This window comes from Sorghum bicolor, chromosome 10 (genome assembly GCF_000003195.3).
Source record: "Sorghum bicolor cultivar BTx623 chromosome 10, Sorghum_bicolor_NCBIv3, whole genome shotgun sequence".
NCBI lineage: Eukaryota > Viridiplantae > Streptophyta > Magnoliopsida > Poales > Poaceae > Sorghum > Sorghum bicolor.
The window spans coordinates 12,591,534-12,663,622 of NC_012879.2; the positions used below are offsets into that span (position 1 = coordinate 12,591,534).

The following is a 72,089-nucleotide window of genomic DNA, read 5'->3' on the forward strand; positions in this document are numbered from 1 at the left end:
TGCAAGTTCATAAGCTATCTCAAGGTTGTCATAATTTGCTTTCTGAGTTGTTAGCTCTTCTTTCATTGCTCTATATCTAGTGATAAGCTCATCATGAACACTCTCAAGTTTATCATGTTTTTCTTTGAGCTCTTTTAGAGAGAGTTTGAGCTCCTTGAGCTTAGTGGTCATGATTTCATTTTGGTCTCTAAGCTCATCACTAGATTTAAGCTTTGCTAGAAGTGTTTCATTTTCAAGTTCAAGCTTTTCATTTTCACTTCTACACTTTCTTATGACTTTTGTATATTTGTTTAGCAATTTTACAAGTTCATCATAAGAGGGTCATTCATATTCACTATCACTCTCACTACTCCCATCCTCACTTTGTACCTTTCGGTCACCTTTAGCCATGAGGCATAGGTATGTAGAGGATGTAGATGGTGGTGAAGATGATGGTGATGAAGCATCGATGGCAATGGTGGCAACTTTCTCATCATCACTCTCATTGCCGGAGGAGTCACCACTTGAGCTCTCAATGTCGGTGAGCCAATCACCAACAATGTAAGCCTTGCCATTCTTCTTCTTGTAGTGCTCCTTCTTCTTGCCACCTTTCTTCTTGTATGGCTTCTTTTCATTCTTCTCATCATCACTTGAATCATCTTGCTCTTTGTTCTTCTTCTTGTACTTGTCCTTCTTGGGCTTTGGACATTGATGAGCAAGATGACTAAGTTCACCACAATTGTAGCAATCCATCTCGGAGATGGGCTTTCTCTTGCTACTTGTGAAGAACTTCTTCTTCTTGGAGTCAAAGTTGACTCCCTTCTTGTTGAGCTTCTTCAACATCTTTGTGGTCCTTCTCACCATGAGGGCAATGGATGCATCATCATCACTTGAGGTTGATGACTCAACTTCAACCTTCTTTGCTTTGCCCTTGTGAGAAGCTTTGAGAGCCAAGTCCTTCTTCTCCTTCTTGGCCGATGAGGAGCCATCTTGGGGGTTCATGTGCATATACATCTCATGAGCATTGATCTTCCCCAATATGGCGGTTGGTGTAGCGGTGGAGAGATCGCCTTGATGAAGCACGGTTACTATCTGCCCAAACTTCTCAATCGGAAGCACACATAGTATCTTCCTTGCGACATCCGCCGCACTCATTTGAGTGAGTCCAAGTCCATTAAGCTCCTCTACAATCACATTCAAGCGAGAATACATTTCATTAGCATTTTCTTTGGGAAGCATTTCAAATGTATTAAGCTTGTTCATCACTAAGTGATAGCGTTCCTCATTCCACTTTTCGTTCTCTTGTTCTTGTGGAGTAAGAACGGCGTCTTTAGCCGGAGGGGAAAACCCTTCGGTCGCGGGTTTTAGGCACTTTGTATCACATGCCTCAAGGTATGACTCCATCCATATTTTCCAATACGGGAAGTCATCCCCATCGAACATGGGTGGCGGTCCATCCCCGTTAGACATCTTTCTCTAGGCGGTGAAGCCTAAATAATGAGCACTAGGCTCCGATACCAATTGAAAGGATCAAGATGCCCAAGAGGGGGGGTGAATTGGGCTTCTCTAAAAATTTAAGCAACCTACAAGGTCCAATTCAACCCCTTGTGCCTAGTGTGACTAGAGAGCTACCGGATAAAAGTTTTGCGACCTAGTTCCAATCCTATTCTAGCATGGCAATTCTAAGAATGTAAAAACACAAAGTAAATGCTAGAATATAAAGGAGTAGTGGAAGAAAGTGCTCGGCGATGTTCTGCTGAGGTATCGGAGAGTCGCCACTCTCCACTAGTCCTCGTTGGAGCACCCGCGCAAGGGTCTTGCTCCCCCTTGGTCCGTGCAAGGACCAAGTGCGCTCTACGGGCTGATTCTTCGACACTCCGTCGCGGTGAATAGCCCAAAACCGCTCACAAGCTTGACACGAGCCACCCACAAGAACTCTGGGCGGTCTTCGTGCCTCCAATCACCACCGAACCGTCTAGGTGATGGCGATCACCAAGAGTAACAAGCAAAGAACTCTCACTTGACCCAAACAAGGCACTAGAGAGTGGTGGATGCACACTTGACTCTTGGAATTCAACTAGAGAAGGATTCTCTCAAGAAATCACTCAAAACTCAATCCTCTCTAGGCTCTTGCTACTCTCTTGCTCCACAACAAGTTTCTCTGATGTTCAAATGGGCAAGAGACCTCTCATGGACGAGGTGGAGGAGCATAAATACACCTCACGAAGTCCAAAGGTCAGCCAACCGTTTTCCACTGAAAACGATGTCACCGGACGCTGTTGATGTTACACCGGACGCTCTGCACCGAGCGTCCGGTGACACTTCAACGGCTAACTGTACTTGGTTTGACAGGTCACCGGACGCTACTTCCCAGCATCCGGTGGCACCGTCTGTAGCTCCGAGGAGTTTTACAAACTCCCTGAGTTTAAGACCGGACGCTACCCGGTGCGTCTGGTGCTAGCGTCCGGTGCTCGGGGCAGGTTTACAACCTCCCTGGGTATGGGACCGGACGTTGCCCGGTGAGTCCGGTGCCAGCGTCCGGTGCCTAACCCTAAGCACTGAAACCCTTCAACGGCTAAGGACCTCACCGGACGCACTCACAGAGCGTCTGGTGCAGCGTCCGGTGCCTACTTAGGCACCCTAACTTCGTCGAAACACGATCGTTCCAAAACAAAGTTGGTTCCTCTCGATCTAAGGACTATCTCTGAGCTGCCTAGTGCTAGGTTTACCAAGTGTGCACCACACCTAAACCTAAAGCCTTGCCTAAGTCAAGCTACTAGATCAAAGCCCCTCTTAATAGTACGATCAAAGGAAAACAAAGTCCTAAACTACTCTAAGTGCCCTTCTTCACCTTTGTCTTGACGATGTCCATCCATCCTTTGAAAACTGAAACGATTTCCACTATTAAGTAGGCATGTATATCCCTGTTCATCGAGTACCTATTACCATGACCTCACTAATGACTTTGCCTCTGCAAAACACACGTTAGTCATAGTAATCAACATTGTCACTAATCACCGAAATCATTAGGGGCCTAGATGCTCTTTCATACTACATACCTTGAGAGAAGGCATATACCATCACTTCCTTGGTGAGGATCCAGAAATACCACAAAAGAGAGATCTGAGAGAGTCATGCAAGAAATCTTTGAGTTTTATTTGAAAATCTGCAAAAACTCTAGAGCTATAGCTGATCAAGAATAAGAGACATGGCGCTTGACTAGATCGTTCTATCTTTTAACTGCTCAAGACAGAAGTAACGGTTACAAGTCCCATGGTAAAAGGTAAAATGAGTAATTTTAAGTCTTGACGGTTTACTCTAACTCAGAGATAAGATCTCATTTGAAAGCATGTGTACCGACAAAACTCAAAGGCATTACGCAACTTCTGATCCATCACTGAGATTATCTTTGCTCAAGGACGAGCAAGAGGTAAGCTTGGGGGAGTTTGTTGACGGTCCTTAAGTATCAAATATAATCGACAAATAAACAAAGAAAGGGATCCAAATGTAACCAACACCCAGACTTAGGGTTTTATCTGACAGAATTCCACGAGTTTTGATGTTTGTCTATTTCTGCAGGGGGTTATTGTTGACACCGTTTTTAGACACGTGCACGAGGACCAGTAGAGTATAGATCGGCAGGTGGAGCAACGGTAACTAGACTGCAGAAGAGTTGCCGATGAGGAGGGTTGCCGATGAAGAGACGATTGAGTATGACTAAGTCCAGAGGTGGTGACGCGTTCTTAACCGATGACCAATATTGGTGTTTGCCGATGGCCATAACAGGAAGATTGCCGATGGCTCTGAAAGGGAGCGCGGGAGTTGTCGATTGACCCGTGGCGGTGTCCTGGTCGGTTACAAGGGGATAGTTTTATGTTTTCCTTAGTTATCTAAATTTGTTTTGTATACGGGTTCTGTTTAATTTGGAATTCGAATCCTAGTCGTGTCTGATTGTGGCTCTTTTGAGCAGGGTACAAATATAGACCCTAGGGCCTTGTAATGAAAAATCAATCAATCAAACACAAGTTTTTACTCATATTCCAGTATCTACTTTTTCGACGACTTCGTCATACTTTTCCTTTTTACTATTACGAGTTCTTAGGAATTCGTCGACTTAAGCTCGGCGTATTCTCGAGTTCTGCGTGAATACCTCTTGGCCGTGACATCCGGGCGCATCGCTATTGTCAGAACTAAAGTATTCATTTTATCACCTTTGCCGATAGTAAGGTCAAATCGGCTGGCACGCCTTAACGTTTGAATCGGGTATTAGCCTTTTGTGTTTGCAGATCAGCTTTTGCATCAACACATCTTTTAACAGGAAGATTGCCGATGGCTCTGAAAGGGAGCGCGGGAGTTGCCGATTGACCCGTGGCGGTGTCCTGGTCGGTTACAAGGGGATAGTTTTATGTTTTCCTTAGTTATCTAAATTCGTTTTGTATACGGGTTCTGTTTAATTTGGAATTTGAATCCTAGTCGTGTCTGATTGTGGCTCTTTTGAGCAGGGTATAAATATAGACCCTAGGGCCTTGTAATGAAAAATCAATCAATCAAACACACGTTTTTACTCATATTCCAGTATCTAATTTTTCGACGACTTCGTCATTCTTTTCCTTTTTACTACTACGAGTTCTTAGGAATTCGTCGACTTAAGCTCGGCGTATTCTCGAGTTCCGCATGAATACCTCTTTGCCGTGACATCCGGGCGCATCGCTGTTGTCAGGACTAAAGTATTCGAGTTATCACCTTTGTCGATAGTAAGGTCAAATCGGCTGGCACGCCTTAACGTTTGAATCGGGTATTAGCCTTTTGTGTTTGCAGATCAGCTTTTGCATCAACACATCTTTTGGCACGCCCGGTGGGACGAGATTCAAGATCAAGATCGACATGGCGATATCTAAATTCGACTTGGAGAATGTCATCCCCGTGATAGAAGCCGATCTCAGAGATGAGCAGAAACAAGCTATTGCAAAAGCCATGGAGGACTACAAACAGCAAGGTTTGAAATCCTTCAGTATCAACAGGAGTGGTGAGGTGATCCAGAAGGAAGTGCTGCCGGCTCCTTGGCAGGTTACTTTTGAAGCCAATCCTAGTAAACTCCAAGACATGGTTGATAGTGCTATTAACCGTGCCCTGATCAATCAAGCCGGTGTGCTGTCCAATACGGTTTTCAATGCTGTGGCTAGAACTTTCAAAGAGGGACAATTGCCACCAAATTTTGTGGGCCCTTCTCATCATCAGCCAGGATCACACTAATGCACAATCCCCACCGATGCTAACCAATCCATCAACTTCAGATGAGCAAATCAAGCTTGCTACCGATCTATTGGCATCGGCGATGTCGGGATCGGTCCCTCCTCCTAACTGGTGGGGTTATGGTATGCCCCCAGAGTTGACGTTGAAGACACCTGGCACATCTCAGATGGCTGATGTGAGAGGCAAGGCTCCTATGGCATCGGCAGCTCCAAATTTGCCGATGAATCAGAGTCCCCAGTATACTACAACTACTACTGCAAGTCCTTACACAAGGAATTCTCAAGCTCCAACGTTCCAGATGCCTAACACATCGGCAGATTCAATGCCGACGCAACAGAGGTTTATGACTCAGCCAGGGTATGTAAATTCAATGATGATGCCCAATTACCAGTCATCGGCAGGGCCTATGCCGATGAATGTTAATAGTGGATGGCCTGGGAAATTTGTGTTTCCACAAATGCCTTAGCAGAATCATCAGGCTGCATTGTTTCAGTAGGGCTAGATCCAACCTGGGTTCCAGAATCAAGGGTTGACCAACCAACTGATGAATCTTGGCCAGCAGATTGGTGGTCAACAGATCGGTGGTCAGCAGATTGGTGGTCAGATGATTAATCCAATGTTCCATGCAGATCGCGCACCGCATAGACACGTGGAAGCCTATCAGCAGGTGCCAGATCCACAACCACCTCATCGGCAGGATGCCGATGCTTATTGGGCCGACAAGATTGCTGAAGTAATGAGAGACCAATTTGGGATAAAGCCCAAAGTCAATACTTACTCTTATCGGACACCGTATCCTCCTGCATATGATTTAATCCCACTTCCAAATCGGTACAAGGTACCCGATTTCACTAAATTTTCTGGACAGGATGATACGTCAACTATGGAGCATGTCAACAGGTTCATCATCCAATGTGGCGAGGCTGCTAACAGAGACGAGTTGAGGGTTCGCTTGTTCTCGTCATCCTTGTCTGGATCGGCTTTCACCTGGTTTATTTGATTGCCTCCTAACTCAGTGATTACTTGGGCCGATCTAGAGAAGCAATTCCACAAATACTTCTTTTCTGGAGTCCATGAGAAGACGATCACCGACTTGGTCAAATTAAAGCAACGCAATGATGAATCGGTTGAAAGTTTTGTGCAGAGAATGCGAGAGGTCAAGAATAAGTGCTATAGTCTGGTTTTAGACGATCGGCAGCTAGCCGATTTGGCTTTCCAGGGTTTGTTGCCGCATATCAGGGACAAATATGCTTCTCAAGAGTTTGAAAGCTTAAGTCACTTAGTGCAGAGGATTTCTGATCAAGATATCAGACCTTTTGAGCCCAAGAGAGCATGGAATAAAAAGGTGTCATTTGTTGATGAAGCAACAAGCTCAGATTCTGATGAGGAGCCAGTCATCGGTTTGGCAGAGTGGGTAAAAAACAAGAAGTCGATGTCTTGTCCTTTCGGCCACAAAGAGCTAGAGAAGTTCGCATTTGATATCACTAAAGCCGATAGGATATTTGACTTTATACTTCAGGAAGGGCAAATCAAGTTATCACCCAATCATGTGATTCCATCGGTTGACGAATTAAAGAAGATGAAATATTGCAAGTGGCACAATGTGACTTCTCACAGCACCAATGAATGCAAAGTTTTCAGGCAATAGCTGCAATCGGCTATAGAATTTGGGAGAATAAAGTTTGATAGTTCTAAAGCTCAGAAGCCGATGAAGATTGATCAACATCCTTTTCCAGCAAATATGTTGGATGTTAAAGGAAAGACCAAGGTTTTGACATCGAAAGCAGCTGAAAAAAGTGCATCGGTGGATCCTCAGCATCAAATTACTGCTGCCGATGCCAAACGAAAAGGTTTGATCCAGGAAGGAAATAGCTCAGGGAGGCCTCCCCGATCCGGTATTGTGATAACTCATAGAAGGCCTCGGGAGACTTGGCAGCAACGTGAAGATCGGTATCGGCACCAGCAAGTAGATTATCATCGGGAAGAAGAAAGACGCCGACGGGACTGGAATCGACACAAGGATCACTGGAATTGTCCGTTCTTTATCCATTGCTGGGAGCAGAACATTAAACTGTCCACTGTTAGGGATTGCCCTGAATGCAATGGCTATGATCGGTATGACAAGTCTGATCGGCGCTATCACGATGATGATCGGCGATTTAACCAGGAGGAGCTTGAAGAGATGGCAAATGCACGAGTTCCCGATGAGTTCATATTCTGCAGGGACGCTAATACTCATCGGATAGAGTCAAGGAAATATCGTCGTCCATCGGCAAGGCAGTCACCACTTCCTCCATGGTGTCCTAAGGGGTTGACCAAGACAAAAAAAAGGAGACTGCAGCGTGAAAAACGAGAGGAGTTAAGCAAGGGCGAAAACTCTGGACAGTCTGATCAGCAGCAGCCGGATCCAAAGGGAAAGGGACCATTGGCAGATGTCAACATGGTATTCATGTTGCCGATGGAGTTCCTTGCGCCATCCAGTGATGATGAGGAGTTGGAATTTTCTGACCAGATAGCTCAGTTGGCTTTGGATCTGATGGCAGCTATCTTTGAAAAGCCTGCCGATAATGAAAGGCAGCATCTTAAAGCCCTATTTGTCAAAGGAAGAGTTGATGGTCAGCCGATGACCAAAATATTAATTGATGGTGGAGCTGCTATCAAGATCATGTCATATGCAGTCTATCGGAAGCTTGGAAAGGGAGATCAAGATTTAACCAAGACCGATATGATGCTAAAAGACTTTGAAGGAAATGTATCTCCAGTTAAGGGGGCAATCTGTGTCGAGTTGACCATCGGCAGCAAAACCTTGCCAACAACCTTCTTTGTGATCAGTGGAAAAGGTGCTTATAATCTGCTGCTAGAGAGAGACTGGATTCAAGCCAATTGTTGCATTCCATCAACAATGCACCAATGCTTGGTCCAATGGGTAGGTGACAAGATTGAGATTGTCCCGGGAGATTCTTCTTATGTTGTCGCATCGGCAGAGGCAGATACCTATGAAAAGACTAGGTGTATCTCGGGAGAAATTTGGGAGAAGGATTTTCTCAAAGTTGCCGATTATGAAATTCCACCGATCCAAGCAGTCGGTTCTGATGAAGAGTTTTAATGGATAGGTTCGCCGATGATGGAAAATTAGGCCAGGGATTCACATCGGCCGATGATTTGGTAGAAGTAGATATAGGTAGTGGTGACAAACCTAGACCTACTTTTATTAGTGCTAAGGTAAATTCTGAGTGTAAGCAGCAGTTAATCGATTTGTTAAAGGAATATAAGGATTGCTTTGCTTGGGATTATACTGAGATGCCTGGTTTAGACCGATCAATTGTTGAACATCGGTTACCCATCAAGTCTGGATTTCGGCCACATCAGCAGCCAGCTCACTGATGTAATCCTAATATCCTTCCTAATATCAAGGCCGAAATAACCAAACTTATAGAAGCTAAATTTATTCAGCAATGTCGGTATGCCGAATGGTTTTCCAATGTTGTTCCAGTTTACAAGAAAAATGGGAAGCTTCGGGTTTGTATTGATTTCAGGAACCTTAATAAGGCCACATCGATGGATGGCTACCCAATGCCAGTTGTCGATCTGTTAGTTGATGCTGCGGCTAGGCATCGGATCATCAACTTTATGGATGGCAATGCAGGATACAATCAAATATTCATGGCTGAAGAAGATATTCCAAAGACTGCATTTAGATGTCCTGGTCATGTTGGGTTGTTTGAGTGGATAGTCATGACCTTTGGCTTGAAAAATGCTGGTGCTACTTATCAAAGGGCCATGAATTTTATCTTTCATGAGTTCATCGGCAAGCTGGTGGAGATTTATATTGATGATGTAGTGGTTAAGTCTGGAGATTTCACAAAGCATCTTACCGATTTACGAAAAGTGTTAGAATGCACAAGGAAACATGTTTTAAAGATGAATCTCAATAAGTGTGCATTTGGTGTATCGGCAGGACGGTTTCTTGGTTTCATGGTGCATCAAAGAAGGATTGAAATCAGCAGGCAATCTATTGATGCTATCAACAAAATTGTTGCCCCTACTAACAAAACTGAGCTCCAATCCTTGATCGGCAAGGTAAATTTTATTAGGCGATTTATATCTAATTTGTCTGGTAAAATTCGTGCTTTCAGCCCTCTACTTAAATTGAAAGCCGATCAAGAGTTCACGTGGAGAAGAGAGCAACAGTTGGCCTTAGATGAAATCAAGAATTATTTAATAAATCCTCCGGTTCTGATTCCACCTCCGCAAGGAAAGCCCTTCAGATTATATCTATCTACCGATTGGTTGGTCATCAGTTCAGCCTTAATTCGAGAATTTGAAGGGAAGGAACGTGTGATTTATTATTTGAGCAGAAGGTTGATTGATGCTGAGACCAGGTATTCGGTCATCGAAAAATTATGTTTATGCCTATATTTCTCCTGCATTAAGTTGAGGCACTATCTTCTATCGGCCGAATGCACTGTTATATGCAAAGATGATGTGGTCCGGTATATGTTATCTATGCCGATCATGAGCGGCAGGATCGGTAAGTGGATTTTGGCGCTGTCGGAATTTGATCTGTGTTACGAATCGGCTAAAGCAGTTAAAGGACAGATTATGGCCAATTTTGTGACTCAACATTGTGGTACAATGGAAACTTTGGAAATTGTGCCTTGGATGCATTTCTTTGATGGATCCACGTGTGACCGGGGGGCAGGAATCGGCATAGTGTTAATTTCCCCTCAGGGAAGGAAGTATGAGTTCTCCTTGCCGATTGTTGCCACATCAACAAATAATCAAGCTGAATATCAAGCTCTAATCAAGGGGTAGAAGTTGTTAAAAGAAGTTCATGCTGATGTTGTCGAGATCTTTGGGGATTCTATGCTAGTTATAAATGAATTAGCTGGAAGTTATGAGTGCCGAAGTGAAGTTTTGATAACTTATTATGAAAAGTGTATGCAGCTGTTAAAGGAATTCAAAGATTTTCGATTAGAGTATGTTCCTCGATTGCATAATGAGGAGGCTAATCGGCTGGCTCAGCTTGCCTCGGGATATCAGCCCATATTAAATACAATATTGGCAGTCAGTGCCGATGATTGGTGAAAAGAAATCATTGATTATTTGAAGGATCCATCTAAGAAGGTCGAGAGGCGTGTTCGGTTTCAAGCTACCAAGTATCTGCTCCTTGAAGATGAGTTATACTACCGAATAATCGATGGGGTTCTTCTCAGATGCTTAGGTGATGATGAAGCCAAGAGTTTGATGGGAGAGATCCATGAAGGAGTGTGTGGAGCACTTCAGTCGGCATTTAAGATGAAGTGGATGATCAGGAAAAATGGGTATTATTGGCCGACTATACTTGAACATTGCTTTAAATATTTTAAGGGGTGCCAAGGATGTCAAAAGTTTGGCAATGTTCAAAGAGCACCCGCATCGGCCATGAATCCCATTATTAAACCTTGGCCGTTCCGGGGATAGGCTGTTGATCTAATCGGCCAGATTTATCCACCATCTAGCAAAGGGCATAAGTTTATCCTGGTTGCCACCGATTATTTCACCAAATGGGTTGAAGTGATTCCTTTGAAGAAAGTTACATCGGCCAATATGATTGATTTTGTGAAAGAGCATATTATTTACCGATTTGGAATTCCTCAAACAATCACTACCGATCAGGGTACTATGTTTACATCAGGGGAGTTTGATGAGTTTGCAATCGGTATGGGAATTAAAGTATTAAATTCTTCTCCTTATTATGCTCAAGCTAATGGGCAGGCTGACGCATCTAACAAAGGAATTATCAAGCTTATTAAACGAAAGATTGAAGAAAATCCTAGGAGGTGGCATACGTTGTTAAATGAAGCTTTATGGTCATATCGAATGGCTTGTCATGGATCGACCAAAGTCTCACCTTATCAGTTGGTGTATGGACATGATGCAGTGCTACCTTGGGAAATTAAAGCTGGATCTAGGCGACTATCCTTTCAAGATCAATTGGCAGCCGATGATTATACTACTTTGATGACAGACGAGTTGGATGATCTAGCAGGGCATCGGCTAAGGGCTTTGATAAGTATAGAAGAAAATAAGAAGAGAGTTGTCAGATGGTATGATAAGAGGGTAAAGGCTAAGGAGTTTGCCGATGGGGACTTAGTATGGAAATTAATTTTGCCGATCAGGACTAAAAGTTCAAAGTTTGGGAAGTGGTCTCCTAATTGGGAAGGTCCTTATCGGATAAATCGATCTGCTCCTGGCAATGCCTATATTTTAGAAACTCTCGAAGGAGTTGAATTTCCTAGAGCATTAAATGGCAAATATCTAAAGAAGTATTACACAAGCATATGGGTCGATGCATAAAAGTTTAGGTGCCGATAACATTCCTATCGGCTTGATCAAAATGTATCTGGGGACGGACTTAATGTTCTAAAAGGATGTCGATAACAGTCCTATCGGCTGGACCAAAATGATTAGAAGGAAGAAACGAAGCGCACCGCCGATGAAGAGTTCACATGTCTAATAGAGCCTGGATAGTTGATATAGCGCGCAGGCGGATTTGGTTGGCCTCTTCTATCTCTTTGATATCTTCATCGGCAGAGCCTTCCACCGGCTTCATCTTTTTCTTCATCTGCAGTGCTTTGCGAGCTTGGGTATTATGTTCTTGCTCAAGGGTCTTGATCATCTCAGGCATCTGGCTTTCTTTTTGTTGAGCTTGAGATAGCGCTTCTTCTACCTGTTTGAGTTCTGCCAGCTAGCCATTTCTCTTTGCCGATAGATCAAAGACTTTTTGCTTCAGCACATCTCCTGAGGATTTCAGAATGCCGAAGCTCTTATGCTTCTCATCGGCAAGGAGCTTCACTTTCATCATCTCCTCTGAGAGCTGAGTGTGAGTAGCTCTATCGGCAAGGGACTGAGCAGCCTTTTGATACTGCAGCTGACGACTCTCTAGGTGTGCAGCCTGAAAAAGAATCTCCTCGGCATCGGCAGGAATTTGTCCTCTGAGAGCCTTGAACAGAGCTTTGGCTGGGTCAGAGTCATCGACCAATTGTGCTGTGTCTTGATGGAGAAGGGCTGACAGATCTGCCAGCTTTGCTCTAATCTCTGCCGATGAGATTCCAACTGCTCGAGAAGAACTTGCTTCCTCGCCTTCGTCCTCAGAGATCTCAATGGCAAAGGAGAACAGGCTATCGGGAGAATCCTGTTCCTGGAAGAGAAAGATAAAATGAGTTATTTTATGATCAAGCACGAGCAGTGATAAGAATAGAGGTCAGGTAACTTACTCGTTTCAGAGCTATCTCTCGCCTCTGACTAGTTGAGGCCGATGGAACTACGGGCTGATCGGCTGGAGTTGCCGATGAGACTATGTCAGCTGAAAGAGTAACAGAGGTGATTATAAGACAGAAAAATAGGTTCATTGGCAATGACTTCATAGAGAGTATGTTACCTTGAGGGGGGACGGTGCTTGTTTGGATAGAGGAAACTACCGATGCTATGATTGAACTTGCTGGATCGGCAGTTTGCTCGTGCACGTCAGCCAATGTGTCTTCTGGCTGAGGTTCCTCTGGCTGGAGTTCTTCTGTGTGAGGTTCTTCTTGTGGCTGAGGAGATAGTGCTTGTTGTGTCTGGACATCTAGAGAAGAGGGAGAAGATTCCACCAGGATCGGTGACCTCAGAGGAGGGGAAGGTGTTGCTGTTCTCTAGCGCTTCGCTTGGGTTCTGGTACTCTTGGAGCCTTTTCTCTTTGGTTGGCTGGACTGGGGGGCATCGGCAGTCGTACTTCTGGTCTTTGCTGATGTGCCAGTGTGCTGATACAACAGTAAGAAGTTTTGTGAGTACAAGTACAATGGGGTATAAGAATGGAATCGGTATAATTTGAAGAATTAAAAACTTTACCTTGAAGGCTTGTGCTAAGGCAGTGGCAGCTACCGATGGGGATATCTTCGTTCGCCTGGTGGTGACTTTCTTGAGACGCACACCTCGATGCATTATAGCAGCCAAGGTTGGAGCGTTGTTGCCGATCAAGGAGATCGAGCCCGATGGAAGAAGCTCAATCGGCTTGCCACTCCTGCTGACCGATGGTGGTGTGTCGTCAACCTGTATGTGACAAAGAAAGAGGGTTACCGATTGAAAAAGACAGTGAAGAAAATGAAACATCGGTATTGAGATACTTACAGTATTATCAGGGACTTTGTACTGAGGATCGATCATGCCGCGGTATGTGAGGGCCGATCTGCAGAACAGATGTTCTTTCCATTCTTCCCACCACTGTTTGTATACCTGAGTAATGAAGAGGGCCGGAATCCAATCTGAGAGATCGGCGTCTGTATTGGTGGTTGATGGCAGTTGAGCTATTCTGGTCCACTCGAGAAGATTAGTGATAGTTTCCCTTGGTTTTATCACATCGGCATAACAAAGTGCAATTGGCATTTGACTGAAAGCTAATTGATGAGCTAGTGCCGATGGGTTGTAGAATTCATAGGTCTGGATAGAAGCTTTTCCACCACCAAAGAACTTCACTGGTATGGCTCTTGGGGTGATGATTGCCATCATCACGTCGTGATCCTTGTTGAGAGAATCATTGAAGGGATGGAAGACCAAGGAAACCTGGTGTCTGGATCTTCATAAGGCATCCATGCTCGCTATTCTCTGGTCAGGCCCTCGTACAGAGTCTGAAAGATTCGGCTAACCTGGTCTGCGTTACCACCTATGCCATGCAAAACTATGGCAGCTTCATCAAAGTTCAGAGGAGAACGAGTTGCCGATTCTTCTTCATCCAGTTCATAATCCTCGACTATATCCCTGGGGAAGCGTTATGTAAAGAGGTAAAACTCAAGGCGCTTGTGCATATGGAGGCTAAGCCACATATTGATGAACCACCAGGGACCCCCTAAATTGCCGATGGGTTGGCCGAGCAGGAGTTTCCTGGCTACTTGGTGGAGGAGGTGGTAAGCCGAGCCGAGCAAGTATCGGCCGAGGGGAAATCGGCCACCATTAGCTAATCTTTCTGCTGTTGCTAAGTAGACAGAAGTTGGTCCTGCTGATCGACCACATAATACAAATTTGTCCAACCACATGTTCAGGAAGGTGGTCTGTTCCTTTATATTGACAGGGCCTGTTCGTCGGTATTTTCTAGATGTACCCTGACCAACCGCCGATGGAACGAGTTTCTACCTTAGGACTGGGTTTGGTGTCAAATAGGTGGGTGCTATCGGCAGTAGATACATCTAAGCCGGTGAGCATAAGCACATCGGCAAGTGTGGGGGAAGCAGGACCATGGCCAAACATAAAAGCATTGAGTGTGTCTGACCAGAAATACGATGCAGCAATCAACCGTGATTCGTTCCTATCCATATCAGCAAGGGACAACCTAATGCATTGATCCAGTTTTCGCTCGCCCCATTGAACCTCATTTGAATGGCTGACTCTCAAGAACCAATCCTTCCATCCCTTAGTAGGACTAGGCTAGGAACGGAAGGCATCTTTCCACAGATCTACAGAAAAATTCTCGACTCTAAAGGGGATTTTGTTTGTCTCTGCGTTTATCAGATCGGTAGGATCTGGGTTCCCTAGCGGACCGAGACATCGGAGGTGTGGTTGATCAGTAGGGATGATGATCCTATTGGACAGATCCTAGAAGTTTTTGGGGATAAAAAGAAGAACAAAAGAAAGAAAGAGAATATTCAGTAAGATGAACTGCGGATGAATAGGAATGCAGTGAAATGCAGGAGAAAAGTGGTGAACTGACCTCAGGAACAACGAAGTTGATGGCCATTTCCTCGCGAGGAAGACGATCGAAGACTTTGGGGTTGGCGAAGAAGGGTCTTCATTGGAGATCTTGGAAACCTTGGGTGGTGCCGCCGCCGGGAAAGTAAGTTTTGGGCTGTAGAATGACAAGGTGGAGAAGGAGTACTCGAGAAGGAAGTATTTATAGGACAAAACGGGCAGGGGTAAATCTGACTTATCTCTTTGCCGCATCCGTGAAATTCGAGGATGTTCAGATGGATATGGTAACTGTTCGCACGATAATCAAGGGATTGCACAGGTAATTTGACAGCAAGCGGTCGTGGTTTTGGAGATATTTCACTGTGCAAGATCTCCTGGTCAGTCCGTCGGCAGCTCCTTCTAACGGTTATATTGCCGATGGGCGAATGAAGTGGGGGTGTCCAGTTTGGGAGGTTGAGAAATTCGAGGAAACTGCAGAAAAGTCGGGCCAGGGTTGTTCGGCTTTAACGATCGGTTGCCAAATTGGGAGAGTTAACTGCGGAAAGGCGTCATTAATGTAGAGAATTTTGGAGCATTAAGGATTTTATACTCCGAAACTGGGGGGCATGTGTTGACACCGTTTTTAGACACGTGCACGGGGACCAGTAGAGTACAGATCGACAGGTGGAGCAACGGTAACTAGACTGCAGAAGAGTTGTCGATGAGGGGGGTTGCCGATGAAGAGATGATTGAGTATGACTAAGTCCAGAGGTGGTGACGCGTTCTTAACCGATGACCAATATTGGTGTTTGCCGATGGCCATAATAGGAAGATTGTCGATGGCTCTGAAAGGGAGCGCGGGAGTTGTCGATTGACCCGTGGCGGTGTCCTGGTCGGTTACAAGGGGATAGTTTTATGTTTTCCTTAGTTATCTAAATTCGTTTTGTACACGGGTTCTGTTTAATTTGGAATTCGAATTCTAGTTGTGTCTGATTGTGGCTCTTTTGAGCAGGGTACAAATATAGACCCTAGGGCCTTGTAATGAAAAATCAATCAATCAAACACAAGTTTTTACTCATATTCCAGTATCTACTTTTTTGACGACTTCGTCATACTTTTCCTTTTTACAACTACGAGTTCTTAGGAATTCGTCGACTTAAGCTCGACGTATTCTCGAGTTCCGTGTGAATACCTCTTGGCCATGACATCCGGGCGCATCGCTATTGTGAGGACTAAAGTATTTGAGTTATCACCTTTGCCGATAGTAAGGTCAAATCGGCTGGCACGCCTTAACGTTTGAATCGGGTATTAGCCTTTTGTGTTTGCAGATCAGCTTTTGCATCAACAGTTATGAGGAAATATGGAGGAAAGGCCCACACATTGGGTCTACATAGAGATATTAATGTGCACCGCAATTATCCAACATCTAGAAGAGTCCGGAAGCCACGGGAACGAGCGAGAGACCGAGCGGGCCCGGGGGCAGGGTGCCTGCCCTCCCCCCTTGGGCGCCCGCCATGGCCTGAGAGCCAATCAGGCTCTGCCTCGCGGATCATGCTCCACCGACCTAAGGGATTAAGGAAAACCGTGTGGTTAAGGTCGGTTTGATCCGACGGTCCATATTCATTTGGAGGGACTATATAAGCAGACCCCCTGGCCCCTGGAGGAGAGGACCTCAGAAGCCCTAATTCATTCATTTATCTCGGGAGAAGATGTCACTGATCAAGCCCTAGAGCCACCACATCAACTAGATCTCTAGTTTATCATAGCTACATAGGATTAGAACTAGAAGGAGTCAATCTTCGATTGGTTTCCGGATCTGTCAAGAGGATTCTTGGTAATTCATCTACTGTTCTTCATTTGTTCATCATTATTCTTTAATATTATGAATATGACTTTGTTCTACTTCAATATATTGATTATGACTTTGCTCTATTTGTTTATATTTGCAATTATATTGTTCTTAGTTTATCATAGTTATATGCTTGGCTTAGTTAGATTGGAATTATATACATGTTTAGGATCGTATAGCGTTTATCCATGTGTACAATGGGTAAATGATAAATATTGTGTAGGCATGGTGCCTATACCGTATTTATCTGCGATTGTACCCTATATGACGGATCGCGGGGTAGTTCGTGGTGGTGATAGCTCCATTGATTCTTATATAGTCTCCCTCTCGTGTATAGGGCAGGTTGAGCAACATTATTACAGGGGAGTGATTGCTATGTTTCTCATTTTCCTTGATAATATCACTATGCATGGGCGTAGTCCTGTCTCGCAATGATTGCCAAGTATAATTGCACTAACCATGATATGCTAGACTGTATAGTTGAGAATAACTTAGGAAATATTCTTGTAGTTCATCCTAATTTCATGCTAATGACTTGCTAGAAAATCTGTTGAGGTGCTTATCATTATTATATGTGGCTAGTATGCTGATCAGATTAATTATCTTTATCACCATTCATACTTTATCTATATTTTATGTGACATTTATCCCTGTATGAAAGAGATGGATAAATGCTCTCTATTATACATGCAATGATAGATACTCAATTTCATATTCCATTCCATAATCAACATTGATGATTAGCAATCCCTTCCCAGTGGTAAAAATATAAATAACGATACCTAGAATACTTCCCGGTTAAAATGCTACATCGATATTAATTTGTGCGCTTGCAGATCTCATTTATTTATTCAGAAGAGCAATTGCATATTTCAATACCGCGTCTCTCATGTCATGCTGGGGATGACAACTTAGCTTAAGTGGCATGAGGGATTGGTTCGGCATTTTTGGCGCCGTTATCAGAATTAGAAAACTAAGTCTACTTTTGGTAATGACGTTAAGAATGTCCTACAGTATACAAACAACACCTAGAATTAGGGTTTGATCTGACAGAATTCCACGAGTTTTGCTATTTATCTATGTCTGCAGGGGGTTATCAGGAAATATGGAAGAAAGGCCCACACGTCACGTTTACATAGAGATATTAACTTGTGCGCCAATTTTCCTTGGTCTAGAAGGTTCCAGAAGCCACACGAATGAGCGGGAGGCCGAGCGGGCCCACAGGCAGGGCGCCCGCCCAACCCCCTGGGTGCCCGCCCACCTATGGTGGCCAATCAGGGTGCATCACGCGGATTATGCTCCACCACATTTGAGGATCAAGGAGAACCGTTCAGTCAAGGTCGGTTTGATCCGACGGCCTAGATTCATTTGAGAGGGCTATATAAGCAAGGCCCCTGGCCCCTGGAGAAATCAATCCTCATTATTCATTACCATATTTTTCAGAGAGGATTCAGAGAGAGAGGTTCCTTTAGGGTTCCAACCTCATAGGGCTTAGCATCCAATGTGAGAGTAGAATTAGTTCTACTAGATTGAGAGAGATAGAGTGGAGGTGTAGATCGGAGGAAGCCCGGCCTGTCGGTGTCTACTCCGAGGTTCTACCTGCGAGATCAAGTCTCTTCACCCGAGGCTTGCTCCTAGGATTCTTCAGTATTTCGACTTCTAAATTCTAGTAAGTTCTTTGTTTTATTGTTCTTTGGTTTATGAGTTTACTTTTATCTCTTCGCGTAGAGTTTAGAGTAATTATCTCTAGCGTAAACATGGTATTTGGGCTAGGATACTCATAGATATCCCCTATCTAGCCGGACCGTGGTAGTAGCGAGGAATGTGACATTTTCGAGTTACCTTTGTAGCCCATAATCCCGTTAGCAGGATCAATAGGGTTTATAGGTGTGGGTCGAACATCCTCTATGGTGTCTAGATTCTGTGAGCCTCCCCAACAGAATAGTAGATCATTCTTACCAAGGTTAGAACGAGGGTGCACTTGAAGTCTTATCTATACATCACTCACATCGAATCATAGTGGTTGTAGCCTAAAGGTTAGTAGTAATAGACCTGGTTAGTCAGATGCACGCTTTCTCCTAGTGGTACAAATATAAATACGATACTCTGGATAACATTCCGGGTGAAGTGCTCACCGATATCCGTGCGCTTGTGGATTAATTCCTGATTGCGTTACCAAATATCAACAAGCATTTCTGGCGCCGTTGCCGGGGAGAAAGACGGTTTGCTGAGATAACTTTGAGTCTTACTAGTAGCTTGTATTCATACTTTTATCTTTTCTTATCTTTTTACATTCTTTATTTTCCTTACTCTTACCTTATGGAAAACCAAGATTCTAAATCGATCTATCAATTTGCAACACCTTCGGAAACTGACCTTTTACCATGGGAGTCATCACAGCCTATCCAAACATCTTAGTATAGGTTAAGTTCTAGGTTGATTGCCATGATTCAAAACCTATCTTTTTCAGGAAAGGAAGACGAAAACCCTTACCTTCATATTAGAGATTGAGCAAACATTTGATTGTCTTCGCATTGAAGGCATTTCTGATAAAACTTTACATTGGAAGCTTTTTCCTTTTTCTTTAAGGGGAGAAGCTAGACAATGGTATAGTCAGAAGGTAAGTCAACAACGAGGTGAATGGGGAGTCTTACGAGCCAACTTCTGTCTAGATTTTTATTCCCTCGACCGTATCGGTGACCTTAGACTTGAAGTCCTATCTTTTAAACAAAAAGATAATGAAACTTTGGGAAAATCCTAGAAATGTTTTTTCGACCTTTTAGAATTTGGTCCAAAACTTAATCTTGAAGACCCTGTTCTTTTATTTCACTTTTTTTGAGGTCTTTAGAAAGATCATAAACAAATGCTACATACAATGTCTAGAGGTTCTTTCTTTCGCATCCCTACTGATGACGCTAGAGCGATCCTAGATAGAATCCTAGAAGCTGAGATGGATAATACCCTTCATGATGAAACCCACGAAGCCGGAGTAGATACTCTACCAAATTCTCCATCTACTTTAGCTATCCCAAGTTCTGAGCCACAAAAGGAAGAAATTCCACAACCTGATTTCATACTGGATATAGAATCTGATCTTTTTGTCGATTTTGGAAACATTACAAACTACCGTTCTATTGACAGACCCCAAAACGGCCATTTTAGCATTTATTTGCCGAGTGAACATCAATTGAAAGAGCTTATCTAAGTCATGAGTAGCGAATGGTTGGATGAGTCAGAGCTTTCTTCTGATGTGATCTATTTGGACACACCTCCTATAACTATACGCTATGCTTATGATTCTAATCAATTTGATGCTCTCTATAATCCTGTTGTGGGGATCAACATTATGTATGAATCTTTTGCACTTAAATTATTTAAAAAACTGGTCTTAACCCCCACAACAAAGGTCATAAAGGAATCTTCGGGGCGATTAGTCCCTAGTCTTGGAATTATTAATGTCCTATCCTTTATGGTAGAAGGCTCCATGGTTCATTTGAACTTCTATATCTTTGATACATGGGACTTCGACCTGTTGATAGGACAACCTTTTAGAAGACTCCTTTATGAAGGTCAAACTGGAATTATCAAACTGGAAGGCTGCATCTCTAGAGCTTTTAGATGAATCAGACATAGAAGAAGAAGCTCCTTTCTTCATAGAAGAAGAGGCCGAAACTTCTGAATCTGAACCCTTAGACGAGTTTGCAAAAACACCTAGACCTCCCATAGAGCTTAAAACTTTACCACCCGGTCTGACCTATGCTTTCCTAAACAATAATCCAAAGTTTCCTGTAATCATTAGTGATAAACTCACTCAGGAGCAAACTCTGCGATTGATGACCATTCTTGAGAAACATCACTCAGTTTTCGGCTACTCACTCCAAGATCTTACAGGAATCAATCCTATGATTTGTACCCATCGTATACTGACAGATCCTTCTGTTTCACCTTCTCGAGAGCCCCAACATAGACTTAACAACGCGATGAGAGAGGTAGTTAAAAAGGAAGTTATAAAGTTGCTGCATGCAGGGATTATATATCCTGTGCCACACAGTGAGTGGGTGAGCCCAGTCCAAGTTGTTCCTAAAAAGGGAGGCATGACTGTCGTTACGAATCAAAAGAACGAGCTAATTCTGCAACGCACCGTCACAGGGTGGCGGATGTGCATAGACTATAGGAAACTGAACAAAGCCACGAAAAAGGATCATTTTCCTTTACCTTTCATAGATGAGATGCTAGAGCGATTAGCGAACCATTCGTTCTTCTATTTCTTAGATGGATACTCAGGGTATCACCAGATCCCAATCCATCCCGATGATCAAAGCAAAACCACTTTCACATGCCCATACGGAACTTATGCTTATCGTAGAATGTCTTTTGGGTTATGTAATGCACCAGCTTCTTTTCAAAGATGCATGATGTCTATATTTTCTGATATGATTGAAGAGATTATGGAAGTTTTCATGGATGATTTCTCTGTATATGGAAAAACTTTCGATGGCTGTCTTGAAAACTTAGACAAGGTTTTGCAAAGATGTGAAGAAAAGCACTTAGTCCTCAATTGGGAAAAATGTTATTTTATGGTTAGGAAAGAAATAGTGCTGGGACACCTAGTGTCTGAAAGAGGAATTAAGGTAGACAAAGCTAAAATTGAAGTAATTGAACAACTACCTCCACCTATGAATATAAAAGGAATTCGAACCTTTCTTGGGATTCATAAAAGATTTTTCATTTATTGCTAGACCTCTTACTCTTTTGCTAGCCAAGGATGCTCCTTTCGAATTTGATGATGCATGCCTAACATCTTTCAATTTATTAAAGATTGCACTCATCTCTGTACCAATCATTCAACCCCCTGATTGGTCGTTGCCTTTTGAAATTATGTGTGATGCTAGTGATTATGCTGTGGGGGCAGTTTTGGGACAAACTAAAATAAGAAGCATCATGCAATTGCTTATGCCAGTAAAACTTTGACAGGATCTCAACTTAATTATGCAACCACTGAAAAAGAGCTTCTGGCTATTGTCTTTGCCATTGATAAATTTACATCTTATTTAGCTGGAGCTAAAATAATTGTTTACACTGATAATGCTGCACTAAAATATCTACTCACTAAAAGAGATGCTAAACCTCGCCTGATTAGATGGATCTTATTACTTCAAGAATTTGACTTAGAAATAAAAGATAAAAAGGGAGTAGAAAATTCTGTTGCTGATCACTTGTTAGAATGCATTTTAAGAATCCACAGGAAACCCCCATCAATGATTCACTCCGGGACGACATGCTCTACGGGATTAACAGGTCTGACCCCTGGTATGCAGATATTGTTAATTTTATGGTTTCAGGGTATGTACCACGAGGAGCAAACAAGAAGAAGCTTATTCAAGAAAGTCGTTCACATATATGGGATGAGCCATACCTCTTCTGAGTATGCTCTGATGGCATACTCAGGAGATGTGTGACCACCGAGGAAGGATGGAAGATCATCGACAGGTGTCATTCATCAACATATGGAGGTCATTATGGAGCATTCCGTACACATTCAAAGATCTGGCAGTGTGGATTCTACTGGCCTACAATGTATGAAGACATGAAACATTATATCAGAAGATGTGGGCCATGTCAAAGGCACGGAAACATAAACACAAGAGATGCCATGCCACTCACCAACAACCTTCAGATTGAGCTCTTTGATGTCTAGGGAATAGACTACATGGGTCCATTTCCCCCATCAAAGAAGTGTGAGTTTATCTTGGTGGCAGTTGACTACGTCTCCAAGTGGGTAGAGGCACTACCTTGCAAGCACGCCGACAACATCAGTTCAAAGAGCATGTTTGAAGAAGTTATATTTCCAAGATTTGGAGTCCCCAGAGTAGTGATAAGTGATGGAGGAGCACACTTCATCGACAAACGCTTCAAGCACTATCTATCAAAACATGGAATTCGTCACAACGTCGCTACCCCCTACCATCCTCAGACAAGTTGCCAAGCCGAGACTTCCAACAAGCAAATCAAGAATATTCTTCAGAAAACAGTCAATGAGATGGGAACGGCATGGAAGGACAAGTTACCCGATGCACTCTAGGCATACCGGACAGCATACAAGACCCCAATTGGAATGTCCCCATACCAATTGGTGTACGGGAAGACTTGTCACCTACCTGTTGAACTAGAATTCAAAGCACACTGGGCCATAAGGAGATGGAATATAGACCTAGATGTCAGTGTAGATCATAGAAGAATGCAACTATCAGAATTGGAAGAATGGCAAGAGAAAGCATATCACAATTCAAAGATCTACAAAGAAAGAGTCAAAAGGTGGCATGACAAGAGGATCAAGAAGAAGGAGTTCGCACCCGGAGATAATTTTAATTCCAGGGTGAAGCTTTTCGGGCATGGAAAACTCTGGTGTAAATGGGAAGGACCATTCAAGGTAATCAATTCATCATCCCACAGAGCTATTACACTTCAAAATAACGAAGGTACGTTATTTAAGGTAAATGGTCAACGTCTTAAATTATTTTTAGAGCCCAATAAAGAATTATAAGAAATAGACATAATCCATTTTTACCTTCCCATGGAGAATTAGAGCCCGACCTTTTTAATCGGACATTTTTGGACCACGTATATATTTTTCAGAATATATTTTGCATCTAGAAGCATGCTCGAGGAGACGGACCCACAGAGGAGCCACGCACAGGGTGGGCGCCCTGATGATGAGGGCGGGCGCCCAGCCCCGGTCTCCTCCGTCGCGATAAAGTCATCTATGGTAATCCCAATAATCATACGGATGGTTTGTTACGCACACATGGTGGCGGGAGTAACCCGAGCAAACCCTAGAGGCACTTTTTGACCCCTATATAAACAGACCCCTGACGTCAGCTTTCAACACCAATTCATTCAAGCCTTCTCTCCTTCAATTAGAGCTTGCTTAGTCCCTCGCTCCTCCAATGGCCGACGAGTTCCACGACGATTGGGAGGTCGTCCCCTACGACCTCAACAAGAAGCCCAAGGAAGACCACGACGACTACGCTCTCGTCCCGGCCAACACAGAGCGACAGCTAGCAGCCTTGCCATCACGTCAGTGCAGCTCCACCCAATCTTACTATGCCCAACCAGTTCTCACCCCGCTGCCGCAGCCCCTACTTCTCAAGGGGCCGTCAGCCAAGAAGGAGGCCACTGTCAAGGTGCCAGCCGGCACGAGGATCCTACCACCCAGTGTCACACCCATATTTTAAGAACAAAATAGGATGCATAAAAGACTCATATGTGCCCCAGAAACAGTCGCACACATAAGTAGACAAATCTCAAATGTACCATTGCAGTGTTTATTACATAGCGGAATATAATATCTCACATAGTCTCATACAAAAATGATAGCAGAAAGTAAACAACGCTCTCGACGGAAGCTCCACACAGGGACACTGTTGACTGGTTGACTCCAAACCTAGTACTCATAACGGTAATCCTCATTCCAGTCATCTTCATTATCATAACCTGGGGTGTTGGGAAATTGCAAGAGTGAGCACATATCGTACTCAACAAGTATAACCAGGGGTTCATGAGGCTCAAATAGCTGACACTGGTTTGACTGCATTTAGCTTTTAATAGTGGATAACATGTTTAATCATTGGATAGCAAATATCAAGGTAGCATATTAAATCCCATAACCACATGATCAATGTATACAAGAATTAAGAATAATACATATAAACAACATAATAAACCATCATTTATCATCATTAGTCATGTTCATCAGTGTCCATCTATTCCATCAGTTTTCTGGGCCGCCTGTATCCGTGGGCACGGCTAGTATACCAGATTTAACACTCTGCAGAGCTTGTACATCTTTACCCATGAGTCATGATTTACCCTTTCGCCCGAGGTAGCTAGTCTCTTAACCCCCTTCCTAGGGAGGTCGGCAGGGATAACTATGAAGCCTTTCAAAAGTTCGTCTAATAAGATAGGGCCGCAAGGTTTCCTTCGCGAGCAGATATAGATACCCCCCTTCCGAATGGCACAATAACGCGTAGCCTATACACATAGGGACAGGGGCTCGCACTATACCCGTGTCGGTTCAGCCCCTCTAGCGCCCTTTCGGGTAACCGCTAACAAGCTAGAAAAGGTCTTCATACTGAGCTAAAGCCAGAGCCATATAGCCCTCATGGTTGTACGAGTTGTCCCAGCTTTTGCCAAGGGATAAGTCCTTATGGAGGGTCAAGATCAATCTAGCAAAAGCTAGAGTTCTTTCCACCCTTTATATTCAAGTTGCTGGAAAGCTTATTTTATTGTTTATTGTATATTCAAATATTCATGTTACAAGATCATGGATTAGTAATCAAGCACTAGCAAGAACTACCCAAATGCATATCCAAGTAGGTAACAAGGAATTCAGGATAACAATCATCTATGATTTTGCTAAGGTCCTCAAGGTGAAAGCATGCATATGATATATATTGTATTAATTGTGTATAGGTAACAAGGATAATCCCAAGTTATACTTGCCTTGCTCAAAGCTCTCCTGAGCCTGCTGGTCCTCAAAAGCTTGGTCTTGGTCACCAACGTACGGCTCACCGTCTAATCCTAATCATCAATCAACAACACGCAATCCCAGGTAGACAATCATACACGAAGCAAACAAGATATAATTAGAACATTACACCAACGGTGAGAAATCAAAGATAAAAGTTTATGAGAATGTTCTACGCAGCGCTACGATCACACAAACGTAAAGTTCACGAAAATCGGAATTAAAACGTGAAAGATATGAATTTTCTAAGATTTCCTATAGAGAAATAATTAATTAAAAGTACCAGGAAATTAAAAGGTTCCAAAACAGTAAACTAATAATTCTAACATGTAGAGATCGTAAATACGAATCTAACGGAATTTGAATGGACAAAAACGGAGTTAAAATGAAAATTTTATAAGCAAAACAAAATCAGTGGCATTTCTGTAATTTCTAGAAAAACGTATTTGGAAGCTACCGACTGGAGTACGCTTTCCAACTTGGAAAACGGAAGCTTTCATAAGGCGCCAAGGACTGCGGAGTAATTAATAAAAACATCCAGGGACTCTTAAAGAAAATGCGCAGCGAAGGGGTATCTTCTATTGTAGACCGTTGGATCTTGATCTCACGGTTCCCAGGCCACCGGGGAGGGGCCAGGAGGCGGCCGGGCGGCTCCTGGTCGCCGGCGCGGCGGTGCGCCATAGGCGCCGCCGTGAAGCTCGCCGGCGTCGCGGACTTCTCGTTTCCGAGCACCGTTTCAAGAAAGAAAAACACCGGGACGTCAAGGAGAAGGAGGCAAACCCACCTATGCCCTTAACTCGCGCCGAGAAGGAGCAGGGAAGGCGTGCCTCAGCGGCGGACGAAGCTTTGCTCGGTGAGATCCGAACGCGGCGGCTAGGGCTTCTCGGGATGCAAAGGATGGCAAGATGAGGTGACAGGTGGCTCCAGGATGCTTAAAACGGACTCAGGGAGATCGGATCACTGAGAATCCGGAGTTTGTTACCGCTCGGACCGAGTCCGGCTCGTCCTCGACCGGTGGAGAAGAAAGGAAGGGGGAGAAGGAGGCGCTGCGCAGTGGGGCCCAGGTGTCGGCGATTGAGAGAGAAGAGGGAGGCGTGCTGCTGGCGGCTCGGCTGCGGGGTGACCCTGGGCCACGCCGTGGGCCGTGCGGGGGGGAAGGAGGGGATGCTTGGCTGCGGGGGCTGGTTTCCAGGAGCTCCTCCCCTTTTCTTTTTTATTTTCTTTTATTTCTCTTTTCCAAAACATTTTTCCAAAGCCTTTTCTAAATAAAAATTTTGAATGCAAACAAATTCAAAGCAAGGCAATCAGCACAAAATAAAGAATGCTCCAGCATGAATGCATATTCATGTTTCTAAATTTATGGTAAATTTTAATTTGCACAAAATTATTTATTTTGCTAGATTCAAATGCTCACAAAAATTTCTTAAATAATTCAAGTTAAATCCTATTAATTGAAAGTCGAATTTTGGGTGTTACCCAGGCTCAATGAGCGGGTCGTCGGAGTCAAGACCAACCGGAGCGGCGAGATCAGCAGCGTCCGCTACACCACGGAGGAGGAGAGGCCTTACTTCGAGGGGGTTAGAGCAGCCAAAGTCTGTTTCATCCCTCCAAAGGAAGCCCCAAAGCACGCTCTCAATACTCTCGAGACACCTCCTAAGCGCCGCAAGAATATAGCAGATGTAGATGAGGACGTTCGTAGGCTAGACAAGGTCATCATAGAGCTCCAGTCCTCGGTTAACTCCATCTATAGGCAGCTCTCTAACCAGAACACCGTTATACTAGGTCTTAAGCATGATCTTGCTAGTGGTAATAAGAAGATTAGGGAGTTAGAGCGCCGCTAAGTTATCTAGATTAGATCTTGAGGCAGTGTATCTTAGTTATTCATCTTTAGATTCGGCTTAGATCTATTATTAGCTTCAGTTTATTATTAGTCGGTTGTAATAAATGCCTCAAGATTAATAAAGATTATTATTATGTCATGTGTGTCTCTACTTTATTTTTATGCAAGCAGAAAACAAGTATGGGGGAGATCCCCCGACATGCCAAACGCACTTCGACCGAACCACTCCATGATTCAGGTACATACTCTGCACTCTTTACACATACGCATATATCTTAGTTCGTGCAGAATATTGTCTCTGACGTGATAAATTAACAAGATTAAAATGTTTCTAATCATGATCAATCTCACTCTGTGATATTTCCTGAAAACTTGCAATTATTAAAATTTATTTAAAAACCCTATGTTACTTAAAGTCGCTGTGGAATGTGAGATGGCTGAGTACGAGTACCTTATTCTTGATATCATTGTTGCTTGGAGAATTTATTTCAAAATCTTTAAAAATTCTAGCTACCATCCTCAATATTTTATATGCCTGCTAAACCTGAAAATATTAATTATGATAATTATAAAAGCTATCTGCTCTATATTGAGCTTGTTCAAAATGAGTTAGACCCTTATTGAGAGATTTATCATGCTCCTAAGATCAAGACATTTATTCAGAAAGATTCACTCTTCTGAAGTATTATTGCATTAGAGGCATGGGCTATGCAAGAATATGAATAATTTGAGGAAATAAAAAGGAGCAAGTGCTCGACAACCTCGCAGAAAAAATGGACAAGTGTCCGGCAGTAGAATTAGAGGTACCTCAGTATCCACCAGAAAAAAAGAGAGAAGAAAATGATAGCCCATGGTCCCTCTAATAAGCAATATGCCAGTAAGAGTTGACAAGTTTTTAATTTCCAAAGTCTTTGATCTAAGAGTATGGTATTCCTCTCCTCGGATCCCGTTTTGATCAGGCAATAAATGCAAGGTAAGAATGCTTGAGAATTTCTGCAAATTAAAACAGCCTCAGTGAGATATACAAAAGATAAATGAGCAATCTGAGAGAACCTATGAGGATAAAGGTATGCTAAATTTCTTTTCAAAAAAATATACAAAAACTCTAAGTGACAGGATTGAAAAGAAAGAACTTCTACTTTTGACCATATATTTCCCTAACGACGGTACACAGTGGATTTTGACAACACTCTGCAGGTATAAAGAGAATGCTTTACAATGTTTTAACCCCAGATATTTTTCTAAACCATCTGTCAACGAAAGTTGGTCGGCAGTCTACCTTGGGGTATACCCACGGTAGTAGTTTATCGGTAGACGGTGCGCAAACTACGAACTCGATGGTGACGCAAGACACGGACAAGCTTTTATCCAGGTTCGGCCGCCGGGTTGGCGTAATACCTACGTCCTGCGTCTAGTTGTATTTATTTGTGTTGAGAGATATATAGTCCGGAGGGCAGGGTTACAGATCTGGAAACAAATCCTAGTCGGTTACAATTGCCATGGATGGTTCGATATCAATTCCTATTCTAACCGACTAGAATCCTGCTTGATCTCCACGTTTTGTTTCCTTGCGCGAAACTCCAGGCAGTCGGATCAAGCTTCGAGCTGTCCTCGTGATGGGCCAAGCCTCCTGGCCCAAGTCTAGCCGTAAGGGTATAGGGGTTTATACCCCCACACCATACTTTTCTCGAGGACGAGTAAAAGCCTAAGTATGGGGGTGTTTGTTGACGGTTCTTAAGTATCAATTTTAATCATGAAATAAATAAGGAAAAGCACTAGTATACAAACAACACCTAGAATTAGGGTTTGATCTGACAGAATTCCACGCGTTTTGCTATTTATCTATTTCTGCAAGGGGTTATCAGGAAATATCGAAGAAAGGCCCACACGTCAGGTTTACATAGAGATATTAACTTGTGCGCCAATTTTCCTCGGCCTAGAAGGTTCCAGAAGCCACACGAACAAGCGGGAGGCCGAGCGGGCCCACAGGCAGGGCGCCTGCCCAACCCCCCTAGGCGCCCACCCACCTATGGTGGCCAATCAGGGTGCATCACACGGATTATGCTCCACCGCCTTTGAGGATCAAGGTGAACCGTTCAATCAAGGTCGGTTTGATCCGACGGCCTAGATTCATTTGAGAGGGCTATATAAGCAAGGCTCCTGGCCCCAGGAGAAATCAATCCTCATTATTCAATAACATATTTTTCAGAGAGGATTTAGAGATAGAGGTTCCTTTAGGGTTCCAACCTCATAGGGATTAGCATCCAATATGAGAGTAGAATTAGTTCTACTAGATTGAGAGAGATAGAGTGGAGGTGTAGATCGGAGGAAGCCCGGCCTGTCGGTGTCTACTCCGAGGTTGTACCTGCGGGATCAAGTCTCTTAACCCGAGGCTTACTCCTAGGATTCTTCAGTATTTCGACTTTCTAGTAAGTTCTTTGTTTTATTGTTCTTTCGTTTATGAGATACTTTGATCTCTTCGTGTAGAGTTTAGAGTAATTATCTCTAGCGTAAACGTGGTGTTTGGTCTAGGATACTCATAGATATCCCCTCTCTAGCCGGACCGTGGTAGTAGCGAGGAACGTGACATTTCTGAGTTACCTTTGTAGCCCATAATCCCGTTAGCAGGATCGATAGGGTTTATAGGTGCGGGTCGAACATCCTCTGTGGTGTCTAGATTCCGTGAGCCTCCCCAACAGAACAGTAGATCATCCTTACCAAGGTTAGAACGAGAGTGCAGTTGAAGTCTTCTCTATACATCACTCACATCGAATCATAGTGGTTGTAGCCTAAAGGTTAGTAGTAATAGACCTGGTTAGTCAGATGCACGCTTTCTCCTAGTGGTAAAAATATAAATACGATACTCTGGATAACATTCCGGGTGAAGTGCTCACCGATATTCGTGCGCTTGCGGATTAATTCCTGATTGTGTTACCAAATATCAACAACAACGATAAGGGATGGATGTTAATCATACCTAGGGTGACGGCGAAGACAGGATAGCGGCACAGTGGCGAGTTGGTGCAGTGGTGAGGCGACGCTGTGCCGAGGTGCTCCGAGTCCCTTGTGACAGGTCCTGTTCTGCAAAACAAGAAAAACAACACTATAAGTACAAAATTTCGGCAGAACCTCCCCTACATGGGGAGATTTCCAAAACTTGCAAAAAAGAAGCCGGCTCAATGGCCGATAGCACATATACAGCATGAAGGTCACACATCTATAAACTCGGCACGAAGGCCATCAAGGACACATACAGCACGATGGCCAACAACACTGGGGCTTTACCTTCTTCACCGGCAAGGGCGGGAACGACGGTTTGGACGAACCCCGGCGCACCCCCTTCTTCCTCCTTCTTCTTCCATCTCCTCCTCTCTTCCCCTTCTTCCTCCTCTTCTCCTCCCCTTCCTCCTCCTCTTCTCTTTTCTTCTTCCTCCTCCTTCTTCTTCTTCTTCTTCTTCTTCTTCTTCTTCTTCTTCTTCTTCTTCTTCTTCTTCCTTTTCCTCTGCTTCTTCTTCTTCCTTTCCTCCCTTCTTCTTCCTCCTTCCTCCCCTTCCTCCCTCCTCATCCTCCTACTACCCCCCGGCCTCCTCTCCCGGGATGGGGAGGGCCGGCGTCGACGGCCGGTCGGGATGACGCCGGGGGCGGGCCGGCGGGGTGTTGGGAGAAAACAAATTTTTTTTAGAAAATTCTCTTTGTCGAGTGCTAGGTTGGCAGGCACTCGACAAAGACACCCTTTGCCGAGTGCCTTACCTGGTACTTGGCAAAGAAAATGGAGTTTCAAATACTATCACAAGGCCTCAAAAAAAGATCAGCTCAAAATTCAAAAAAAAAATTTTCTTTGCCGAGTGCTAGGTAAGGCACTCGGCAAAGGGTATCTTTGCTGAGTGCTTGCCAAGCTGGTGCTCGGCAAACAACCAGCCTTTGCTAAGTGTCAAATGGCAGGCACTCGGCAAAGGGGACAGCGACATATGTCGTTACTCTTTGCCGACAGCCTACCTTTGCCGAGAGCCTGTGTCTGGCACTCAGCAAAGAAGGTTTTGCCGAATGATTGGTATGGCCCTCTGGCGCTCGGCAAAGAATTAATTTTCTGTAGTGATTTGTCATGCCAGACATTTGGCAGCAAAAAGATGGATAAAAAAAATTGTCAAAGATTTGGTAAGCTAAATATGAGATGTTGATAAGTTTTGGTATCCAACCAAATACTAATCAAAACCATGGCTTGTCACATCCTTGGTATGACAAATTTTGGTCGCGAACCAAGCAGGCCCCATGATCCAACTAATTTAAGTCATGTTCATGCTAATTAGGTTAGTGATCCCATGTGATTAAGCTCATCATGTCCAAACATTTGGGTCTAACAATTTATTTATACATATTCCTTTTTAGTTTTTAGTGCATATAATATGGTTGGTCCAATTGTATGTACGCTGCTACATACTTTGTACTAGATTATTTCTGTTTTTCCATAGAGCTGATATATATCAGCATAAGACGCGTGACTGACAAAACGACGGAAACCACTTGCTTTGCATCTTGCATCATTATTTCTGCCAGCTTTTCCAGCTGGTCGCAGCCATCCATCCATACCGATCCTAAAAGGGTCGGTCATCACCGCCGGGCGCCGGCGAGCTCGTGGAGCCTCCTCTGCAGCTCGGCCCGCTCGTCACTGAGCCGCGCGTTGTCGCGCAGCACGTGGTCAGCGTCCCTGATGGCGCGGTTGAGGCGGTCGAGCAGGTCACGGTTGTCGCCTCGGAGGAAGACGACCTGCTCCCAGAGCTGGGTGAGCTGCTTCCGCTTCCGCACGCGCGACCGCCGCGCCGACTCCCGGTTGGAGACCGTCCTCCGCCGCCGTCTCTCCTCCGCGAGCAGCTGCCGCCGGTGCTGGAGCAGCCGGCGGTCGTCACCTCCTTCATCCTTGTCGTTGACGGCATGATGATGATGATGATGATGATGATGATGATGCTCAAGCAATGGCTGGCCGCCGGCGTACTCGAAGCTCGCGACGGTGTACGGCAGCGTTAGCAGGTCGCTGTCGTCGTTGCACGGGAACAACAGGCGATGAAGATCATCATCTGCTGGTGTGTGGTAATGGGGCACGATTCCGAAACAGATAGAGGCTGTGGCTGCAGGCGGCAGGTATGGGAGGAAAACGCTTGCAACCTCACTAGGGTGCATGCTGTCGTCTCCTCTCCTGGACCTCGTTGAGGTATAGCTAGCCAAAGAGACTGAGAGAAATAATGCAGGTTTCTGAAAGGAAGCAAGAGGGCAGCAAGGTGGATTTATAGGCCGAAAAAGGATCATGTATGGTGTCCGTACGTACAATACAGGTGCGTGCATGGGCATGGCCCCCCACCTGAAGCACGATCGGATGACTTTGAGCGACGATAGCAACAGCCTAGACGAGAGGCTGCCATCATCTTGGATTGATGGATGGTTATCATCATGTCTTGGATATGGTACGTACGTGTCGGCTTCTCTGCATTTTGTATGGGCCTGGTGTGCCTAAGAAAGAGGATGCATCTTTGCTGCAAATTCACAATCAACCTGGCCATTCTGCAAGTAAATATCGCGGGCGGCAGGCCGGCTAACAAGCTGGCTGGCACCGATTACGGCCGGCCGTACAAGCTAGGTGTCTCGATTATATTGAGAGGTCCTTTCTGCAGATGAATTATCGATCGATGATGGCTCCACTACGTATTCGCTGAACGTACTTGCGTTTGTTTGACGGTATTTCTACTTTTAGGAGGGCCTCCTAATTGAGGACGAAACGATAATAGAGATGCTGATGGCCGATGAACGACGAGAGCAGCACTAGAGGCAGGAGGGTGTGCTCTGCTCCTGATGTTATGTTAGTATTCCATTCCTCGATCAGCCTCCATCTGAATGATCTGATACATTCACTTTTTTCTCGGTGAGCTTACGCAATGGAGAAAAGGAAAAGTGAGGTGTTGCGTGGTTGGCTGGAGGTTCACAGCCACAAGCTCTCGATTGTTTTCTTTGGATAAAGAGAATATATATGCACCTCCGCTGATGGGAAGTATGTTCCTCATCTACAACTGAGTACACCGCATATATATTTCTGTCTCACACTTTGTTTCGTGCCTGTTTTATATTTTATACTTCATACATGTGTTCAAATATTTGATGTGATAGGTGTTAAAAAAACAAGAGCAACCAAACAAGCCCTATATGAGATAGAGACGAGGTGTTTATTAGTTCCATGTGGCAAAGAACTCTTTAAATTGTTTTTTAGATAAAGGAATTGAAGCCAGCTTCATCCCTTAGCACTAAGGGACTCAAACCACTTATTATAGAAGACTAAAGTATCATAAAACACGTTCAACTTAAAAATCCAATTCTAACATTACTTAGCCATCCAAAGGAAGCAAAAAAATGCATTGTCACCACTTCTAGCTCCCGGCAGACTTGGTGAATATGTTTTTTGTCGCCATCACAAATTGTAATTGCGCCTAATGTCGTAACCAACGTTCCTCTAAACAACACCTATAAAAAAGCTTTAGACTGACAGTTGTCAAAAATAACTTTATTCTTTGTAAGCCATATTGACCAACAAATGGCTGCACCTCCTACTAACAACAAATAATATAATTGTTTATCCCACGTCCTTGTTTGCACCATCTCTGAAAGAGGTCAAAAACATCCAAAGGTGGTCATATGCCTAAAACAATGTATACCGCACGCCAAAGAAATATTGCATAAAGGCAGTCAAAAAAACAAGTGTTGAACTGTTTCATTCTGACAACAAAAGGCACAAGATATATCCCCATGCCAATTTTTCTTGCTAAGTTATCTTTGATTAAAGTAACTCCCTATTTTAGGAACCATAAAAAATCTTTGCTTTTAGAGGTAGCTTCACATGCCAAACATCCATAGATACTATGATCCTCGTGTTTACATAGAATTTACTGTGAATGAACCATTAGGTTTCAGCAACCGAAAGAAAATATCCCTCTCATTATGTAAATTAATGTTCGCAACTCTTGCTACAAGGCTATTCCACTCTAGCAGTTTACTTCCTATTAAAGCCCTTCTGAACAAAACATTAAGAGGAACTCTACTAAGAGTGTGTGCAACCGTAGCATTCTTTGGAAATACAAGCCAACTCGATCATTTACTTTTACACCTACATTATTCACCAAGTCTATTGCAAACAAGATGTTTGACTAAAACCTACATTATTCACCAAGTCTATTGCAAACATAAGGTTTTAGTCAAACATGATGTAGTTGGATCCTTCAACAAAAGCTTGTATAGCTACATCATGTTTGACTAAAACCTTTCATTCTAAAAGATTGCTAGAGAAAATCCCACTTAACTTTATTATAAGCCATCTCAAAATCAATCTTAAAAATTATACCATCCAATTTTTTTCTTATTTAGTTTCATATAGAATGATGGAACCCTCTATGGTATTTCTACCCAGAAAAAAGTTGTTTGTGAGGGTCTAATTATTATCTGTGAAACTAAAGCAATCCGGTTAGTGGCTACTTGGTAAAGAAAATTGAAACTCACGTTAAGCAAATAGATTGGCCTGTATTTGCTATGTCTCATTAGTTTGGGTAGTAAAATGATGGTTCCAAAATTCAAACTATGTAGAGGGAGACAGCCCTTGTGCAAGTCATCAAATAGAGCCAATAAATCCCCTGTAATCGCATTTCTATTGTTCATGGTTCAAGCATGTCCTAACCAATGGTCTAGTGACTACCACCGGCTGAATTTTGGTACAATACCACCTACCATTCGACTATTGGTAAAACTCCCTTAAAGGTGTTAATTATAGCTTTCCTCCACATCATTTTAGCTTTGGTCTTGTAGTGCAATGTTTGAACTCTGATTCAGATGCCTAGCTTAAGGAAAACTCTCTTATGACAAATGTCATTCAACATAACCTAGCCCACACTCAAACCAGATTGAAGGTTCAGGCTAACAAGCATCAGATGGAGAAGGAATATGAAATTGGGAATTGGGTGTACTTGAAGCTTCAGCCATATATACAGATGTCTGTAGCCAATGGGTCTAATTGGAAATTAAGTTACAAGTTCTATGACACATATTTGATTACAGAAATGGTAGGCAAGGTGGATTATAAACTTCAGCTTCCTACACATAGTCATATCCATCTAGTTGTCCATGTATATTAGCTGAAGAAAGCACTGCCTTCTACAACAATAGTGAATCATGATACTTGATCTTCTTGCTTGTTTCAAGTTGGTAGACCTCTGGAGCAATTATTGGACATTCATCTTCATCACCATAGCTTATCTACTATAACAACAGGTATGGTCCAATCTACCCGAAGACTTGAGTACCTAGGAGAACTTTTAGGTACGGTGTTACAACATCAGTTTCCATTGGCACCTACTTGTGGTCAAGCGGTGAGTTGTCGCAAGCTATGTAAGTAATGAGTCACTTAAAGACAAGCCATGGGCTTGAGCTTGAAAGCCTTGTAATAGGACAGTCTAGGCTTTGAGTCACTCCTAGCCAATTGGCTTGGCAACTATGTAATACACCTGGCTCCCTACTGGGTAATTAACAATGATAAACTAAACTACCTCTACATGTTGTTTTCTCTATATCCTCTCACTATTCTAGTTTGCCACTAGCACAATTCTACTCGACCTTTTCAACACCTCGTTGGCACATGTTAGGGTTGTTACACAATCAGAGCATGTCTGCAGACCTAGAGGTAGTTGATGCCTCGTGCTCATTGTTGACGGTCCTTAATGCTCACATTTAACCATCAACTAATCATAGAAAAGGATCCAAATGCAAGCAACACCTAGACTTAGGGTTTTATCTGACAGAATTCCACGAGTTTTGGTGTTTGTCTATTTCTACAGGGGGTTATCAGGAAATACGGAAGAAAGGCCCACACGTCGGGTTTACATAGAGATATTAACGTGCCGCGCAATTTTCTATCATCTAGAAGACTCCAGAAGCCACGGGAACGAACGGGAGGCCGATCGGGCTCGGAGGCAGGGCGCCCGCCCAACTCTCCTGGGCGCCCGCCCAGCTACAGTGTCCAATTCGGACCCGTTTCGCGTATTATGCTCCACCGACCTAAAGGATCAAGGAAAACCGTGCGATCAATGTCGGTTTGATCCGACGGCCCAGATTCACTTGAAGGGACTATAAAACCAGACCCCCTGGCCCCTGGAGATCATACCTCTTCTACAGAATCAAAGTTAGGGTTTCAATTCTTCATCCAAGTAGAGAGGATCCCTCTAGTTCTTCTAGTTCTACCTCTAGTTCATCTAGATCTAGTTCTAGTTCTAGTTCTTCTAGTTCTAGTTCTAGTTAGTTCTAGTTGTAATCTAGAAAATAGGGAGAGAGAAGAGGAGAGCGGAGGAGGAGCCGGATCTGTCGGATCTTCCTCAACATTGTACTTTTGCAGCATCTGGTTCGTTCTTCATCGTTCTCCAGGTTCTTCAATTCATAACTCCTGAGTTCTCTAATTACTTTTATTTACATTCAAGTTATTTATTGGATTCCCGCTTGCATCAAGTGCTCTAATCTTTGAAACATTAGAGTAGTAATTAATAGATTAGACGTGGTGTTTAGTCTTGCAATTACCTGGAATTGCACTCAATCCTGCGGATTGTTGTGGTAGCCTTAGGGTAGTGACAGCCCTAACGATCGACGTATTCCACCACGTTCGGATCGGTGTTTGTAGGACCGTTGTCAGACCTTCCTAGCCCCCTTCTCATCTCTTTCTATGGTTAGTGCTCTGATGTCCCGATATAGATAATCTTGAAGTAATTCTTGATTCTTAGATCAACTAGAGAACTCTCAGGAAACTTCCTCTCTTCCCACCAAAAATAATTATATAGTTATCCTTGGGCGATCATGATTCTTAATTAGTACACTCACGTTCTCTGTGGAAAATCGATACTCTGGAATACTCCCAGGTGAAGGCTACATCGGTATCCGTGCGCTTGCGGATTTTTCTGTTTACGTTTAAAATACCCAACAAGCTTTCTGGCGCCGTTGCCGGGGAACGGTAGCTGTGCTAGTTTCGAACCAAGTCGTCCGTGTATCCTTTTTCTTTTCCTTTTTTACCACACTCACCTTATCACTTTCACCATACCACATGGATTTCACTCTAAGCATTAATGAGCATGGAATTTATTTCATAGCCACTTCATTTACTCCATGCTCATATGCAACATCTTCACAATCCATTGGTCTCTCCAACATCACCACATTCGAGATCTCCAACCCCTTCTTCCTTTCTATTTATAAAAACTTTAAAAGGGCGGTTGTCGATGCATATGTCTATACTAAATTTTGCAGATCTCGTTGAGTTGATCTTGATATAATTCAGTGTTGGAGGGGAAACCACTTCACTGACATAAATTGATGGTTTCCCAAGGACAAGCTTAGTGTCCTAAAATAAGCACTGATCAGATCGTAACATGAGCTTTGAATTATTTGCAACATTACCGTGTGTGTTGAGCATATAAGAATAATTGTAAAAATATTCCTTCGGGTATTCCTGTCACTAACCTTTCCAGGATTGGAGCAAGAAGATCTGATGAATGACAAGCACAAGGTATGTCCAACCGATCATCATACAACATTGAATTAAATTCATCCAAACTTGAATTTTGCAAAATTCAAGCTTGGGGGAGTACTTTACATTAAAAACATCCTTTGCCATGTTGCTATGTTGGTTGTCCCTACCTTTGAGACATGCTCAATTTGTTAAATACTAATCACACTACTTCATCTCCACTTGAGTAGAACTCTAAAAATGCTCTCATGCTACCTTTATTTGCTTTAGTATATGTCTAGGTTTGGAGTAGTTTCATTTATCTCTTAATTAAGCATGGTGCTTAGTTTAGGAATGATGATCTTACTTCCAAAGGATTTTAAATTAGGCATGATGCTTAGGTTAAAATTCCCTCCTAAATCAAATTAGACATGGTGTCTAGGTTGATCTTTGAGCCGATAGTATGCTATAGTAGATATTGGATATTTTGTTGGACTAACCCCTGTAGGAAAACTTTCAATATCAACCTGGGAGGTCCTGAGATAAACTCACATTGGAGACAAAGAGAGACACACATGAAGTTTAACAATTTACACAAGGAAGGCATAGCTCACAAGAGATGATCCATGGAGGGTGTCACAAACACAATGCACAACCCCTAAAAAAAGGAAAGCTTCCACAAGGTGATATTGTACCATCACTCTTCAATTAAGGTAACATCTTAAGGTATGTGACTATCACTGTTATAAGTTTCTCCTTATTTCTGGCGTTCACATGAATAAAAGAGACAAACATGTATGAATTACAACTCTAGATTAACCAACCCAATTAATTCAATATGTTTAGTCCTTTCATCTTTGTGATCCCACACTCCTAATCATATAAGCTAAAAATGTTGCGCATTCAATCTTTGGAAGATATAAACAAAACATAAATATAGATAGATTATCTTTCCATTAGGTTGAGCGATCTGATCTGACAAATGTTTTAAATGCTATACTCATGATCTTACTATCCATCAACTTTGTCTTGCTCACTATGCTTAAGGTTAGAGAAGAACAAATACACTTTTGGTTCTGTTGGTGTTTTCCACCAACAGGGCCCATGCACTTGATCTCTGCCTTGTCTCTATGTGCAGAAACACTTCGAGCAAAATATGAAGGAGTTTTACAACTCCCAGACTCCACCAAGTGAAGAACCTAGATCTACGAGCACAAACACACTGGAGATACTGGACACTCAGGCAATCACTGCCCTGAGATGCTTGAGGACGTAACTACTGGAGTAACCCCATTGTGGAAGTAATTACTGACCTTCTGTCGGTCAAGAGAGACAATCTAGGACGCCCCGTCATCCCGATCTCCATCGGCATGGTGGACTTCCTAGAGGCATTCTGCGACTTTGGCTCCAGCGTCAACATTATGCTCAGGAAACAACCATGTGTTTGCAGCTTGCAGATCAGACACTAAGTTTCCCAAAGGGAATATTGAAGAACCTCTACATCCGAGTTGGTACCTTGTACGCCCCAGCAGACTTCGTGGTGATAGAGACTGGTACTGATGAGAGGGCACCCATCATCCTAGGTAGACCATTCTTGAACACCTCGGGAGCTATCATCTACGCTAGTGCTGCCAAGATCAGTTTCTACATCAAAGGGAGGAAGAAGACGTTTTCCTTCAAGAACAAGACTACACAAATCCTAGAGCGATCCCAACATGAACCAAGGAAGAGGACCAACAGGAGGAACAAGAACAAGCAAATGTGTATAGAGTCAGCTAAGATGGTCACTGCAGCTCAAGGAGGTCAAGATCGTCAACTCAAGTCACCTTTCTTGATCACGAAGGACGACCCAAGTATGCCAAGCATCCAGTGCTCCATTGATGGATACAACTTCCAGAAGATGTTTTGCTACACTAGGTCAGGCGTCGACATAATGGCCGCCAGTCACCTATCAGCTCCTATTCGGAACCATGCCCCTAAAACCGACATACATTCAGCTTCAGATGGCAGATCAGACATTCTGAAAGGTTATTGACATGGGAGAAGACAAGTACGATCCACCCATCATCCTTGGAAGACTGTTCCTCAGCACTGTTAAAGCAATCATCTACATTGGAACCGGAGAAGTCCACATGCACTTCCCCTCTGAGAAGGTACGCCGCTATTTTACTGACCGTAACTATATAGTTGAAGACTCTAAGCAGGTCAGGACAAGAAGACGATGACGCAACCGCAACCAGAGGAGGCAAATCATCAAGGATAGATGGATAGACTATGAAGGAGAAGTTGTAAGGTCTGAAGACATATAACTTGAACAGAACTATCCTGAGGAGACCGTAGCACTGAGTCAGGTGTGGAGAAAAAAAAAAGATAGTTATACATGAAGAGCAGGCTCCACCGGAACCACCGACTACGCCATCCAGAGAATCCCAGGACGACTGAGAAAATGGAGAGCCCCGTTCGGAGGACTTGAAAACACCGAACGCCTTGCCAAGAGGTAAACTTGGTAGTTATCTTTTTTCTTTCAATTATTTAAAATAGTTTGCATAGTTAATCAGGTTCACATCATCTTGAAAAGAAAATAAAAACGTTGAAGATAGTAAGCCCCATGTGAGTATGCTCATGGCATAATACCCATAAGTACATTCACTGTGGTGACATAAAAATGAAATAAATATATTCCTGTCCTATAAAAATAAAATTATAAAAAAATAAATTTATGATCCTACTAAAGAGAGTAACATTTATTGAGGAGGCTCAACATGATAAAGGCTAGATATTTATGCTAACACTTAACCAGTTCCACAAAGCTTTGTTGTCTATTTGAGCTCCATAGAATTCAAGGATCAAAGAAGACTAGCAGACGGAGGACATCCTAACCGCTGTCAGGATGCTGCCGACATTCAAATACACCTCCGTCACCTGCTAGCTACATCAGAAGAAATTACGTCAAAATTCAGCTTGGGGGAGAGCACCCCCATTTATCCAGCTAAGTGTTCTACTCATGTTTATACTTTACTCAAATAATAAAAAGATGCATAATCATAAAAACCCAAATAAAGATTTTGTGCTTATATATATCTTTGCTTAGTTTGCTAAATAAATAAATAAATAAAGTTTGCTATGAACCCTCGTGATAAGCTCTCATATGGAAATGATGAATAGTTGCTCTACCATGACTAGTTCTAAAAATTGAAATCTCTCTTAAGTTTAGGCATGACTGTTATTAATTAAGATTTGCTCTAGTCTAAGTCGTTAACGGATATGATATGGGAAGGTTGAGCTGCTGTTTATCTGTTCCTAGAGATGCTAGAATTCTGGAGAATTTTATCTTTGAAAATCTTTAAAATGTTGCATGATGAGTTCCTGTATTATGAGAGTTTAAATTCCTACCACAGCCATATATACATGCTTATTAGACTATGAACCATACATTTACTTTTTACTGCTTATGAGCATTGAGTATGGTCAAGCTGTGTAGACCCTTAGGAGCTTGTCATGTGGTTAAATCAAGATTCACTTGCACGTTTACTCACACATGCTACTTCTACTCCAGAAGTACCATCCACATATATCCATCTATTTCCATCTCCAGAACCACCCAAAAATATTCTACTCCTAATCCGGGAGAGAATAGCCAAAAATATTCTCCTATTTATGTTTTTCCCTGTGAAATAAATGCTCAAGTTATCTTGGTTACTACCACTTGCTATATTATTTCAGGAGATGAGTGCTCCAAAAAAAAGAAAAAAAAGAAAGATACGAGGAAATAAAAAGGGGCAAGTGCCCGGAACCTCGAAAGAAAAGAAAAAGTGAGATGAGAGGTAAAAAAGGACAAGTGTCCGACAGTAGAATTAGGGGTACAAGACACCCACCTGAAAGAAAAGAAAAAAAAAGAAAATATAGAGCATCTCATTCTCCTCAAAAAGTTTCAAAAGAGCAAGAAAGGTATGTATCCCCTCAAAAGAGCACAAGTAGAATTAGACTTTCACCATTGTTATCACCATCATCACCATACACCATTCATACGCCACACATGCACATCTTGATTTGACTTATTGACTTGTTCTTCTGGATCCATGGTTTGATTATGCAATAAATGTCTTGTAAGTATGTATTAGCTGTCTCCCACCTATGAGCTCCAGATATCAAAACCTTATTAGAGTAGGGTGAGAGAGAAGCAATGCCACTATGCCCCATACCAAAAATACTACATACTTTGAGAGAAGGCATATACCATTACTGCCTTGGTAAGGATCCAGAAATACCACAAAAGAGAGACTAGAGAGAGTCATACAAGGAATCTCTGAGTTTTATTTGAAAATCTGCAAAAACTCCAGAGCTATAGTTAATCAAAGAACAAGAGACATGGTGCTTAACTAGACTGTTCTATCTTTTAACTGCTCAAGACACAGGTGACGGTTGCAAGCCCCATGGTGGAAGGTAATATGAGTAAGTTTAAATCTTAACAGTTACCCTAACCCAGAGATGAGATCTTATTTGAACGAATGTGTATTTTTAAGGCATGAAACCACTGCAGAAACTCTTGAGTCCATCTTTGCTCAGGGACGAGCAAAGGTTAAGCTTGGGGGAGCTTGTTGACGGTCCTTAATGCTCACATTTAACCATCAACTAATCATAGAAAAGGATCCAAATGCAAGCAACACCTAGACTTAGGGTTTTATCTGACAGAATTCCACGAGTTTTGGTGTTTGTCTATTTCTGCAGGGGTTTATCAGGAAACGGAAGAAAGGCCCACACGTCGGGTTTACATAGAGATATTAACGTGCCGCGTAATTTTCTATCATCTAGAAGACTCCAGAAGCCACGGGAACGAACGGGAGGCCGATCGGGCTCGGAGGCAGGGCGCCCGCCCAACTCTCCTGGGCGCCCGCCCAGCTACAGTGTCCAATTCGGACCCGTTTCGCGTATTATGCTCCACCGACCTAAAGGATCAAGGAAAACCGTGCGATCAATGTCGGTTTGATCCGACGGCCCAGATTCACTTGAAGGGACTATAAAACCAGACCCCCTGGCCCCTGGAGATCATACCTCTTCTACAGAATCAAAGTTAGGGTTTCAATTCTTCATCTAAGTAGAGAGGATCCCTCTAGTTCTTCTAGTTCTACCTCTAGTTCATCTAGATCTAGTTCTAGTTCATCTAGTTCTAGTTCTAGTTCTTCTAGTTCTAGTTCTAGTTAGTTCTAGTTGTAATCTAGAAAATAGGGAGAGAGAAGAGGAGAGCGAAGGAGGAGCCGGATCTGTCGGATCTTCCTCAACATTGTACTTTTGCAGCATCTGGTTCGTTCTTCATCGTTCTCCAGGTTCCTCAATTCATAACTCCTGAGTTCTCTAATTACTTTTATTTACATTCAAGTTATTTATTGGATTCCCACTTGCATCAAGTGCTCTAATCTTTGAAACATTAGAGTAGTAATTAATAGATTAGACGTGGTGTTTAGTCTTGCAATTACCTGGAATTGCACCCAATCCTGCGGATTGTTGTGGTAGCCTTAGGGTAGTGACAGCCCTAACGGTCGACGTATTCCACCACGTTCGGATCGGTGTTTGTAGGACCGTAGTCAGACCTTCCTAGCCCCCTTCTCATCTCTTTCTGTGGTTAGTGCTCCGATGTCCCGATATAGATAATCTTGAAGTAATTCTCGATTCTTAGATCAACTAGAGAACTCTCAGGAAACTTCCTCTCTTCCCACCAAAAATAATTATATAGTTATCCTTGGGCGATCTTGGATCTTAATTAGTACACTCACGTTCTCTGTGGAAAATCGATACTCTCGAATACTCCCGGGTGAAAGCTACATCGGTATCCGTGCACTTGCGGATTTTTCTGTTTGCGTTTAAAATACCCAACACTCATGGACAATGGGCCAACAATGATGACCCGATATGATAGTGATAGTAAATAGTTGCTCTAACTCATCAACAAGCATGTCTCATTAGCTATCAGAAACATTGGAGGAGAGAAGGAGTAGAGAGGTCAAAAGGGTCCCTGCTACTCATTTGGAACTTCTTAAGTATCTATAAATGAAGTCTTAGAAGCCCCTCAACCACTTTGATGCATTAATCAACTGATGAGGCACTTCCTTTATTTATTCTCTTATTCTTTGTGTTATTTGCTAATTCTTGTACTCTACTGCTAGTGTTCATTTAGAACTTTTAAAGCATTAATAAAAGGGAGTTCTATAAGTCCATCAATGACTTTTATACTTTGATTAACTAAGGAACTTCATTTAATTGTTCTCTTATTATTTATGTGTTATTTTATAATGATTGTTCATATTTGTTATTTGCCAGTGATGAATACTAAAAATATATTAAAAAGAATTTTATGAGATGATGATCAGTATTGTTTCAATGATCCTTCCTTGTTCATTTATGAAATAACAGTGATAGCAATCTTACATATTTCACCAACATTAAATTAGTCTTGAAATCAAAACCAAGCATCATCTTCATTGATAAGTATAACTTGGGCAAAATTATATCCCTATCCAAGCAAGTTCCCTATAAATAGAAGCTTTTTTGTTTCATCAACAACAATCATCACCAAGTTCTTTCATTTCACAGGTAACCCATTTGCACATGTGCTTCTGAATGTGTTACTTGGTGAATCAAGGGACATGTTACAATTATAAAATAAACACGTGAAAATATATATGCAAATTCATAATTATGTGCAATTATACATAGTGCATTTGGTCCAATTATATATATGTACAATTAGCCAATTATATATTTCACTAGATGCAATATACATTATGAAAAATAATCTATATTCACTTTAAAATTTTGGATCTAAATTGGCAATGTCTCATTATAGAAATCACATAAATTAACCCCTAAATTCTCATCTATTTGTGTGTCACCAGCAATAGTCCAAATTAAAGTTTTCAGTGCAATGAGAGAAACATTGAGTATGGACTATATATGAGAAAGTATCTATGTGGGTACTATATGAACAACTTAAAGAGCAAAGATAAATAATTTCCATAGCTATGGGCCATAAATACATCTAGAAGTTTCTACCAACTATCTTTGTTAAAATTGTAAGGCCAAACAGAAACATGGATTTATAGAGTAATACTCCCTCTAATCACAAAAAATGTAATTCTTAATTTTGAGAAATCAAATAATTTCAAGTTTGATCCAAGTTATATAAAAATGTACTCGCATTGAGATAAGTATCATTAAATTAAATATTAATTATAAAATATATTTTTTAGTAATCTAGTTGGACTAGACATAAATGATAATGCTATTTACTATAAACTTGTTAAAATTAAGCTAGTTTGACTTATACAAATAAAATAGTTATATTTGTTTATGAACAGAGGAAGTAACACAAAAATGTTGCATCCATATATCCTAAACATTAAGGGAACTCTAGCAAAACATGACTTTAATAAAGATAACAGCGATCTATTTCTAGTAGATAAACATTGGAGACACTGGTGAGAGGGAGCGATCCTTTTTATCCCACCTTCGACGACCTCTTCAAGTGGAGGAGCAGCACTATCCACACACACACAACCCTATGTAATGCCCCAAAGTCCAAACGGCTCAGATCCACTCTGTACGCTGAGTGAACCACACCTACCACCATCTCACTTAGAGTAAGTATTATAGTGGGCTATAAGCTTAGATCCACTCTGCACGCTGAGTGAACCACACCTACCACCATCTCACTTAGAACAAGTATTATAGTGGGCTATAAGTTGGCTAAATGCTGAGGTGGAGAAGAGAAGGGAGAAGAGAGAGGAGAAGCAGGTTGTAAACTTACAGTCAGCTTAGGCACAGGAACCAAGAAACTTTGTAAGAGAGATAAGTGGGTCATGTATTAATAATGAATAGCTAATTGTTGTATGGGTGGGCTGGGAGAAGGCTGTAAGGAGAAGGGAGGAGAGAGAGGAGAAGCAGGTTGTAAGCTTACAGTCAGCTTAGGCACAGGAACCAAAAAACTTTGTGAGAGAGATAAATGGGTCATGTATTAATAATGAATAGCTAATTGTTGTATGGGTGGGCTGGGAGAAGGCTGTAAGGAACCTTATAGCCAGCAAGTAGGCTATATTATTAAACCCTCCATAATTATGTCATAATATACACATGGGCCACCATGGGCCAAATTTCAAATTGGGCCACGTGTACCATACAACCCCCCCCCCAAAAAAAAGGATCTGACGTCCTCGTCAGCCCAACATACACACATACACACAACAGGGCAAACGATGACCAAGAATGTTCTCTCTTAGCACAGGCGACCGTACGTTCAGTGTCGGCACATGTGCCACGCCGTGCACCCCGCAGGGCCTACACGCACAATGAACCCCATGTCCGTGCCCTTGATCCGCACGCGCCCGTGGTCGCGAAGGTTGGCTCTAATACTATTTGTAACGCCTCAGAGTCCAAACAGCTCAAATCCACTCTGCACACTGAGTGAACCACAGCTACCACCATCTCATTTACGCTTTCGTCCTCGCTTCGCGTAAAAGGATTAACTCGAGGATGGTAAGATGGACTCTAGAGCCTTATATATTGGTCTAACCCACCCTTAACAACCAAGATGTGACTAAACCCTCTACAATTATGTCATAATATGTACATGGGCCACCACGGGACAAATTCCAAATTGGGTCGGGTGTGACAACCCCCCAACCCCCCCCCCCCCCCCCACCCCCTCCCATCACCCCTGCGCAACTCCAGATAAAAGTTTTTTAATATAGCAAATGTATGTAGACATATGTTATATCCACATACATAGCAAAAATATGTAATAAAAAAGTTAAAGAAACTTATAATTTAAAATAGAGGGAGTACTATGATTACGGTTACTAGTAATTTGTTTAATCACAAATATAAAATCATATAAATTTGTCTTAAAGTAAATTTTACTTTATTTCAGACCACCAATATGTAAAGACTCATATTGATTGAAGGCATGTCCGGTACAGTTGGCTTATTGCTGCGTAGTATTGAGGAGCCGGAGTCAACGAAATGAAACTAATTCCTACATTGTTTTGAGAGAAGAGAGGTAAACACAGCTACAGATAAGGGCATAATAAGGCTAAGTCGAAACTGGCGGGAGCTCTGCCAAACGAAGCTTAAGGTTGATGTCAATAGTTTCATCATGGAAATACTTTTTACAATACAGAGCTTAAGGAAATTTCGTATTTAAAATGGTATAATCAAAGTAAGATATTGTAGACCATATCGATCTTTATTAGCTGTTGTAATTGCAGAGTTTTTTTTTCTTTTTTGCCAGATAATTCTATTTTATTTGCTTGTTTGTTAGAGCATAAAGCTAAGTTCCACTGCAACTGGAAAATTTTTGTCCACTGCGACAGCATAAAGCTAAGTTCTTACGTAATTTTTAGATCATCGCCTGATCACGGAATAAGAGAAAATCGACTGCAAATTTAGAAGAAAAAACAAAGTCAAAGTCCATTATTGTTTTTCCGTCGATTCTTAGTAAATAAAATTATTCAAAGCAACGACCTCTAAAAGTCTGCTAGCTTAATTAACCTATAGAGCTCACTTGCTTGTATCAACACCTAGAGATGTCGCAAATATGTCCCAGAAGATAGCCTGAATAAAGAGGTAATGCATTTTTTTTCTTAAAAAAAACAAGATCATTATGGATGCATTTTTTCTAAAAAAAAACAAGATCCAAATAATGATTATATACAGCCCCCATAATATAAATCTACGTTCTTTTCTCCGTATGAACATTAGCTAACTCTGCAAACAATTATCCAAATAGTCTTAGCATGTTGACAGTCAAAAAAATGTTTAGTTGTTTCATTAGAGTCACACAAACAACAGTTTAGATAACCAGACCAATTCATTTTAGGCAAATTGTCCGTTGTTAAAATTACACTCTTCTGAACAAAACAAAGCATAATCTTGAACTACAGAGTTAACCTCAGCCTTCATAATAAGAACTTATTACTGAAACGTACAGCCACGGATGTAAACTGACATTCCAACAACTAGCTTATTGCAATTTCACTTGTGCTGGTCATTACCACAAATAAACATCAATTGCTGCATGGAAAACTCTCACCATATATACATGATGCTCCATTACATAGTGGTATTGATCCCTTCATCTCACACCTAATCACCCGGAGAGGGCCCAACATCATGACATGAGCACGTCCAGATATGTACCTGTCGTCAGAAACTGACAAAAGGCCGGATACAGGTGTGGAGCCGAGTCAGATCAAGATGTGCTGAGAGGTAACAGCCAGGCGTAACGTCGTTCATGATTTTGCAAATGGGAGCGAGACAACGAGTTCATACATTGCGCACCTTAGCGCACTGCGCACCCCCGGCCTTTGGAAAGAAACTAACTAAAGTCATTACAGGTCGTTATGATATGATCAAGGCCTGGTCGCGCTGCCGTACTACGACGACGAGACCAGCCGTCACCTTTGGAGGACAGCAAAATCTTATCCCGGCCCTGTGCCACCTTTGGATCATCAGGGAGAGAAAAAAAACCATTGCGATCGATCAGGGAGAAAGCTGATAATCACCCTGTGATTTTCACTTGTTGATTTTGGCAAAAACGTCTCCAGTTCGACTACTCCTAGTAGTCTCAAGTCTGGCTACCAGATCATGAAGATTGGGGTTGGATTTGGAGACATTGCTTGGGTTATTTTCTTCAAGTCTACTCCATCTGTCTTAAAAAGAATAATACACATCTCATTTCCCAGAAGGACTCAACCAATTTAAAATATAATCAAAATTTAAAAAAACAATACAATATTGAATAAGTATCATTAGATTAATTGATCATGTATTATATTTTCACAGTTAGCTTATATGGAAACATAAATATTGATATTACAGTTTATAAATTTAGCCAAAATAAAATTGATTGATTTCTTGGAAAGCAACACTCTATTTGTCAGGGAGGGACTAGTTATTACTCCCATCTGTTCATTTATCTCTATTGTTTAAAACTTGTGTCCATAGATAAAAAAAAACTGATGGCCCACGGGCTTTACCTTAACTTGTCGTATTTAAGTTAATGTGTGTGCGTCTCTTTGTTTCCTTGAGTAAATCTCTGTCTATCGCCATTTGCCGCTAATACTCTATTTCTGGCAACATGATCACACGCCCATATGCAAAAGCCTCGAGTGGTTGCTTCTCATGCAAGTCTTTCCCGCGCCTACAACTAGAGGATAAAAACTCACTGTTAGACAGTCGATCCATAGGTGTTTCATCTGGTATCATTGTCGATCCATAGCCATAAACCATCCCATAGCCGATCCAATAGCATCGTTCACGACCTCATCTTGAACCATACATGTAGGGAAGAAAAACAAGCAACAACAAAGCGTTGGCTGCATCAATCCCAGCCTAGTATCTCTTCATTTTTTAGAGAAGATATCCGAGTTCACATAGATGATCCAAACTCATCTATTGGCATGCTTGTAAAAAGATATTGGGGGAACACCACACACCTATTGTGGAAGGGATGACTTTAATATATATATCATTGTAAATAAATGAATATTGTAAGGTTACACATGGTACTACATTTAGGTTATGTAAAGTCAGTAACTAGTTGTACAATTAGGCCCTTCATCATGATGTTTGCAAATTGGTTCATCGAGAGCACACAGAGGGCATGGACATGGCCCAAGGTGACCATTTGATGGAAAAAGTGAATGTCTATCTTGATATGCTTCATTTGGTGATGATGAATAGGATCGGTCGTCATCGTAGGCAGCACTCATGTTGTCTGAGTAGACAATCATCATTGATGAGTTCTAGATGTGGAGCTTCCAAAGGAGTTGCTGCAGCCAGCAACACTTGACAACTATATGTGCGATTGTGCAACACTCTGTACCCATGATAGAGAAAAAGGCTTTCATTTGCAAGTTTGGCACTTGGCAAAGACCAAGAAACCAGATTGTCTCCAAAGAAGACACTGAAGCTTGACATGGATCGGAGTAAGCAATCAAGGAGGCATCGGGTCCAACGTCGATATGAAGGCCCACGAAAAGGGTACCCTTCACATAGAGCATCCACTTGATCAATGTGAGATGAGGCATCAAAGGTCCATGGGTGAGAAATCATTAGAGGTTGGCCAGGCATGAGATCATAGAGGCATTGAATATACAACTAGAGACTAAAATGAAGACATATGAACTTTTATACGCACACTTTTACCCCTTCGACAAGCTCTTGGTGGGGTCATCACTCCTTTAGGTGAGAAAGTTCTAGTGTCATTCAATAGACCCTTTGGCGCAGACTCCCTTAGGATACCTAAGAGTTCGCTCCCATAGCCGTCACTCTCATGCTCATGTTCAATAATTGTTTGTTACTAAAAGCGGGGTACAAATGTTTCAGCTCCATGTAGTAGTGGTTTCTCCCCCTTCATGCTTGGTCACACTCGTTTTAATGTTTTTGACATGTTCATCATCTTCTTCATTACCATCATCCTCAACTCCACCTTCTTCACTTGAGCTTCACCCAATTTTCTTGCCTTTCTTCTTCATCTTCTTGCACTTGTCACATGAAATGCTTTACCTACTTGATGAACAGTCTTCCTAACCCATTTTCCTTCCTTGACATCTCAAATGTCACAATATTACCGGTGACAAGGGAGGAGTCATGGTGCTCGAGTCTTCCAACTTAATGAAATATAGATAATCACCTAATCAAATTATTATTTTTACAAAAAAAAAATTAAGCATAGTTTGAGCCATTTGAGAAATATTTAAATATGTACTCTTGCTCTTAATATGAGTGAATTTATACTTTTTAGCAATTTTAATAAAAGTGTCTAGAATATTAGAAATATCTAATGTATACAGTTATTGCTTTTACTTAATATTCGAAAAATATTCATGACCAACATTGTTCAAAAATTTGGCTTGTTCCTTATTTAATGCATATCATTCGTGCTATAATCAAAACAAATATGTATATGTATTCGTTATTATATGTATTTGGCTTCACCTCTTAAAGAAAATATAATAACAAATATGGTATGAGCAAAATCCATCCATATCAGACCCGATTATACATCTCTAATGTAGTGTGGTACGGAGTAGATTATTGACAGGTGTGCTCTTCTTTTACCCACCTTTTTTTACCACAAGTTGTCTAGCAGTCTCGATTTAAATAAAATTAATTCTGAGACATAGCACAGCCATCAGAGTGGCGCAGCGGAAGCGTGGTGGGCCCATAACCCACAGGTCCCAGGATCGAAACCTGGCTCTGATATCCTTTTTTTTCTTTTTTTGCTGCTGCTTTCTTCAGTACTTTTTTTTTTGTTTTCTGGCTTCTAGTTTTGCTAATGTCTTTTTCGTCGCTAACGCTGGCTTCATCAGCAACAAAGATTCTCCTGGTTGTGCACGTCACGTTCTCAGGAAATTGCCAAAAAGGCACTGATACGTAATGTCGACGCGACGTGCTTGCTCGCTCGATCGCTCATCGCCGCCTGGGTGCAAAGGACCAAGAACGGCGGGGACAGTGAGCGACCCCCGTCGTCTCACTCTCACGTCGTCTTTCTCGGTTTCTCCCGCGTCCTAGATCGTCGTCGTCTTTCCCCCCGGCCGGCGTGCGTGCGCCACGGGCGAGCACACGAAGATCAACCCGCCAGCGAGTGGTTCGGCGCGGAGCAAAAGGACAGCGCAGGCTCGTGCCGTGTCGCCGTGGTGCGCGCGCGTCGCTAGCTGCCTGCCTTTGGAGGTCGCCGTGACTAGACCACGCCTGACGTCGTCGCCCAAAGCCGCACTTTCGGTTGTCGCGCGGGAGCCGCGTCGCGGTGTCGACCTCTCGCGGGGGCTCGCCGTCCCTCTCCATGCATCTTCCTCCATCTACACGTATACTACTACTCCTGTATTTGCAACCCGTTGAGTTTCAGCAACCCCGCAGAACCCACTAGTGTCGCTTTGTGGCAACGATTGAATTAGTGGTGACCTAACGGCTCATGTTGATTTGTTGTGATTTGTTGATAGAGAAAAATACTATTCTGTTACTTAAAAAAATATATGATTGATTTTTGTTCAAGCGCCTATTTTTTTAATCAAAGATTGATGGAATTATAAACGAATAAATTGGATAGGGAACAAAATCACCCCAACATATCTGCAACGGAGGGAAATATTTTGCTAAACACGCTTGTTGGAGCGCACGTGCCTAAAAACATAGAACCAAATGCTGACAACCATGGATGTAGGAATAGTTTTTAGGTGTGGCGGGAATCAAAGCCATATGATTTAGGTCTAATAAATAAAAATTGTTGTCTGATTAGATGCAAAATTTCGGAAATCTGACGTATAAGAGCATCTCCAAGGGTTTTGTATAATTGAGTTGGTATTTGTTATTGTTTGCAAACTCTCAAAATAAAATGCAAAGTCTAAAAATAGGTCATCTTCAAGAGTTTTGCATAATTGAGTTGGCAATTAACCAAAGTGAATCCGGCCACGATTTTTTTCCTTCACGCGCGCTCGCGATCGTCTTCCCGCGCGACTTTCATTCACGCGTGTAAAGTCGCCGCCGGTTCTCGTGTTTTCCTCACAGGTCGCGCTGCCAATTCTTCCTACTCCCCACCGCTTGTTGCAGATGCCGCCACGACGACTCGTATCAGACTCGCTGCAGGTGCCACCGCGGTGCCAGTCCGACGGATGCAACCTGCCCAGGTACCCGGATCCTCGCGAGTTCTACAGCGGACGGCGACGATGGACCATATATGGCGCCAAGAAAGTCCAGGTCGCGCGGGGGGATAGGAGACGCGCGCGATCGGCCTTTTGCCAAGCCGTGCGCGGCTTGGCGTATATGCCAAGTTTGCTCTCTCATTTGCCAAGTTGCCAAAATGCAAACTCCAAATGCAAAACCATTAGATACCTCTTTTTGTGATTTTTGGCAAAATTACAAGAATGCAAAGTCCAAATGTAAAATCCTTAGAGATGCTAACAGGTCCCTTTGCTAAAAGGTACTATTTGCTAGTCCTTTGGACAGAAGGCTAGAGGGGCATGTGTAAAACAAATTAGGCCTTGTTTAGTTTTAGAAAAAAATTTGGTTTTCGGTATCGTAGCACTTTTGTTTTTATTTAACAATTATTGTCCAACCATAGATCAGACAAACTATGTAATTAGTTTTTATTTTCGTCTATATTTAACGCTCCATACATATATCGCAAGATTCGATGTGCCGGAAAATCTTGAAAAATTTTTGGTTTTTGGATGAACTAAACAAGGCCTCGTCAACATTACAAAAGAAATTATCTGGTGGGCGATTTAGTTGGCACCGTTGTAAAGATCTACTGAACTGAACACGGTCCCTAAAGGAACAACTACTGAACTCACAAAGTATTAAGAAGAATAAAAAGACTACCTTCCCTTGCTAAATTGCTATAAATTTTGGTTATACTTACATTACATACCACTGCATCTTCAGTTTTTCCTTTTCTATTTTTCTTTAGCTACACCAAACAATACATCATCAACCCGTGTTACAAACAAACCAAGAAACGCAAACATGGAAAAAAAGAGTCGAAGACATGCACAGGTGTGTGCATCATGTGTTGTTGGTTACAGTTCGACGGATTCGTAGGTCGCGGAGTAGTCCGGCATGCGGTGCAGGCACCGGAGCACGCTCTCGGCCACCTGCTTGGTGGCGGCGTCGCCCGTGTGGAACGCGCTCACCAGCAGGCTCGGCAGCGCCCGGTCGCTGGTGACCTCCCTCACGCACCGCTCGCCGCCGTGAGCCAGGAACCTCTCCACCGCCCAGAAACACCTCCGAGTCACGGTCTCGCCTCCTCCAGCGCCAGCGCCGGCGACGGCGCCGGCCCCTCTCCGCCCGTCGTTGCGGCGCTGCCGCAGGGCACGAAGCACGTGCCGCGCCGCGTCGTGCTCCGCGAGCACGGCCACGCCGCTCGTCACGTCCACGTCGTCGTCCATGAGCGTGCACAGCGCGCCGAGCGCGGCCTCCACCACGCGCCCGTTCTCGCTGCTCTCCAGGACGCCCAGGAGTCCCTCCACCGCGCCGGCCTCCACCAGGCAGAACGTGGTGGACGGGGAGCACACGCCACGGTGCACCGGGCAGACCCGGCCGCTGTGCGCCGCCGGCCTCCGGTTGTTGTCGTGCACCCGCCCCGCGTGCGCCTCGCGCAGGCGCCGGAGGATGTTCTTCTTCTTCGGCCGCCGCTCCTCGGTCGGCGGCTGCGAGAGGTTGGGCGACTGGCTGCTCAGGTTCTCAAGACCAACCGCGGCGAGCCGCTGAACCTCGTCGCTGCCGGCGGACCGCACGAGATCTGCGAGCACCGATGTGAGGTTGTGATCCATGGCCGCCAGGAGCACGTCCGGGTCATACAGCGTCGTCGTTAGCCGGACCAGCACGCCCACGAGACCTTCCATATACGCCTTGGCATGGCGGCTTGCCCGTGCCTCGCCGCGCTGCATCTCCTCGATCTTGGCTAGCACGGTCACCACGGCGCCCTCGTTGATCAACGCGAGGTTCAGAGCCATGTGCTGGTACGGCAGCTTCGCCAGGAGCGTAGCCGACATGGCGTGCCGTTCCATGATCCGCCCATGCAGGCCGATGCTCTTGACAAGCTTCCCTGGCTGCCCCGGGGCCTTGCAGAGCTTCTCGGCAATGGTGTGCCCCATCTTCGGGGACAAGGCAATAAGCAGCTTCATTGCGGCGATGACAAGTGACTCTGTCAGCGAGTCCATGAGCTCAATCACAGTCTGGCTGCTGTCCTGCTCCTTCATGACTGAGACCACCGTGGCCAGATGCTTGGGGAGGGCGGTGAGCGCGAGCAGCACGCGCACAATGCTTAGGTTGAGGGTGTCAGGCATGGAGGACTTGAGCATGTGAGCGAAGTTGTATACCGAGTACTTGGACGTGATGACGTGGCCTTCCTTGTTGACGGTGATGGCCTCTGGATCCAAGCCAGACTCAACGATGTTGGCGAGCACAGCGGCAGCCTCTGTCTTAGAGCCCACGGGCTCATCGTCAATCTTTCGGATGAAGAGCTCCTGCACCATGACTGGGACGGCACCTGCGTCCACAAGCGTCTTGGCGTTGGGGTGGTGGGACGAGATCTGAACCAGGACGTCGAGTGCCGCCTTTCGAATTGCTGTATTGCCACTGCACACCATCTTGACGAGGATCTCTGAAGCGCTCCCAGCGATGTTGATGGTCATCTCCTGCTTCTGGACCAGCTCGCCAAGGTAGCTCACCATCTCCATCTGAACATCTTCTGATCCTGTTTTGTGTGTTCATGTCATTGTAAGCTCATGGTAGTGTCATGGACTCATGGTGTGATTTGCATGTTGACAAACAAGTTACAAGAAAACCAGAACCTGTAATACTCACTAAAGAAAGATGTCTTACTTTTGCAACATCCAAAAGAATCTGTTCAATTTTGTCCTTACTTTTGTTCAAACATCAAGGAAAAATTCCTACTGTACTAAAATGACATGTTACAGAAATAGGATGTGACAATGTTTAAATTATTCCTTTTTATATTACATTCAAAAAAAATTATCCATTTATGGTTTAGAGTTTTAACAGGCAGGCAGGCAGAGGATGGCATTATGTAAGCCTAACACAGAGAAGAAAGGAATTTTTTTTCTATACAAAAGCCAAATCTTACCTTCAACTAGGTGCCTTTCCAGAGGATCCAAGTAGCCACTTTCAGCCATGTACTTGATATTTTTTGGACATTTCTCCAGGTTCTCCAGGATTTCTCCAGCCTTCTCGGCGGCAATAGGATCAGAGGAGCTATTAAACTTCATCGTGGTGAGGATCAGTATGCTCCCAGCAGTAGATCCTATGTTCTCCAACAGTAACTCTGATTTCGAAAGCTCTACCAAGAAAGAGATAGCTGCATGCCTTTCATCAGTACTATTGCTGGATAGCAGCTTTATTGTCCTTGAGATGGCTCTGGTTTTCGCTATGATTTCCTGTATGTCATGAAAAAAAAAAGTATATAAATGCAAGATGATTAGGAGTTGAAGCTGCACTTCAGCAGTATTTCAGTACAACAATAGCATTATAATGTGTAACGATTGGGGAAAAGATCAAAGATGACAAAGGTTGAAATATCTCAGACACACCTTTCCTGCATCATCCTCAACCAACAGGCAGAGGAGGTCGAGGGAGTCACACCGAATAAATGCATCCTTGTGGTCCAGAAGACGTGGTAAGAACTTGGTGATGCCAATCTTGTGCATCTGATCCCTGTTCTTTTTCCTTAGCCTAGCCAGCACCTTCAGCTCATTTATGGCCTCAAGCACCATAGCCTCTGTGGTTGCCATAGAGAGTGCGGTACGTGCGATCCTAACCCGCGTCGCTTCATTCCTTGTAATCCATTCTGCAATAGTGCTCTTCAGCGGAAGATTACTCCTCAGTGTCTTGCTCTGCATTTCCATGTTTGTAACAGGACATATCACAGGTTCAGAGTCATCCGTAAACTTGTCAAAGTAATCCTCTATAGCTTTCCTGTCATAAGTCACACCGCTCTCCGCTGTCACTGGATCAACCATAACGTTGTTGGTGAGAGGGCAGAAGAAGGAATCATACAATGGCTCCACATATTCTGCGACTTCAGGGAGTGAACTGAATGTCTGACCACCAAGCTCATGTGACTCCTGGTACATTCCCTGCAGGAAGTCGACCAGCCTCGGCATGTCACTGTTGTGCAGTGTTCTTCTCCTAGGCCTCTCAACCGCCACAACCATTGGCAGATCTCCCTCCGAGTAGCCATGGCGGTTCCTGACAGCCTGAAGCTGCCCACTGATCGCTGCTGATTCCGCAAACCTGCTGCTGTCGAACATCGTCGATGCTGGTATCTTGTTGAGCTCATTGCTTATATTCTTTATGACCTTGTCCAAGTCCTCGGTTATGCCCAGGAGGTCGTCGTCCATGAGCTGCTGCGCGATCGCGCTACACCTCGTGATGAGGTCCTTGGCGAGGTCGACATTGGCAGCCAGATACTCCATTACCTGCAGCGTGTTGGTTGGGGAACCTTGCGCCTGCTTCTGCACCTCATCGATTGCGGGCAGGGCTCCATGGTGAGCGAGGTGGCTGCCGACATCCATGAAGTTCTCGTGCTCAGCATCGACGGCTGATGCCGCTGACGACATGAGCTCGGAGATGGCTGCTAGCACAGACTCGGCGAGCGATGCCTTCCTGGCCTGCGCTTCACTCCGCTGAAACAAAGGGAAAATGTGCACGTTAGCCACCAAAGATGCTTTTCTTTTTTTTTTTCCTTTTGGGTTCCTTTTGGTGTGGAAAAGGGTAGTTCAGACTAGGGAGTCGTTCTCCTCAATGAAATACGCGTGAACACGAAAAAAAGACTAGGAAGTCGTAAAGAAGAAACCTACCAACTTTGTCCGATACAAAAGTACAATTCTGCAATCTTAAGGTGACAGGGATTGAATCTAAACAATTGGTGGGTAGTGTATATAATAACACTGCAGGGATGGCCACTTTCCCCCCAAATTCCCAGCTGTTACAGATTGGTTTCGTGCAAGAATCAACATAATGCCATTCACGGCAGGAACTACTCCTGGCAGAGCAGTTTGTACGTTATAGCTGCTGTCTGCTGAACCACACTTTCCAGTTCTCATGGTCCTGGAAGGAACATGAAGAACACCTCTTACGCACGATTGGGGGGGAAAAGGACGACAGAAACATCTCTATACACACTTGCATTGCAATTTGACAAGCTCATCCATCTGGCCCCCCAACACCTTCGAAACCCATTGAGTCCGTCCTAATTTTTCTCAATTGAATGAAATAAGAGGAAGTTGTCCTGATTTGTCGTCGCAAGGTACAGCGAAGCACGTACGGTAATTATAGGAGAGAAAAAAAACAAGAAGAGCAATCTTTGTCCCCCCCAAAAAAAAACTCAGGTAATTTTCCAGCAGAGCCCCGCCTAAACCACTGAAATCACAAGGAAGGAACTGCATCCAAGTAGCCAATCAAGTAGGCAGCAGCAGCAGAACGTACCTGCATCCAATTCCAACCAAGAAGTTGAAGAAACTGGGCGTCCTCTGCTCCCCCCTCCACCGCCGACCAGCTCCTCCCCTGACCGACGACCAGCGGCGGCGGCGAAGCTAGCACCCGGCGGGGAGCATTCTTCTCCCCTCCCTCGTCGTCTTCCTCAGGTCGAAGCCACACCCAGGCATGGCGCCCACGTCCGCCGGCCCCAAGCACAGCGCCGCACGCAACGCAACACCCGAGGTAGAAGGTATGGAGAGCGGAGAGCGAGAGGGGTGGTGTGGTGGGAGACCGCGCTGGCAGCTCGCAGACCCAGTCAAGCAAGGGGTCACTCTCCTCACACCGCCCCGCCCTCGGAGAACGGAGATTGGCGGAGGTGCCGCCCTTTTTCTAATCACACAGCTCACGCACTCCCCCTTGTTTATCAGCAGCAGCAGGCAGCAGGCAGCGCGTCACTCACTGGCTCTGGCCGGATGTGAAGAATACAAAGATGTTGACCTTTTTTACTGGCTCTGCACGTTTCTCAGTCGGCCACAGCCCACAGAAGGGTCATGAGCCGGCTCGGTTGCAACGCAACGCATACCACCACGCGTCACGTCGACCGGGCTGGCCGGCGTTTTGAGGGATGGATTTCACGGCAAGTCTAGAGTAAAGCTGAGTGATGACAACACTGTGCAAGCTGCTTTTGTTGGCCCGGCTCGTTCTGCATTTGGAGCTCCAGAACCGGGAGAGTACGCCAACGGTTTTTATGGAAAATCGTTTGGAACAATCAATGGCAGGTGGGGCATGCACGGCACCCTCCCTTCCTTCCTTCCTTCCGTGAGAGTTCACGTGCGAGGTTTCGGAAACCAGAAAAAGGCGGTTCTGGATTCTCTCGCCACCGATGGTTTGTTTTTGGTAATCTTCCCGGGAATGGGCAGGTTACTGGTCCCAATTGTAGGTGGATTTAAACATCAAAAAAATGTAGGTGGATTGTATTATTACTATTACTATATTACGTAAAGGAAGAAACGTGCATGTAATTCTGCCAGACACATCTTCAAATAAAACATACATACATACATACATTTTTTCAGAAAAATAATAAAACGTACATTTTCGAATTAAAATCCTAATTAGCGACTGCTTGTGTAGACTTGCAAAGTGTTCATTTTTATCCTTTTGAATCGATGAAATGATGTGGGTGTTTGAATAGAGGCTACGTGAGACAAAATTATGGCAGCACAGTTAGTTTTTCAGGTGTCGCTCGCTCCTCGGCCTGCCTCATGAGGACTTGGATGTTACGTTTCGAGGAAGAGGAAGGCCCTAGGCCCCCTTTTTCTGTTTGCTCTCCATTTGCCCCATCACGAAGGCATGCATGACGGCATTGATGGTCATATGCCACTGCCCACAACAATCTGCGGAAATGGAACACCATTATTAAGTGCTCTAAATCTTGAGAGATAAGTCTACCTCTATCATGTTCTTCCAGCAAGCTGGTTGTTGGACATGTCGAGAGTATCCCTTTTCAATCATTAATATTTGCTAAATGCGTGCCAATTTAAGCGTTATTTTTGGAGCGGGTGATTCCAAAAAAGAAATACTCCTATACATAAGATGATTTGCTTATTAGGCCTTGTTTAGTTCCAAAATTTTTTAGAAAATCGACACTGTAGCACTTTCGTTTGTATTTGATAAATATTTTTTAATCATGGACTAACTAGGCTCAAAAGATTCGTCTCGTCAATTTCGACCAAACTGTGCAATTAGTTTTTATTTTCACCTATATTTGATACTTCATGCATACATCTAAACATTCGATGTGACTGAGAATCTGAAAAATTTTGCAAAATTCTAAACAAGGCCTTACTATCATACTATGTACGTATAGCAGATGAATTCAAAGAGGAAACTAGAAAACTACAAAATGTCAATTGGTGCTGGTGGCACGGTCTCTAAAACTTATCCGCATGCAACATCCTGTAGGGGTACGGAGGAGCTGACTTTTTGTTCCCAAATGACGAGCTACTAGAGCTAGCGTGCACAAAGCCTCGATTTGGTTGGTACGAAGAATCACTCATTTTTTTCTTGAGCCGGGTGTGATTATTATTTAAAAAAAAACGCCTAGAAGGAATGATTCCAACTACTCGAGTGGGCTGATGGCGATAGGTAGAGAGGTAGCTGAATATATAGGTATAGAGACAGTTCGATGATTAGTGCTAAACCTGTCCGGCTGTCGTCCCTCCGTGCATGCATGCATGATTCAACCGTCTCCGTATCATCATTTATTTAGGCCTTGTTTAGTTACACTCATCGAATCTTGCGGCACATGCATAGATAATTAAATATAGATAAAAATAATTAATTATAGAGTTTATCTATAATTTACCAGACAAATCTTTTGAGCCCATTTATAGTCCATGGTTGATAATAATTACCAAATACAAACGAAAGTGTTTCAGTACCCAAAAACTTTTGACGTAGGAAACTAAACAAGATCTTAGTAGAGGTACGGCGATTGCGGGGTTGTTTAGTTCCTAAAAATTTTACAAATTTTTTTAAAATTTTCCATCACCAAATCTTGCGGCACATGCATAGAGCATTAAATATAGATAAAAAATAACTAATTACATAGTTCGCATATAATTTACAAGATGAATTTTTTAAACCTAATTAGTTTAAAGTTGGAAAGAAAAGTGCTACACTAGCATTTTTCAAAAAATTTCACCAACTAATCAGCTCGCGGGCAAGAGCTGGGCTGGGCCTCAGCTGCCCCCCACGGCTACCTACAAACTGCATTCATAGCGCTCATTCGAGTGAGAAAAAACTCTATTTTTCCTCCTCCAACTTTTGTGAAAGGTCGTTTTTCCTCCTTTAATTTTAAAATAGACAAACCACTTCTCTCAACTTTTAAACCGTGCATTTACCTTCCTAGAACGGTTCTGAAGATGGTTTTGCTATAGTGAATAGTTATTTGCTACAATAACGGTGTTTTGTCTTTTTCTTTTTAAATTATTTCAGCTGAGTTTTTGAAAAATCATAAAATGGAAAATATATTTTTTTGGACTCCTCATAATTAGATCTATATAGTAAATATATAATATGATATGTTTTAGTACAAAGTTTTTGCTATAAAGGTTTTGTCCTTTTCTTTTTTTATTTATTTGGTTGAATCTTTAAAAAATCACAGTAAATCATAGAAAAATCATAAAATATAAAATCTATTTTTCTTAGACTCCACATGAGTATATATACACAATGAACATATAATATATGTATGCTTTAGTACAATAAAATAATTATAGAAGCTGTAGCTATGAATTATTTCAATTAATTATAGAAAAGCATAGATCTAAAGCTACACAAAAATTATAATAAAGCATACTATATTATATATTTACTATGTAGATATTCTTATGTGGAGTCTAACAAAATTAGATTTTATATTTTGTTATTTTTTGTAATTTACTATGATTTTTCAAATATTTAGCCAAAATAAATAAAAAAGAAAATGACAAAACCTTTATAGCAAAACTTGATACTAAAACATACCATATTATATGTTTATTGTGTAGATCTAATTATGTGGAGTCTAATAAATTTGGATTTCTATTTTATGATTTTTATGTGATTTACTATAATTTTTCAAATATTCGGCCAAAATAATTAAAAAAGAAAAAGACAAAACCACCGTCACGGTAGCAAAATAACTATTCACTGTAGCAAAATCACATTCGAAATCGCTCCAAAAAGGTAAAATATGCGGTTTAAAAAGTTAAGAGAGATAGTTTGTCCGGTTTTAAAGTCGAGAAAGAAAAACTGACTTTCATAAAAATTTAGTAGAGGATAAGAGCAAGTTTAATAATACAGCTCACTTGCTGGTTGTAAGGTTTTTTGTAGCCTTCTCCCAGCCCACTCATATAATAATTAGCTATTCACTATTAATAGATGGTCCACTTATCTCTCTCACAAAGTTTCTTAGTTCCTGTGGCTAAGCTGGCTGTAAGCTTACAACATGCTTCTCTTCTCTATCCTCTCTTCTCTCCTCCACCTCAGCATTTAGCCAGATTACAATCCACTATAATACTTGTTCTAATTAGACCTTTTCCTTGCACTGACAGGGATATCCTTGTGTTCCCTGCAGGAATCTTTGGCGATTTGGGCCGTCACATGGTACCTACTGTTGGCGGAGTACTGTAGGTCTCAGGTACAGGAACTCTCCCGTTCCTAAACTTTAACTCATGCATGTGCATCTGGGACTAGGACTGAGAATCAGTACTTTGTTCGTAATGGTATACTTAGGCACTGTTTAGTTCCCCACCTAAAATTTTTTTTTCCATCCCATCGAATCTTTGGACACATACATAGAACATTAAATGTACATAAAAAATAAACTAATTACACAGTTTGATTGAAAAACGTGAGATGAATCTTTTAAGCCTAGTTACTCCATGATTAGCCTTAAGTGCTACAGTAACTCACATGTGCTAATGATAGATTAATTATGTTTAATAGATTTGTCTTGTAGTTTCCTGATGAGCTATGTAATTTGTTTTTTTATTAGTTTCTAAAAACCTCTTCCGACATCCTTCCGACACATTCGATGTGACACCGAAAAAATTTTCATCTCCAATCTAAGCAGAGCCTTAAAGAAAATTGTGTTAGACAAAGTTTAGATTAAACATTAAAAATACAAAATATGAATAACTTTTAACTTGTTGAGTTTAAAAAAATAAAAATCATATAAATAAATTTATTAAAAAAAATATTTTTATAAAAGTATATATATACAATTTTTTAATAAATATTTTTATAAAAATAAGAAGTTGAAGTTAAATTGTATGGTGAGAGAGTACTGTACAGTACGGCGAGCAGATTGACAAGAGTCCTGTGGAATTTTCATGCACCGACCGGATTGGTACGTGCGTACCCTGCCAGAAACGTACTGCGGCCGTGTGGACCTTGTTGGCCATAAATGGTGGATGAAGCACGCAGGAGCAGGGTAAAGCTGTGCAAGAAAGAGAGATGAACACGTGGACCGACTAGTCGGTTACGAGCCGTTGCGAAATTTTTTGCGTTTACTTTCGTTTTTACTACGTGGCAATTATTATCTAATTACAAATTAATTAGGTTCAAAAGATTCGTCTCATAAATTATAAGCAAAATGTAAAATTAGTTTTTATTCTTGTTTATATTTAGGCCTTATTTAGATCCAAAAAGTTTTTGTATTTTGACACTGTAACACTTTTGTTTTTATTTGACAAACATTGTCCAATCATGGAGTAACTAGGCTTAAAAGATTCGTCTCGCGATTTACAGATAAACTGTGTAATTAGTTATTATTTTTATCTATATTTAATATTCTATGCATGTGTCGCAAGATTCGATGTAATGGAGAATTTTGAAAAGTTTTAGGTTTCTAGGTGCATCTAAACAAGGTCTTAATAATCTATACATATGTACAAATATTTAATATGACGGGAATAGTTGCGTTGGCCGTTGCCTTGCCCGGAGCCGGAGGCAATCATTTCATCTACTCCGATCCAGGACCAGGAGTATCTTTGTGGGCTGGAGACTACTGGAGCCAACGACCCGCCAGGCTGCTACGGTTCGGTTCTGCCGATGCGAACCGCCGAGCCGGCCGCTCTCCGGCTGGCCACAGCGCATCAGAGTATCAGACTCCGGCGCCTGAACCCAACCCCCTGCGACAATGAGATGAGAGGGCGGTGCCCACGCTCAAACTGCACGGCCGGACACTGTGCCTGCGGGCAGTTTACTTCGAAAATCAAAAAAATTTTAAGATTATTTGTCACATCAAATTTTACGACATATGCATGAAGTATTAAATATAAACGAAAATAAAAACTAATTATACAGTTTGTTTGTAAATCACGAGATTAATCTTTTGAGTCTAGTTAGACTATAATTAGATAATGTTTATCAAATAAAAACGAAAATACTACAATACCGAAATCCAAAACATTTTCGGCGAGGCGAGGGGCTCCATGAATCAAAAGCCTGAACGCGCGGCGCGCTACCAGCCAACTGCCGAGGGCAATCACAGGGGGGACCCAGGAAGGAGCATGGGTACGGAGGGACCGCACGCCTGCGGGTTGCTTGACTCCCTGTCGAATTCTCGACGAGCACAAGCAACTCGTTACTACGGAGCATTTGGCTAGACTTTTTTTTACCGTCGACTCCGGCAGTGGCGGAGGGTGAGCCAAATTATAGGTAGGGGGGCGGCGAAATTTTTTTAAAAAAAAATAGAGAGAAAGTGAACAGTTCATCCAACTGAGATGTTGCTGCTTCTTGTTCTTGCCTCTGTTCTCCCAAATTACCTAACTAAAGTACCGGAGGAGCATCAAATGGATCTGCCCCTTCTTCTCCTTCTCCTTCCCCTTCCCCAGATTCATCTCTTTTTCTTTTGTAAAAGAAATACAGATTTTTTATACGCACCATTACTACCTAATTAAGAAATCACTTCCTGTAAAAAATTACGAAAAGAAAGAGATTTGGGATTGTACGAACCTAGCCGGCTAGCAAGTTGCAGCGTGGAACTGCCGAAGGCTCAAGGCTCCTACATTAATCAACGAGAAAGCAGCAGGCCGACGGAAGGCCGCTGTCAGTTGTCGCCGGCCGGGATCTCGCCGCTCGAGCGCCGCGTCCTGGAGGTGGAGTGGAGTGCCAGAGATTGGGAGATGCAAGTGGAGTACCGAGTACGCCATGCGGCCGTAACGTCGAGTCGCGGCTCCGTCCATCTTCATGCCTCCTATGTGAGTGCCTAAATGGGCTGGTGGCTATTGCTACACTGCAGCCATCCTATATTCCTATTGGGCCTTAAGAAATTGTTTCGAGGGAAAGGGGGGCAGGAGCCCAGTTTCGCTTCTACTGGGCTCCGCCCGTGGACTCCAGGATCGCTTGCTAGCTGCTACCATCTGGGTCTCTCTGCCATTGACCATCGTTTTTTCCAGAAAAGGATAGGGCTATGGTATATCCCGTCATTTATCAATTCCTAAGATTATTATTTATTCTTCATAAAAAGTTATCTCATTGACCAAGTGATCCATGCCTACATTTTATCCTTGATGTCGTTACAATTTTACATATAACTAAATGAAAATATATATTTTCTGAACTATTTGTTTGTCTGCCTATACATATTTTATTGTTTTTACTTCATCATAGTATATAAGCCGTAATCACCTCTGACATAAAAGACCAGAAATATATTTAATTCTGTCTTAGCACTAGTATTGTTGCATTTATGTACGTGAAAGAAAGCGCCTTATATTATGTGACAGGAAAAAAAATGTAGTTATACCTTATATAGTAGGAGAGAGTATTAAGCACTTGTCCACATATTTACACCGGATAGTTTATAAGCTACAATGCTCTTCGAGCTAGTTAAAAATTGGTTGCTAAATAAACCACCCTTGAAAAAAAATAGAAAGCACATGTAAAAATCATGTTTGTACTAGTGTTTCTCTATTGGAGATATTTATTTTTGTACTTTGTATGACTAAAACACCATTCCATAGACCCTTTTGCTAAAATTCCACTGAGAGAAAAATGACAATCATTTGTATTTTATGTCTAGGATTTATGGGGAACTCAACGGTGTGAATATATACTATCGTCAATCCAAACATATTATTATCTCTATAAACTATAGGTAAAACAAACATGTCTTTTTTTCTTAATTGATAAATTTGCCTTTGCAATTTAAATTGTTGAGTGCATATAGAAAAATTATGGATCTTTATATTTATTCGCTTGAGCTTATCAGTCGAATCTGTTAGCCATTCAATAGTGTTTTTCTTTCACAACAAATTAGTCAACAGTACTTTCTACCATGACTTATCAACCAAACGATCAAGGCAGAGCGAAAGGGAAAAGGAAAAAAAAATGAAATACAAGACACGATTTGGCCTAACACCGCTAGATCGTGTTCTAGGGACTTAAAAAACCTAGGCAGCAATGAAGTTAGGCTCTGTTGTTTTAAAAAAAAAATTCGTCCCATCATATCGAATCTTCGGACTTATACATAGAGTATAAATATAGATAAAAAATAACTGCACAGTTTACATTTATTTTGTGAGACAAATCTTTTTAGTCTAATTAGTCTATGATTAGATACTAATTGCTAAATAAAACAAAAATACTACAGTAATCAAATCCAAAAAAATTCATGGACTAAACAAGGCCTTACTTCCTTAGAGGATTTTGACGAGACTCTATATACCCTTCTGATTTAGTGGAGAAGTTGGAGACAAAAAAAAGTCCCCCAATGACACTAGATGCAGAGAAGTCGTTGGAGAGTTGAAAGATAGAGTGATTTTATTCAAATAGTTCTCCAAATGAGAATCTAGAGAGTGCATTTAAAAAATATATTAGAGATGCTCTTAGCCAGCCGTTCTCATTAGCAACATAAGCACACACAAAACTTAAAGTAGTCCCAAGCTTCATACCCTTCAACATGTCCGGCGCCAGCAACTCTGCTCCATCCGTTTTCTCCGCCGCACTCTGCTCTTCTGGGATGTGGGCATGTATGGGTCCATCCATGACCTCTGATTCTGCGTCACCACTCTGCGAAGAAAGTCTTCAATCAAAATTACACGTTGTTTCTAGCTATCCTCACACTCCACAGAATTGATGAATAAATGATATTTATAACTCCCTTCATAAAAAAAATGCAATTCTATCTTTTTAAGAAGTCAAATAGTTTAAAGTTTAACCATATTTATATAATATGCCTATTTAGCGTCAGAAATATTTAAAAATATTTTCTATAAACTAAGTCAAACTAAAGGAAATCTAAAATTAGATCTTTTTGATATAGAGGTAGTAACGTGGACAAATTATTACTATAAAATTAATAGATTGTGTGATATTTTAACACGAAACTACGATTTGTTTGGGTCCACTTATTGTTAAGTAAATAGCGTTTTATACATTAGACTTTTGCATATGGGCCTTTTTAGAAAAGTTAAGCTAGGGTGTTTGGCACACCCTACAAATACGGTTCAGTCGTCGGCCACTGCCATCAACTAGTCGTAGTGTCTTTCCCTTTCTCCATGGCCGAAGCCCTATCATCGTGTCCTCGTCGCTGCCCACTGCTCGCCTGCCATGCTCCACGCTACTAGGAGCCTGGGGCCAAGGAGGTGGCATTGTAGATCAAAACCAACGCCGATCATGAAGGAGATGAGAGGAGCTAGCAGAGAGAGCTCGGTGATGCGTGGAGGTACGTCGAGAGAGCCAGAAATTGCCATGTGGGTTCGAGGGGCTATTGAGGTGTGCTGACGGCGCGAGGGGTGGCAAAGGCCATCGGGGGAGCAAGGAGAGGTGGAGGAGACTATGGAGGTGGAGGTCATGGGGAAGACCATAAGTCATGTGAAAGAAAAGCCTCTCCTAATGGGATTCTCAAGTTCTCCATGGTAGAAGTGCTTCTAAGAGAAGCTAGCAATAACTTGTGCATTTGGAGCGGACACTACTTTTTTCATAAAAAGATGGCAAAATAAGCCATTCCAAACATGGCCTATGTGTGTTAGATTCATCCGACCAGAAGAGACATATTTAAATCCTGCAAATTATGCACATGTAAACTCATACTTCTTTTTTTTTTGTTTTTTACCTGGAATTGTGGGGGGGGACCCACCAGAGGCTTATTTTCTCTTAAAAAGGACATCCCAATAGTGCTAGGAAGGAGCTAGCCACACGCACGCAAAGAAAGATGGAGAAAATAAGATAGAAAAGAGAAACTATTTATAAAGATATAAAATGGGAAAAGACAAAAGAGAATACAAAAAGAGGGAGATAACGATAGCGAAATTCTCAAGACTAAACAGTTTAAGAGCATCTCTAGTCTTTCTAAAATTAAATCATTATTTTAAGAGTCATTTAAATAACAATCGTTTTTTATATATTTTCACTCTTCAACAAATTTTATATATTGTGCTTATTCTAGAGAGTCAACCTAGCTCTTAATCTTTAGCTAGCGAGAAATCCAGAATAGAAGATAACTATATTTGAAGATCTAACTAAAGAAGTTGTTAGAGAATTTTTTTTATTAAAATTCTGTTCCTATCAATTATGAAACGATGTATAGACTCTTAAAATTACTCTAAACAGCAATAACCTGAGTTACAAAGCCTTCAACCAATCCATAACCTGTGAAGATCTTTTATCTTATAGTTTCATTTTTAAAGGAAACTATACACGCTGCTACATTTGCCGGTTTGCTGTGTTTCATGGTGTATTTGTAAAGAACAACTTGTTTTTTTAGCAGTAAATGGACCAGTTAGCCAAATGGTAGCTAAAATGTCCCTCGCAATTGTCACAAAAACATGAGAGATGTTAGAATTGCTAGGCCATTTTGGAAATATTAGTTATAACATTAATCCCTTGCATAATACACTGCAGATGGGGGAATAATTCCAAATACAAAACATTATACTCCTAAATCCTAAATCCTCACTCTACTCACTGTTATATATAGAATATCCCACAGATAAGCTATCAGTTTTCACTGTCCACTTGCCTTTGTTGTGCTTCTTGTTTGAGCAAAACTGTGAACAGTAATTTATTCCCCAAAAAAATAACAGCATAAGTATGAAACAAACATATATAAATATATAACGATGCAAAAGCTGTAGCAACTAGTAAGCTGAGTAGGGAGACTCACACCAGGGAACAATCTTCCACTGCAGGTTTATCCCCATCATGCCAATCTGATAGCACGAAGCTGGTGCCGTCGCCGCGCAAGGCATCCAAGTCGACGGAGATGTTATCCACCAAGTGGATCCACCGAAAGCCATGCCAATATGCTATTTCTGTAATCAATGAGTTTTTCCAATGCAGCAAAGGCAGTTTGGGCTATTGTAGCTCGCTGCATTGGTGCTAACAATGTACCTAAGTCTCTCAGCCAATGTTGGCTATGGTGGAATATTGCTAACAATAAGAACCCCTTTCTCACGGCTATCCTGAAAGCTAAGTACTACCCATATGACTCCTGGAATGCTCCCAACAGGGGTTCTAGATTGTCGACGAAAGCTAGTCAGCAGTCTACCTCAGGGTATACCCACGATAGTAGTTTATCGGTAGACAGGTGCGTAAGCTACGAATTTGATGGTGACGCAAGACACAGACAAGGTTTTTATCCAGATTCGGCCGCCGTGTGGGCGTAATACCTACGTCCTGCGTTTGATTGTATTGGATTGTGTTGAGTTGAGATGAATTGTGTATGACTTATCCTCTAGAGGACCTCTGCCCCCCCTTTATATCCTGACGGGACATAGTTACAAGCAAAGTATCCTATTTGGTATAATATCTTGTAGCCTTGCGATGCACGCCGACCAGCGTCGTGCGCCTCACGTCATCATCTTATGGGTCGGGCCACCTCTGATGGTGCGGCCCATATCGACCCATGAGGGTATAGGGGTTTATACCCCCACAGATAGTCCCCGAGCACCATGTATTGTGATGTAACACGCCGTCTTGAGCTTCTTCGACCAGTGAGGCTTGACGTCTTCGATAAGCAGAAAAGTCGCTCAAACAGTTGCAACAGTATTTTAACCAACTCAAAAAGTTGATCAACATCGACATCGAAGAAGCAGGTTGTTCGAAGAATGCATGATGCTTTTAATAAAAAAAGATTTCTTTTCTGATGAAGTGTGTCCACTTTACTTTTTCGAAAAGTACAGACTTTCAAAAAGCAAGCATGTTCACCGCAAGGTGAAGTGTGCCCACTTAGTCTCCGAGCATGGTAGTAGATGACGTAGGCACGTGGTGCCAGGGTCAAAAAAGAAAAGTCTTCATAGAAATTCTAAAACTGAAATACATCGCTAGATGCATCGTATCGATGTAGTCCCCGAGCTTGCTGGAAGGCGAAGTATGAGCCTTGTAGCAAGGTCTAAAAAGTTAAAAATTATCCTGTCTAATCTTCAAGCTGTGGTCGGAGAGTAATCGAAGCAAGTCCCGAGCACAGCGCAGAGAGTGATTGATGAGTCTCCGAACACGATTGGGAATATAATCGTGCTCGGTGGTCAGCACAGTCCCCGAGCACGGCATAGAGTCTGGCCGACCAGTCCCCAAGCATGGTTGGGAACGTAAACATGCTCGGTGGTCGGCACAGTCCCCGAGCACGGCGTAGGGACTGGTGGACAAGTCTCCGAGCATGGTTGGAAACGTAAACGTGCTCGGTGGTTGGCACAGTCTTCGAGCACAGCGTAGAGACTAGTCGACAAATCCCCGAGCGTGGTTGGGAACGTAAACGTGCTCGCTGGTCAGAGCAGTCCCCGAGCACAGCGTAGGGAATAGTCGACAAGTCCTCGAGCGTAGCTTGTTGACTGGGCCAAACTCCTGAAAAATAATATAGAGAATAGGTAGTACATGATGTATAAATAAACTCTAGATAAAAAATCAGCACTGAGATAAGTTTTAAATTTTTTGTTATAAAATTAGTACGAGTAGTTAATTCATCCTAGAGCTTGTACCAGCTCTGGTCTAGCTAACAATCAGCATGAGATGCGGAACCTAGGCACGCGTAGGATTGCCAGCCTCGCTAGAGAGCTACTGCCGACCACCCGGAACGCAGAGGGCGGATCTCATGCACGTGTACGGAGGAGTCAGAGACAGTGTCGGCTCTGGAAAACTCGTGTAGGAGAAAAAACTAGTCGGCTAACAAAAAGTTGTTTTTTAAGGATAATAAAAAATATTATGCCAAAAATAAATAAAATATTAGAAGTGTACTTATCTTTGGACGAAAGTATGGTCGGTGGTGACAAAATTGTCTGGCCCTCGAGCTTTTTGACTTGTTGTCATGACGGTGGTCGCGGTTGTCGTAGCGCGGTTCTTCGCGGCGATTATTATTGTGACTGGTGGTTACAGCAAGTAGGCAAAACAACTTAGTCGATAGCCCGAGCAAGTCGGTATCGTCGATCTGCCTCCCTTTGTAGCAGGGAAGCTGGTGACGTGTTGTCGGCGTGGTCCGAGACGTTGCTGGAGTAGTCGGAGTCGTGGCCAGCTAGGTTGGAACCGCGTCCGACGTCGATGAAGAAGTGATTGACGCAGATCGGATCTACACCTCCTCTGTGATCGTGGCGGTGAAGCTGTTGAAGCTGACGGTGAACGTGAAGCCGCCCGCCATGGCCACAAAGTCGGGGATGATGGCCATCTTGTTCGTCTGGGAAGCTGTACGCACAGCCCCTACCTGGCGCGCCACTGTCGACGAAAGCAAGTCGGCAGTCTACCTCGGGGTACACTCATGGTAGTAGTTTATCGGCAGACAGATGCGCAAGCTACGAACTTGATGGTGACGCAAGACACAGATAAGGTTTTTATCCAGGTTCGGCCGCCGTGTGGGCGTAATACCTACATCCTGCGTCTGATTGTATTGGATTGTGTTGAGTTGAGATGAATTGTGTATGACCTGTCCTCTAGAGGACCTCTGCCCCTCCTTGTATATCCTGAAGGGACAGAGTTACAAGTAAAGTATCCTATTTGGTACAATATCTTGTAGCCTTGCGGTGCACGCCGACCAGCGTCGTGCGCCTCACGTCTTCATCTTATGGGTCGGGCCACCTCTGATGGTGCGGCCTATGTCGACCCATGAGGGTATAGGGGTTTATACCCCCACATAGATCCATTTATTGGTCCTCCATTATGCACATCAAGCACCATCTGTACTTCAAATCTACCTATCAAATTCATGTCGGCAACTCCTCTATTTGGTCCTCTCGTTAGTCTCCTGTTTGGAACCAAATCCATAACAATCTCATCATGCCTGTAGTTAATCATCCTTTACCTGCCATTGTCTCTGACCTTTGGATACCTAGAACCCACACTTGGAATCAACAACTCTAGTAGTTTAGGCTGATGATAATGACATCCTTAGATGGGCTCCAGATAAAAAGGGACAGTGCACTACTAAAACTGTGTATAACTATCTTTCTAATCAACAGGCTCATGTCCTCCCCAACCAAGGATCTAGAAGTATAAGTCAAGATGCAAACAATATTCTGCAAAAGGTATAGAAGAGTAAAATCATTCCTCCTCTACTCAAAACCTTTGCGTGGAGACTTTATTAGGAATGTTATAGCTATAGGTGAAAGAGCAGGTAGGTACTCTTCTCATATTGATCAACATTGCTCCCACTATGGAGCTGTTGAAAATGACCAACATCTTTTCTTCAAATGTGAATTGCCACAACAGGTTTGGTCTACTACCACCCATCCAGTGCACACTAACAATATTCCTACCGAAATTGATGGTATTCAAATAACATTACCCTTGCTATTCACTCCTAATCCTACTGAGGACAACTTATGTAAAATCCTCTTTACACTTTGGTATATTTGGAAAGCCCACAATGACCACAGGTTTCAAAGGACCACATGGCCTCCACTTCAGGTACATCATACCGCTATTGCTCATATGCATATCCACCTGACTGCAATCAAGGAGCAACAACAAAATCACCATT

General features: G+C 42.8%; 2 protein-coding genes and 1 non-coding gene across 3 annotated transcripts; 1 reads left to right on the plus strand and 2 right to left on the minus strand.

The window, feature by feature from the left end:
• Window positions 31,738-32,304, minus strand: LOC110431090 (transcription factor Maf-like). The gene has a single exon (XM_021449785.1). The coding sequence runs from the start codon at window positions 32,302-32,304 to the stop codon at window positions 31,738-31,740; it is 567 nt and encodes a 188-aa protein (XP_021305460.1).
• On the plus strand, window positions 50,828-50,899 carry TRNAM-CAU. Its single transcript has one exon. It is a non-coding gene; the product is annotated as a tRNA-Met (tRNA).
• On the minus strand, window positions 52,991-58,110 carry LOC8076391 (putative U-box domain-containing protein 42). Its single transcript, XM_002438191.2, has 4 exons — window positions 57,641-58,110; window positions 55,744-56,838; window positions 55,281-55,590; window positions 52,991-54,890 (listed from the first exon to the last, which is right to left on the minus strand). The coding sequence occupies exons 1-4, from the start codon at window positions 57,644-57,646 to the stop codon at window positions 53,212-53,214; spliced, it is 3,090 nt and encodes a 1,029-aa protein (XP_002438236.2). The 5' UTR covers window positions 57,647-58,110; the 3' UTR covers window positions 52,991-53,211.

Excerpts from the sequence above, each read along its gene's own strand:
- LOC110431090 (XM_021449785.1), bottom strand. The coding sequence starts at position 32,304 with ATGCACCCTAGTGAGGTTGCAAGCGTTTTCCTCCCATACCTGCCGCCT.
- LOC8076391 (XM_002438191.2), bottom strand. Across the intron at positions 55,591-55,743 it reads TTGAGGATGATGCAGGAAAG|GAAATCATAGCGAAAACCAG; the intron begins GTGTGTCTGAGA and ends CATGACATACAG. Across the intron at positions 54,891-55,280 it reads GGAAAGGCACCTAGTTGAAG|GATCAGAAGATGTTCAGATG; the intron begins GTAAGATTTGGC and ends CACACAAAACAG.